At 47.0% G+C, this 52,445-nt stretch overlaps 4 protein-coding genes across 4 annotated transcripts; all 4 read right to left on the bottom strand.

The window, feature by feature from the left end:
* Positions 1–4,833: 4,833 nt before the first annotated feature.
* On the bottom strand, positions 4,834–5,799 carry LOC115642260 (olfactory receptor 49-like). Its single transcript, XM_030545714.1, has one exon. It carries the CDS (start codon positions 5,797–5,799, stop codon positions 4,834–4,836), a length of 966 nt encoding a protein of 321 aa, XP_030401574.1.
* A 5,315-nt stretch (positions 5,800–11,114) lies between these two features.
* On the bottom strand, positions 11,115–15,509 carry LOC115642259 (olfactory receptor 6M1-like). The gene is given in 5 exon segments (XM_030545713.1): positions 11,115–11,218; positions 11,221–11,580; positions 11,583–11,612; positions 11,615–12,029; positions 15,264–15,509. Coding segments are annotated over 5 exon segments (1,155 nt in total).
* A 2,895-nt stretch (positions 15,510–18,404) lies between these two features.
* LOC115642326 (olfactory receptor 5B21-like) lies at positions 18,405–19,388 on the bottom strand. The gene has a single exon (XM_030545775.1). The coding sequence runs from the start codon at positions 19,386–19,388 to the stop codon at positions 18,405–18,407; it is 984 nt and encodes a 327-aa protein (XP_030401635.1).
* Positions 19,389–33,211: 13,823 nt separating this feature from the next.
* Positions 33,212–34,198, bottom strand: LOC115642349 (olfactory receptor 6X1-like). The gene has a single exon (XM_030545788.1). It carries the CDS (start codon positions 34,184–34,186, stop codon positions 33,212–33,214), a length of 975 nt encoding a protein of 324 aa, XP_030401648.1. The 5' UTR covers positions 34,187–34,198.
* Between the last annotated feature and the right edge of the window lie 18,247 nt (positions 34,199–52,445).

The raw sequence follows: 52,445 nt of genomic DNA, 5'->3' as shown, positions 1-52,445 counted from the left end.
CTGCCTTTAGCACACACACACACACACACACACACACACACACACACACACACACACCTGAAGTGCCCCTGCCTGAGTGAAAGCAGCATGGCTCTCCCTGGCCTCCGCTGCTGGCAGCTACAGCCCAGCACAAGAGCAACGCCACTGGCATCAGGCTGAGGCAGCTGCTGCTGCTATTGCACCTCGTGAGGGGGAAGGGGCACGCACAGCCCTCCCCACCCCCCGCACCAGACGCCGAGGGGCTTCCGGCTGGAGACATCTGGAGTGGACCTCTGTGACTCACCTGAGCAGCTGCTGGGGCTTCAGTGGTGTTTGACCCTGTGATCCACCACCACCCCCCATACACACCCACAGTCCCCACTCCTGCAAACACTGGGCAAGGCGTAGCCCCCTCCCCCATCCCCACCCCCACCGAGGCTACGGTGAGGGCCAGCAGGGGAGGAAGGAAGCCACATGTGATGGCAATCCCGCCCCCCAGCACCCACCACCCCCTCCGAGAGCTCACATCCCCTTTCTGGCCCCCAAACTCCCTCCCAGAACCTGCACCCCCAGCCTAGAGCCTGCACCTAAACTCTGTACCAGAGCCTGCACCTCTCACCCTCTCTTACACCCCTAGCCCCTGCCCAGAGCCTGACCCAGCCCTCCACACTCCCTCCCAGAGCCTGCACCCCTCCACCCATCCTGCATCCCACCCCATGCCCCAGCCTGGAGCCTGCACCTAGCACCCAAACTCCATCCCAGAGCCTGCACCACCAACCCCTTCCCACACACCTCCTCCTACACCTAAACTCTGTCCCAGAGCCTGCACCTCTCCACCCATCATGCACTTCCACCCCATGCCCCTGCCCAGAGTTTGCACCCCCAACCCCTTCCCACACCCCTTCCTACACCTAAACTCTGTCCCAGAGCCTGCACATCTCTTACCCCAGCCCAGAGCCTACACCCAAACTCTGTTCCAGATCTTGCAGCCCCTCCCATCCCTAAACTCCCTCCCAGAGCCTGCACTCCCTCCCTTCGTAGCCCCTCCCAGAGCCTGCATCCCAGACTCCATCCCAGAGCCCAACCTCTCAACCGTCCTACACCCTAATCCTCTGCCCCAACACAGGGCCTGCACCCCAGACCTCCTCCCTCCACCCAAACTCCCTCACAGAGCCTTAGGCAGTTGGGGGGCAGAGTTCGGGGGGGTGAGCTCTGAGCGTTGTGGGCACCACCAAACTTTCTACAAACCTACCCCCCTGCCCACATGCATGATCAATGAGGAAACACCTGCTTTGAGAATCTCAGTGGGGCTTAGTGATGAGCTAGGGCAGAGACCCGCTTGGTGACACCAGCGCACAGTGCTTTCAGACATGCCCACCGATGGGGACTTTGGTGTCACAAAGACAGGCACGTGGGGAATTTAGGTGAGCCCGGGTTTAAGTGACAGTTGAGTAGAGGTTGGGAGGATCTCAGTGGGGCATAAAGTGACCATTAGGTACCTAAATCTCTTTATGCATCTAGCCCCTAAATTCCTTTGAAACTCTGCCTCTAAGGGCCTCAGTCACTCCTGGGAATATAAGTCAGGCTCTCCTGGCCTTTTATTTACTCTTTTCTCCTCTTTTAAAAAGTCATTTTCAGAATGGACCTTCTTTGAGTAACCTATAAGCCTAGCTACAGTACCTCTCAAGACCTCCTTAATGCTAACATTCCCAAGGCTATAGATGAGATGAAGGTGTTTAATAGGGATGTCACCTCTGTGGGTGAGCAGAGATGCTTCTTTATCATAAGCCAAGGATTGGCTCTGCTGTGGCCAGACAGACACAAAACCGGAACTCCCGTAGGCTGCAATGGTTACTACGGTGATGTGTAACACACACGTGGAAAAGACCTTTATGTGCCCTTCAACAGGGGCTATCCTGAGGATAGAGGCTATGATATAGGTGTAAGACACTATGGTCAATGTTAAGGATCTCAGTAATACAATGGAGGAGAGAATAAAATCTAGTATTTCAAGGTAGCTGATGCTCATACAGACAGCTTTCAAGAGGGGTGATATCACACAAGAAAAGATCTAGTTCTTGGCCACACAATGGAATCCTGGCATATACAATGGGTGGACCAAGCATGAACAGAAAGATGCTAGCCATCAGGAAAGGACAAGCACGTATCACCCCCTGCCATTCATAATGACTGCGTAGGGCAAGGGCAAGGGGTTGCAGATGGCCACGTCTAGATTGTAGGACACCATGGTCTGTTGGATGAACTTCACCATGCCCAAGAAGATAGAGAAGAAGGTTGGTATCCAATGTGTCCTAATCCAGAGCTTTTCAAAAATATAAAATAAAGAATTTGAATTCAATCCCCAAACAATAGACTTGACCAACTGACTTTTTATTGTAAAAATATACAGATGAAGAAGAGGCTAGTGCACAGAATATATCTACATGCTGCAAGACTGATTTCTTCTTTTCCATTTTTTTTTTTTGGCCTCCATCAAGAAGCATAACAGAACTTGGGGAATAATTGTGTCCTGCTCAGACTGAAAGTATCTCTCAAGGTGGGATTAAGACCCTTGTTTTGGAGGCTGTAGATAAAGGGGTTGAGGAAAGCATGAACTATGGTGTTGAGCAGAGCCATCTCTTTGCTGAGATCCAGGGATAAGTTTCCTGTGGGCCTGACATACATAAAAATACACCTTTCATGGTCAGTGTTAGAAGAGCAAGATGGGAAGCAGAGGTGGCGACGTTCATTGTTTTAAATAGTTGGCTGACAAAATGCATTTGAAAATACAACCCCCAACCCCAGCTGTCTTTGAAAAGATCGACCTCTAATCTCTAAGCAGTGTGTTAGGGAGCGCTTTGCTGCAGGGTATGGGGGTTCAGTACCGGTCCTCTCTTTGGCAGTCAGCATGAACTCTGATGTCCGAGCTCATACTTATGGGGCCATGTGCTTTAAGCAGCAGGGTTTGTGACAGAATAAGGTACAATTTCTGGTGAGTCACAGCTGACACCAATGGCCCAGTGTGATAGTAGAAGGGGATGGGCCAAAGAAGACTCTTTTCCTGACCAGAGAGAATGATTTCAGCAAGGGTCATCAACAAAAACATTCTCAGGGGGTGAGGGCTGATATCTGCTTTGCAACATTAAAATCGAAGTCAACAACTTTGTGTGTCTTTATTTCAGCACCTTCTCTCTTAGGATTAATTACTTTTGGTCTGTGTTTCAAACAGTAGAGAGGAAAATATTTTTTTCTCCAAGTCCTTATAACTGCAGATGAAATAGAAAACCACAGTAAAAAATTAGTGTCTGAAACACGTAAGCAATCTGGTACCAGGCTAGGGGAAGAAAGTGAGATGCTGGTTAGAAAACAATTCCATTTCAGGGCTTCAAAAATTGTTTTCATTCTGCATCAGAATGAAACCAAGACTCATGAAACTGTTTGTGAAACAGATGACCCGGTCCATCTAGCATTTCTGGGCAGTGGTAAGGAGCATCTCTTCTAGCCTAGAGCCCAGTGTGTAGGGTACAGTGTTAGAACATGTGAAGACACGGTTAAAATCCTTGCACTGCCTTGCTTGGAGCCAGCATTTAAATTGGGTGTCTCCCATTTTGGGCTAGTGCCTAACCAGCAGGTTGTATGGGCCAAAAATCTCTGTCCATTCCATTCTGCACCTGAGAAACTGCGACACTGTAACTAATATTCTATGTCTGCTGACAGAGCAGAAGAAAGTCTTTAATTTGACTTCAGATTTTAGGCTATTGAGCTGTTAGCACTAAAGAAAAAGACCCTCAGGACTCCACAGATATTTGTCTGAAAGTGTCAGCTCAGTGCACAGCAGTGGATTTAAAAAAAATAGTTGACAGAAGGCTAGAAACCAATAGGAAAGGGATCGATAATGAAACAAAAAAAATCATAACGCCACTCTATAAATCCATCATATGCCCACACCATAAATACTGTGATCAGTTCTGGTTTCCCCATTTTGAAAAGGTTATAGCGGAACTCCAAAGGTTTCAGAGGAGGACAACAAAGATGTCCAGGGAAAGGAACTACTTCCATAATACGAGAGTGTGAAAAGATTAGGGCTTTTTGGTTTAGAAAAGAGATTATTCAAATAGGATATGAAAGAGTTGTATAAAAACATGAATGGCGTGGAAAAAGCCAAGAGAGAAGTGTTCTATCCTCGTTCCCATGATACAAATAGCAGAGAACACCTAAAGACATTAATAGGCAGCAGGTTAATACAACAAGAGGAAGTACTTTTTCCACACAATTCACATGCGGAATTTCTTGCCAATGGGATGTTGGGCTAGACAAAAGTGCAAATGGGTTGAAAAAATGATCTAGATGGAGGATAGGATCATGGAGGATAGGGCCAACAGTGGATATTAGCAGAGATGCTCAGGGATGCAACCCCATGCTTGGGGTGACTCTAAATCTCTGATGACAGAAGCTAGGTGTGGATCACTGCAAAATTTCCATGTTCTGTACATTCTCCCAGAAGCTTTGTTACAGGCTACAGTTAGAAACAGGAGACTAGACTAGCTGGACCATGGATTGGACCCACTGTGGCAGCTCTTATGTTCTGATTTAACTCCACAAGGCTAAGGTGGGAGGGAGCTGCAGGGAATATGAAAGACACAGGTTCAAATCCTGTCTCCAAATCAAACCAAACAAGGAACCTGAGTGTCTCACCTCCCACAACATCGCTCTAACCATTGTGCTATTCAGATTAATTCCCTGAGCAATAGATTTGAGTGAACTTTGGTTCAGATGGAGAAGAGGCTATTTTGCAGAGTCTGTTGCAAGACTGATGTCTCCTCTTCCACTGTGTTTTTGTTGTTCTTACCTCCATCAAGAAGCACATCGTAACTTTGGGAACAACTTTGCCTTGCTGTGACTGAAGACATCTCTCAGTGCAAGCTTAACACTCTTGTTTCTTAGGCTGTAGATGAAGGGATTAAGGAACGGGGTCACGACAGTGTTCAGCACTGACATGGCTTTGTTGTGATCCAAGGAGTAGCCATGGGTGGGCCTGGTGTACATAAAAATACAGCTCCCGTAGATCAATGTTACAACAGTAAGATGGGAAGCGCAGGTGGCAAAGGCTTTCTGCCTTCCTCTGGCAGATGGGATTCTCACTATAGAGTATAAGATGCAAGCGTATGACATCATGGTTAAACATAATGAAATCAACACTATGGCTGACAGCAAAATGGAATCCACCCTCTTAATTACTTGGGTATCAGTGCAGGAGAGTTGGAAAAGCGGAATGCTGTCACAAAAGAAATGGTTGATCACATTCGGTCCACAAAATCTCAGCTTGCACACCAGGACCATCCGTAAACTTATAACCAGGAAACCTCCCACCCAAGAAACAAAAACTAGTTGAATGCAGAGTCTCTGTTTCATGATGGCAGCATATCGCAATGGGTGGCAGATGGCAACATAGCGGTCAAAAGACATGACCACAAGAAGGGTGAACTCTGTAGACCCCAGGGCAAAATAGAAGTAGGACTGGGCCATGCAAGCAAGGAATGAGATGGTTTTGTTGTCTGAGAGATAGTTGAGCAGCATCTTTGGGCTTGTGACCGAGGTGAACCAGATCTCCAAGAAGGACAGATTGCTGATGAAAAAGTACATGGGGGTGTGGAGTCGGTGATCCACCCACACTATCAGAATGATTAATGAGTTCCCGGTTAGTGTGACCAAGTAGGTCAGTGAAAGAACAACGAAGAGAAACATCTGAAGTTGGTCACCAACCCCAGAAAACCCCAGCAGAACAAACTCAGCCACCGTGGTTTCGTTTGCTTCCTCCATTTCCAATTCCCCTGTAAAAAGAGCAACAATACAAAATAAGAGCATGAACCTTTATTTATCAGGTTTATGGATTCAACCGCAATGTTCTGGAGGCCTATGAGACAGAAAAGATGTACACTCAGAAAGAGTATGGTAAGCTCACAAGCTAATGAAGGAGATAGAGAATTTCTGAGATTGGTAGAGAACATGGTTTCCCAGGATAACTAGTTTGATGTGTCTATTGCTGCTTATATAACAAACTAAACTTGGGGAAAGAGCTGGTCCCCAAATAATTGTCTTTGCTCGATATTCACAAACAACCAACACCTGGGTATATATGTACAACTCCTCCCATCGCTTTCTTAGAACACAGTGAGCACAACTAGAGAGGTCCCAAACTAGTTACAGAAACATTACCCTTTTTCCTAGACACTATACAGTCAATATTCAGACTGAGGGCCAAATCCAGACCATAGGACGCTTATGAACGCACCCGAAAATCTTTTTTATTTACTTCTTATTATTGTTATTTTGTTATTATTTTCTCTGGCATATGAACCTTGACTATACCTTGACCAAGAAACTTTGACTTTGACCAAAAAAAAAAAAAAGGGACCACCCCTGCTATAGAGGAATTACATGGGCCTCATCACTCTTATATCACAGATCCTCATTAATATCACTGCATTCTCACAGCACCCATGGGAGGTATTATCTGAATTTTACAGATGGGATCAGCTTAGACGAAGTGACTGTCCCAAGATCACACAGGAAGTTTCTGTCTGAGGGAGGCGCTGAATTCCACATCTCTCAAATCATAAGATACACTCTTATCTATTGAGCAACCTTTCCTATCCCTGGACTAAGACTCCCCCTGTCTCTGCCATTCCCATATTGCTAAATGGGCAGGGTTTCTCGCTACATCCCAACTATCTAGGAGTAGGATTCCAAGATGTTCCCAGGATGGAGAATCAAGATCTAGCATGTAAAAATTGAAGATCCTTTGTCACAGAAGATATAATGACAAGTTTGGATTTTGATGCTCACCTAGGGAATCTTCTTGCTTAACTACTATGAATTTTAATGGACTTCTGTATTGTCTCAGGGGCTTTGTAAATCTCAGCCAATGCTGGCAACAATGTGGTAAAAAGATGTTGACATCAGCAAGACTCCCTATAGGTAGAATGACAAACTGTGTCTTCCAAAGTCACTTAAATGTGCAAAGAGTCAGAGAACTTGTGGATGAGCTAAAAGGAGAAAGATCTTTTCTTACTTAGGATGACATTTTTCAAAGCTGCTTACATGGTTTGTTGGAATGGGGCATCCAAATGAATCAAAGATAAATTAGTCACTAGACCAGAACTTTGAGGAACTTACACTGTGCAGTTATCTTGTTTTAATCATTTCCTTCACAGGGTATTAGGCCTGTAGCAAACAAAGATCTGTTGTAATGTAGGCATAATTAACTTCTTTCATATAATAAGAAAAAGTATTTTTCCTATTACATTCGTTTTCCTATGAGAATTTTTTCCATCATAGAGAATGTAAACAAATATAAGACAAACAACATAAAATGTCATTGTTTAAGCCTAATGATTTACATCTGAAAGATTTACCTTTCTGCTGCAGTTGAACTTGAAAGTTGTGATCTTACAAGTAAACAAACATTTCTCCTTCTCAGGCTGGTTTTCACTCCCTTTATGAATAATATTGGGGGAGTGTTCTGTCACTGAGAGACTGGCAAGACTCCTGGGAGATAATAGAACCAGCTAAGAAATCTCAGAGGGGATTGTATTTGCAAACTGATGCAAACATACAAAGGTTTATTTTCTTGTAAAGAAAAAGGCAGCTTCTAACTTGTCACACTGATAATGGATTTGAGTCTCATTCACACTGTTAGACTGATCAGTGGGACATCAGCCCTCAGATTGGTGTGTGTGTGTCTGTCTGTCTGTGTTTTGGCAGTTGTAGCCAATTACTGTATTTTATCATTCACTTATGATTGTGTTATTTGGTCTTATGGTCAATTCGTCTGTTTTTTCATATCTAATCAATGTACGTTCCATTAATTTAAATTGTAGGATTATAGGAGTAAAAGACTGACAAGTATTTATAAGTGTGTATTAGGTATATACGGAATGAAAGGCCTATGGGGTGAGGCCTGTAAGATTTAAGCTTAGCCAGACTAGGCCGTAGGCTTAAAAATGCTTGACATGAGTAGGTGACCTCAGAATAACCCTATGGTAGTTAGGTCACAAGATTACTGTAAAAGATGAGCCAATAAGTGATGCCACACAAAACCAGGCTACAGTTACACTACAATATTAAGTTGATCTAACTGACGTGGGAGTATAGCCACCACAGTAATTACATTGCTTGTGCAGGTCTACACTTTGCTCTTTGTGTCAGTGTTGCACGTCCACACCAGCAGGGCTTGTATCGATTGTACGGTCAGTGTGGGGCATTGTGGAAGCCAGTAACAGTCCGTAAGCAACAGTATCTACATTCACACTGCGTCAACCTATCTCCATTGATGTTGATTCTACACTGCTCATGGAGGTGGAGGTATTAAGACAGTGTAGCAAGGCAGCTATGTCAGTGGTGGTGAAATGTAGGTTTAGGCATTTGTAAAGTTGACCTAACTTTGTAGTGTAGAACAGACCTTAGATTGCAATAAACAGTAACGTATTATCCAAAATCAGTAGACATCTGATAGTATCATCATGGAATGTCCTGACAGCAGGGTATATGTTGTGCATAGATGCTAATGAGAATAAATGGAGCTAAGAAACAACCTATGAAAAACAGGGCACCCCAATATTCATGGGGTGTTAAAGTACAAATAATGAACAGAGGATTGAAACTCTCATGTATGTGCATAAGGTATTAGGTGTGGCCAGAACAATATGAAAGATTCTCTGGTTGCGTAAATGTGGGAAGAGCCCAAGGAATGGCCCCATGGGATGACCTTCTACAGGAAACTCCAGAAGGAACCATTTCTCTACAAATGATCATCTGCTGGGAGGTCTAGTGGACCCTGGAATATCTTAGACTGTAGTAATGAATCCTCAAAGTCATTGGATGGTGTAACTGTGCCTTAGTGGGTCATGACTAAGAAATATCAAATTCAGGACAAGCTGTCAAGAAATAAGGAAGATACATCCCAAATACTGGCAGTATTTCTTCCGTAAGATATACCAAACCAGCAACAGAATTAAACTTCTGTTTCACCATATTGGCTAACAAGAAATCAGAAAAGCAGCTTCCTGAGGCATTCTAGTCTTATATCCTCACCAAAAACCCTGGATTCAGAGATGAGTGGTTCTTTACAACCAGTCTCATCAAATAAAAGGTTCTTCTGATCCCAAAGGACCAGCTGCATGCCCAGGTCAATATATAACTTACCCAAAAACACCACTGTTCCGAATCCCTTAGTATCTAAAATCTAAAGGTTTATTTATAAAAAGGAAGAATGAAAGATAGATGAGTTAAAACTGGTTATAGGAATCAAATACATGCAAACATGAGTTCAGTTCTTGAGGTTCAGATACATAGCAGAGATGATGAGCTTTGTAGTTGCAAAGAGTTCTTTCAGAACTAGTCCACAGGTTATAGTCCAATGTCCATATTCAGAGTGACTCCAGTTTAGGACTGGAGAGCTCAATCTTGTAGTTTATGCTTCCCCTGCATGAAGCCTGAAGCAGATCTGAGATAAATAGCATCAGGACCCAAAGTAAACAACAGAGCCCCGGGTAAGTCACGAGGAGTTTGCTCTTTCTCTGGAATTTGTATGGCCCCCTGTAACAGGTTGGGGACTCACCACCTGGCACCTCCTGCTGGTGACTCTGGGAATTAGCTCTGCCCAGTGGAGCACCTCCTCTTGGTGGTGTCCCATCCACCGTTCTGCCCTCGTTTGGCATCTCTGGACCTGCGTTGCTCCCTGCTCGGCGGCGTCCTCTTCGAGGCCACTGCCCTCCGGCAGTGCCCCTTAGCCCATCTGCACCCGCTTCTGGGGGTTGGTGATCAGCAGTCCTACACACCAGCCACCATGTCCAGCCACCCTCTGAGTCTAATCCCTCTTGTCAGGGATATGGCATAGTATAATGGCTGCTCCCTATGGCCAATGGCTGGGTGTACTGCAAGGGGGGAAGAGGGGGACCCAGGCCTGCTCTCTACTCGGGTCCTGGCCCAGGGACCCTCTGGAGGCAGCCTTGCTGTCCTTCTCTCCCCTCATCTGTCTGTTCCCCTACAGCCCCTTGAACCCGGTAGGCCCTTCCCTTCAGGGCCGGCAGCCTGACAGGCTCCGGGCTAGCGTTTCCTTTTGCTCCCCGGGCCTGACCAGCACTGTGCTGTCCGTGGTGCTAGTCTCCCACTCTTGGAGACTGACCTTCCCCTGTTGAGGGCCTAGGACACACTGACTGCTCCCTTCCTGGGCAGCCCTCTTATAGGGCTGAGCCTGGCCCTGATTGGCTGTCTCCAAACCGGGCCCTGATTGGCTCCCAATAAGCCCTTCTTTGATTGGCTCCCTGTCTGACCAGGCTCCCAGGCCTGCCGCAGCCCACACTCACAGGGAGTGGGGCAGTGTGCCCCACTACACCCCACATTAGCACAGTTTCTGAGCAGCTCACTATCTTTAAAGTACTTATCCGCACAAAACCCATGAGAGGTTGGAAGTGCTAGTATCCTCAGAATAAAGATGGGAAATTGAAGCTGGTTTTTTAAAAGTATGTAGTCATCTAGTGCAATTTTCAAAAACACTTAGCGGAGTTGGGTGCCTAGACGCTTTTGAAAATGTCACTAGGGGCTAGGTTAAAAGAGGAATTTAAAGGCATTGTGATGCTGTCTCTCTATGCAGTGAACAGAGAGAGACAGGGATTCCCAAAAGCCAGTATGCTGGGGGGGGAGCCACCTAAGCTAGCCGATGGGAGATGTCAAGGAGAGAGGCATAACCTGACACTAGTCAGTGGCTATTCCAATGTGGAACACTCTCAATCTCTCCCATGGAAGATATCCCATCGTAGATAAGTACTTAAAGAGCCATTAGAGGTGAGGGATTGGGTCCCAAATCCCACACACCCTGAATAGCTGACCACCAAGCTATAGCCTCATTTTCTCTCTACCCCCCTCCCAACTGATTATTTTGTTATTTAATCTATGGTGGGACAGCTTTGACAGGACAGCCTGTGGGAGACCCACATCACTCTGTCCCATAGCTCAGTTTGGGATCTCACCTGAGAGGTGGGAGAAACAAAAAAAAAATCAAGAACCCAAATGTCCCTGGAGGAAGAAATGAGCCAGACTTACTCCTGTTTCCTTCTCTTAATCAATCCGTGGAATCAAGGACCTGCAGCCTTGGAGAAAAGTGTCCTGCTGACAGTGTCCTTCAGCACCTCTTTGACCTTGCTCCTCAGGCTGTATGTGAAGGGGTTCAGCAGAGTATCACCACTGTTGTGAACACTGCAGCCACCTTGTCGAAGTCCAGGGAGCAGCTCTGGTTGGGACAAAAATACATGAAGATGGAGCTCCTGTAGGCGCTGGTGACCACAGTGATGTGTGAGATGTGGGTGGAGAAAGCTTTCTGCCTCCCTTGCCCCAACGGGATTCTCAGAATGGTGGAGATGGTGTAGCCGTATGACACCGCCGTCAGCACTAAGGAGCTGAGCACCACAAGGGACGACAGGAGGAAGTCGATGAGCTTGATGACGTGGGTCTCAACACAGGCCACTTGCAGAAAGGCAGCAATGTCGCGGAAGAAATGGTTGAGGGAATGGCTGCAGCAGGGCAGCCTGAACACCACGATGATGGGTAGAGGATGGTGAGGAAGGCACCCCAAACACCATGAGGAAGCAGGCCCGGCTGTTCATGATGACCTTGAACCACAGTGGGTTGCATATGGCCACATGCCAATCAAAAGACATGAGAGCCTGGAGAATGAAATCTACTGTTCCTGGGAAGAAATAAAAGTAAGTCTGGGTGATGCAGCCAGTGAAGGAGATGCTTTCCCTCTCCACCGGGAAGTTGGAGAGCATCTTTGAGGCAATGACAGTTCTGAAGAGGATATCCAGGAAGGACAAGTTGCTCAGGAAGAAATACATGGGGGTGTGGGGAAGGTAATTGGTCCATATGAGAGAAATAATGACCACGTTTCTCATCACAGAGAGCAGGTAAGTCATCAAGAGGACCACAAAGAGGAAAATCTGTATCTCTCAGAGGACAGGAAAAGCAAGAAGGATGAATTCTGTCACTGGTTCCTACTGGGAATATCCATGTCCCCTGGGGTCCCTCTGCAGAAACACTCACAGTAAAGAAGAGAATTGACAATATAGATGTGACATTTAATTGTTCCATCCATCAATCACAGCTCCCTAGGCAACACTGCCATCAAACTGAAATAGACCACACACACCGCAGCAGTTAGCCTGATTCTTAGCTGGGGTACATTGGTGTTGCTCATTGAGTTCAACTGAGCTATTCCAATTTATTCCAGCTGAGATTCTATGTCATCTTGTGGATCCTGGCAGCTGTGCTAAAGAAAATATAAACAATCAACTGTCCCTTATTGATGCTCCCTACTCCTTATATAACCCCACCATCCTACTTACACACACACACACACACACACACACACACACACACACTTTTAAACCTTCTGCAACACTTAAATTTGGCTTCACTTGAAATGTTTAAATTGACACTCAGGGTCTGACTGCTAAAGATGTTTAGGGACCAAAAGATGAAATCAGAGCAAGTTTGGCATGTCTTGCTTTTGAAAATCCCACTAGGTGGCTAACTACCTTTAAAATCTGCCCCTGAGCTATGCTACCTAAGAGATATGCTGTATTTCAATGAATTGGTCTGACAGATATCAGAGGGAAAAAAAAGTGTTCCCACCACAGCAGTAGCCAGAGCATGAAATTCTCTGAGCTGTGATATGCAAGGCATCAAAGAAAAAAAACAAACTAGAATACATTTTGGGGTGAGGTGGAGAGTAATCCCTTCCTGACCCCCACAAGTGACCAGCTGAAATCCTGAAGCATGACCATGAACACAATACATAAAGGGGAAGTGACCCACATGGCTACTGAGCCCTGACCCCTTGCCCCAACCATCACAACCAACCCCATCATACAAATCCAGTCATAAATATGTCCAGGTCTCTCTCAATTAGACTTAGAGTCTTAATTAGTTTTAAGAGAGAGTTGGCTTAATTGATGACTGGGATTGTACGACAGGGCTGTTTGTGACATTAAATGGGATCCTAATCAGAATTTCCTTTATTAGTATATCAGATATTGTAGGTAATTGTTATTTACTTCTTTTGAAATAGTTTGGGGTGAATTTGCACATGATTTTGAATCATCATTCGATAGATCTGAACATTAATTGCTACAGGCCATTTCCTTGGCAGATGTCAATCAGCTAGATCCACTGACAACCATAAATTCTCTCTTTTAAATTAAACTGAGTAAAGATATAAACTGAGCTAACAAAATACAACAATTAAACACACTCACACTGCCAGCGTCCTGTAGGGTTAATGTTATAACTTGGCATTAGTAATTCTTCCCTCTTTGACAGAGGAACACATGAGTTATCCACTGTCAGTCCAGGTATGGAATTCTGAGACAGTCCGTACAGTCGAAATATCAGTTCATCTGATATCTCCCTGGCAGGTCTCTCTTTAACATTACATCTCATTTCAATTCTTCTCCTGGCTCCTGACCTCTAACTTCCTTCTTTCAAGACAGTTTTACAATCCCTTCTCCATTGGATTCGTGATTTTTGGATTTGCTTGGAAATGCAAATGAATGTGAATTTCACTATATAAATGAAAAAAAATATTTCCATCACTAATAATCCATATTTACAGATAAGCACAACAAGAAAAATGCTCTTGAACAGAGTTTGATTTCAGGATATTTGTTTTATACCTTTTGAGATGCTATGTGGACAATTTGTGCTTTAACACTTAACAAGCTTCAAGTTTTTGAATCTCAAAGTCAACAATCCTTAAAAATTTATTCTCTGACCCCCCCACCACTATTATCATTTCCCCCAACTGTGACATTTTTTAAAAAGTCAAAGTTTTAAAAAATGACAATAAGAACATGGATATTACTCATTGAAATTATAAAAAGATTTTAAAAAATCCAATTCTGCCAAGCCCAAAAATGCAGGAGTTCAGACTAGGTGACGTGGTGGTCCCTAGCTGAGGATCTATCCAAGGTAGAGATCTGACCCCCCACTAGCACAGAATCTCAGCACCCCTCAGTGTGTAATGTATTTATAGTCATGACATCACTATGAAGTAAGGATGTACTCCTCTTCTCATTGTACAGATGGGGAACTGAGGCACAAGGAGATGTAGGGCCAAATTTTCAATGGTATTTAGGGACCTAGAAATACAGGAAGGCACAAAGAGGAATTATGAAAGGCAACAACTTTGAGAATCTCACTGGGGTTTCAGCAGTGAGCAGTGTAGGCAGAATGTAGGCAGTTTTGCACCTGCCCATGGACAGAAACATAAACACCATGGGGACTTCAACGTCAGAAATTTAGGCACCCTGGGAATTCAGGTGAATCCAGATTTAGGTAGCAGCTGAGTAGAAGTGTTGAGCAGCTCTTTGGGGCCTAAATATTGGCCTTAGGTGCCTAAATCTCTTGTCGATCTAGCCCTTAAATTCCTTTGTAACTTTGTCTGCAAAGTCCTGGGTCATGCTTGACAACAGGATGTTGTAATTCAGACCTACCTGGCCTTTAGATACCATTTTGTCTCTTTTTAAAATGAATATTTTCAAGAACTAACCTTGTTTGAGTAACCCATAAGCCTCCCTACAGCATCTCTCAAGACCTCTTTAACTCTATTATTCCCCAGGCTACAGATGAAGGGGTTGAACAGGGGTATCGCCACCGCAGTGAGCAGAGAAGCTGCTTTTCCATTAGCCAAGGATTGACTGTACTGCGGTCGGACATACTCAAAAGTGGAACTCCCATTGGTGACGGTTACTATGGTGAGGTGAGACCCACAAGCAGAAAAGGCCTTTGTGTCCTTGGACCGAGGACAGAGGCTATGATGTAGGTGTAAGACACAATGTCAGCATTAAGAAGCTCAGTAATACAATGGAGGAGAGAACAAAATCCAGCTTTTCATGGTAGATGGTGTTCACAATGGCAGCTTTTCACAGAGAGGTGATATCACAAAAGAAATGGTCTAGTTCTTGGCTGCAGAAAGGTATCCTGGTGTACACTATGGTTGGTCCAAGCATGGATAGAGAAGCTGCCATTCAACAGCTAAGGAGAAGCCTTGAGCACACCCTGCCATTCATGATGACTGTGTAGTGTAAGGACTTGAAGATGGCTACATATTAATCAAAGGACATCACTGCCAGTAGGATGAACGGCACCATGCACAGGAAGCTAGAGAAGAAAGTTTGGGCCAGACAAGCAGTGACAGAGATGGTCTTCCTCTCTGAAAGGAGGCTGACCAGCATTGTAGGGGAAATGAACGAGGTGAACAAGATGTCCAGAAAGGACAAGTTGCTGAGGAAGAAATACATGGCAGTGTGCAGGCGACATTCAAGCCATATGATGGAAATGATGAGCATGTTCCCCATGAGGGTGAGCAGGTAAATCAGCAGTGGGACCATAGAGAGGAAGATCCACAGTTGTAGGATGACTGGAGAAGCCAACGGAATGAACTCTGTCATCACAGTTTGGTTGAGAATATCCATGTTCAGTGTATTTCCTGTGGAAGGATGGATATGAAAAATGAGGGAATAAGAGAGAAGATTTTATGGGGTTGAAAAAACACTTCAAAAGAAATCTTAATTTTATAAAAATTAATTTAAAATGAATAGGAACTGTGTGTCTAAATCTGCAAATGGCTTTTTAAAATCTCATTTCTATATCTCAAAAATGATTGAAGACCCAGCATAGAGTTTTCAAAAGCACACAAAATCATTTAGAAGAATATGCCCTATTTTAAAAAGATGCTTGGGAGCCTAAACCCCATTAACTTTCTACAACACTTAGACTTTTAGATCATTTTTGAAAATAGGATTTAGCCTCTTAAGTACATTCCTTTGAAAATGTTATACATAGAAGCTAAAGACACACAGATACTTTTAGTTACTGAAGTGCACACAAACAAACGAATGATTTACTGACTCAACCAATAAATAACCACCTATCATAATATGTACCCACATCCTCATGCGAGTGGGAGCAAAACAAAGCTGTCCCTGTGACTTTACACAGCCGTTGACCCACTAAAGTCAAAGCCATTAAACAGGAAGGTGTTGTATCATGGCCAGTAAATGCAAAGTCCAGTCTGAGTCTTAATGTATTAATCTTCACATGGTCACCGGGGGCGAGGCTGTTATGAGCCCCGTTTTGAAGAAAGGGAAGGTTATTAAGCTCTCTCATTTCTAGGAACACATGAGAGAGGGAATGACAGCCTCATACAGAAACAAGGAGAGAGATTCTGTGCTAAATACTATACAAACACAAATCATGAGGACAAATAAGCCCATGTTCATTGGTGTTGCCATCCCAGCAGAAAGAAGCAAGAAGTGAAGGGGTGAAGTATGAAGAACTCTGCCATGAAGTGGAATGATTGTGGAAAACTAGAATAAAACAATTATTGGAGCACTTGGATACAAAGGAGCTGCTCATGAACACAGTAGGAGTGCAAGACATCATGACCAATGACCTCCACAAGACAGCACTCTTGGGCACTGTAATGGGTTGGGACTCACCACCTGGTGCCTCCCACTGGTGACTCCAGGAATTAGCTCTGTCCAGCCGAGAGCCTCCTCCTGGTGGTGTCCCATCCATCTTTCCATCTTCCTTTGGCATCTCTGGACCTACGCTGCTCCCTGCTCATCGGTGTCCTCTTTGAAGCCACTGCCCTCCGGCAGTGCCCCTTAGCCCATCTGCACCCCCTTCCAGGGGTCAGTGATCAGCAGTCCTACACCCCAGTCACCATGTCCAACCACACCCTTTGAGTACAATCCCTCTTGTCAGGAATCTGGCGTAGTATAATGGCCACTCCCTACAGCCAATGGCTGGGTGTACTGCAAGGGGGGAAAGGGAGGACCCAGGCCCGCCCTCTACTCTGGGTCCAGGCCCAAGGACCCTCTGGTGTCAACCTCGCTGTCCTCCTTTTCTCCCCTCCTCTGTCTGCTTTCCTGGGCCGCTTCCCCTACAGCCTCTTGCACCCGTTAGGCCCTTCCTTTCAGGGTCTGAAGCCTGGCAGGCTCCGGGCTAGAGCTGCCTAGCCTCCCCAAGCCTGGCCAGCACTGCACTGTCCACAGTGCTAATCTCCACCCTTAGAGACCAACCTCCCCCTCTGCAAGGCCTGGGACAGACTGACTGCTTTCTCCCTGGGCAGCCTTCTTATAGGGCTGAGCCTGGCCCTGATTGGCTCACAATAAGCCCTTCCTTGATTGGCTCCCTGTCTGCGCAGGCATCCTGGCCTGCCACAGCCCACACTCTCCAGGAGTGGGGCAGCTGCCCCACTACAGGCACTGTGAGAAGTTTTAGGAGAGTCAAAGGAGAATGAGCGCAGAGGATCAGTTAAAATACAGGAATTCTGCAGAGGGTTTAATGAAATTCCAAACTACCCACACCTATGGAGCTCATCTGTGGTCAGCATTTATTGGTGACTCGTGGGGATACATTTTAGACAGTGACTTTCTCTTTTTTAAGCGTAAAGAACTTGTATATTGTGAAGGCTATTTGTTTAAGGAAAATCCCCGTGAAGGAACACTGAGGGATAATAAGAATAAGAAAAATAAAGTTTCAACTGAAACATTATTGTTATTATTATAATTATTATTACATTTTTAACATAACATCTTCTGATTATGACATCATTTAAACCGTCATTAGTAGTGTAAAAAACCCACTACATTTGCCTTGAGAATTAATCAGACAGAGAGAGAGAGAGAGAGAGAGAGAGAGAGAGCAGTCCCAACTTTTATTGACAAATGCTTCTGTTGTAACCTCAGTGGATGCCAAGGCTGGAGAGATAAGAGCAATTAGGATAGCCTAAAAAATCCACCACATCTTGTTTTTACATTAACCAGACAGACAGGTGAATATCAGTCTTCAACATGTATTGAAAGATGCCACTAATACAACCCCTGTGAAAGACAACTTCTGAGAGAAGATGAAATCCACCTCTCTGTGAAAGGTCTACACACAGGCTACAAGCCACTTCTTTTACACTTCACTGCTGAAAACACGGCCTCAGTGGGGAAATGAGTGATACAGATGCCTTAGATAAACCCTCCGCCCTGTGAGGAAATTCACCATTTCCAACCCCCTACTTCTTCCATTGATGTCAATGGGTTATAAATGCAGTTGAGTTCAGTAGGAACTGGATGGGTTCTGCCCCATTTGCTCCATTTCCCCAGGCAGATCTAGGGTCCATCCATCCCTGAGTCAGGGATTGCTTGGCATGGCTCACCTTACTCATACAGGTAGCTCTTCCTGACAGCAGGTGTCCCGGTATTTAACAGAACTGATCTAGTGGGTAAGGGCTGCCTGGACGAGCTGTGGTTCATAGCATCACACCAGGAGATGAGTTCCCATTAGCTTGACTTTATTGCAATGTACAATAACTACACACAAAATAGTTTATTTGTTCTGAAATTCACAGCCTCACTAGCAGCTTTCCTCAGAGCCTCCTTGACCTCTCTGTTTCTCAGGCTGTAGATGAGCGGGTTGGCCAGGGGAGTCAGGATGGTGTAGAAGAGAGAGAGTGCCTTGTGCAGGTCTCTCAGTGTGCCGGTGTCTGGCAGCAGATAGACAAAGATCAGGGTCCCATAGTAGAGTGTAACTACAATGAGGTGGGAGGAGCAGGTGGAAAAGGCCTTTTGCCTCCCGGCAGTGGAAGAGATTCTGTGGATGGTGGCGATGATGCACACATAGGATGTCAAGGTTAATAGAAAGGGAGGCAGTGTTAATATGGAGGAGAACAGGAAGGTCACAAGAACCATCGGGTGGGTGTCACTGCAGGACAGTTTTACTAACGGGGCATAATCACAAAAGAAATGGTCAATTTCATCGGGGCCACAAAAAGTCATTTGTGATATCCAACATGCCGTGACAGTGCAGGCCACAAACCCACTTACCCAAGACCCAGCTGCCAGGCGGAAGCAGATGCTGCCATTCATAAGGGCTGCATAATGCAGTGGTTTGCATATCGCTAAATACCGATCATAAGACATCGCTGATAAGAGACAACATTCTACAGCTACCAGGGAGCCAAAGAAATCAAGTTGTGCTACACAGCCAGGGACAGAAATGGTCCTGTCCCCAGTCAGAAGACTGGCCAGCATCCTGGGCAGGATGGTGGAGCTGTAGCAGGTCTCCAAGCAGGACAAGTTCCCCAGGAAGAAGTACATGGGGGTGTGAAGATGTTGATCAGCCACAACTAGCACAACGATGAGGATGTTCCCTGCCACGGTCACAACATAGATCACCAGGAACATCAGGAACAGTGGGGTCTGCAGTTCAGGGAAATCCCCGAATCCCAGCAGGATGAATTCTGTGATGGACGTTTGATTTCTCCAGTCTCCAGTCCACTTCTCCATGTCTGCCATGGGCTCTATCAAGACATATAATTAAATAAATATAATCTATGGAATATGACATGAAAAAGGCAATTTGGGGTTTTGTGGTGTCATTGTAATTTTGTTGAAGTTTAAATGCAGCCATGGAGGAGTTTTTCCAGGATCTCTGCTTTTCCAGGCATCTGACCTTTATCCTGCCAAAACCATCAACATAGATACTGTAACCCGGAACCTGTAGCCGGGCTGGTACCTCGATTATCTGCTGTTATGCTTTCTACTCCTGTGTAGTCTAGTGCTGTGGGCGAAATCTGGGAGTCGGAAAAGCGGGGTTCGATTCCTGACTCAATGTGACCTTGAGAAAGCCATGTAGCTCTGTACCTCAGTTTCCACAGCTGTAAAGTGAAAACAATGGTGCCCTGTAAAGTGGCTTGTCATCTTCTAATAAACATAAGTATTTAACGTCTTCCCAGTGCTCTGAGACCATTGACAGCTTTCTGTACACACTCACGAGTAAAGGCAAACACATCTCCTTGTCACACGGAAAGCTGATTTTTATACCAGTGTCTATGCTAGCAAAGAGTAGTATACAAGTGTCTAGTTAAGCATGACTGTATTAGTTCTAGTGCTTGCTTATTCCTTCTTCATATTTGTGAGAAAAAAAAATTGTTGTACTCGGCTCAAACGATAAACTCGTATAATAGGTTTTCTTTTATCGTCTGGAACTAAGAAAGCGTTCTGAGAAACGAATGAATGAATATGCATAGATAGATAGATACACAGATAAGCCAGAGAAAGTGTGTGTGTGTGTGTGGGGGGAGTATGAAGTGACTTGCCTCCAAACTTTAGTTAACAATAAACTAGAGCAGTTGTTTTCAAACTTGGGCTGCCACTTGTTCAGGGAAAGCCCCTGGCTGTCTGGGCAGATTTGTTTACCTGCTGCTTCCACAGGTTCAGCCGATTACGGCTCCCACTGGCTGCAGTTCATCACTCCAGGCCAGTGGGGGCTGCGGGAAGCGGCGCGGGCCGAGGGATGTGCTGGCCACCCTTCCTCCAGCCCCCATTGGCCTGGAGCAGCAAACCGCTGCCAGTGGGAGCCACGATCGGCCAAACTTGTGGATGCAGCAGGTAAACAAACCTGCCCAGCCAGCCAGGGGCTTTCCCTGAACAAGCAGCGGCCCAAGTTTGAGAACCATTGATCTAGAGGACTATTTATGCAGTGAGCAAATGCAGAGACACAAATTCACATAAATCTTCACAGATACCAGCCACGTCCATTCTGGCTAGTCCTGAACAAATCCAGGATGTTCTACAATCTAAAACTGCCCTGTCAGGGCATGTCTCTTAGAAAGACAGTGGTTCTGCTATATGTTATTCACTATAGTGGCTGCTCAAAAAACTACCAAACAAACATTTTCACTAAAATTCCTAAAACCAAATGTTTTTTGGCTGACAAAGTTATAAATCTCCAAATTTAAAGCCCAAACTGAAAATTACTCAACCATAATATGATTTTTTAAAATTGTTTGGGGTTGTTTTTTAATTTTTTTCCAATGAAATACTGAATTATTTTAGCGAAATTGGACACATCTTGTGAAAATTATTATTTCCTTGAGAACCCAATTTTCCATCAACTAAATGCTGACAGAATTTTCTCTAGCAGCCCTAGTAGGTACTATAATGTAAGGAGAAAATATTTATTAGACAGAGGTGAATTGGAACGAGAACACTCATAATCTTACATTGTCTTTTACCTTCTGGAAATTTGATAAGTTTGTCTTTCCTCCAAAACTGGTATAAGAAAAACTTGGGATCTCTGCGGTGACCTTTCAAGTAACCTTTCAGAGACCCAGGATACAGATTCTCCAGTCTGTCTCTGATCCCCAAATTCTTCACGGATCTCAGGAAAGAGATTTATATTCCTACAAGTCACTCTCCAACAAAAATTCTGATCACTGGCCTGGCAGAGTTGGCTTGGATCTGTTATCAAAAGGCAAATGTCTGCCCTGTTTCATTATATGAGGGAGAAAAGTATCCCTAGAGAATAATGCTGATGGGAATTTTCAACTGCTGTGAAGGTAGAGTTAATAATATAGTTATTTTTAGTCCTTACATTCAACAGGTATAACAGAGAGGGGAACTCAATGGGATGGTGTTGGAGACAGAAAATTTTCTATCTTCAAAGGTATCAGAGGGGTAGCCGTGTTAGTCTGGATCTGTAAAAGCAGCAAAGAATCCTGTGGCACCTTATAGACTAACAGACGTTTTGGAGCATGAGCTTTCGTGGGTGAATACCCACTTCTTCAGATGCATGTGGTGGAAATTTCCAGGGGCAGGTATATATATGCTAGCAAGCAAGCTAGAGATAACGAGGTCAGTTCAATCAGGGAGGATGAGGCCCTGTTCTAGCAGTTGAGGTGTGAAAACCAAGAGAGGAGAAACTGGTTCTGTAGTTGGCAAGCCATTCACAGTCTTTGTTCAATCCTGAGCTGATGGTGTCAAATTTGCAGATGAACTGAAGCTCAGCAGTTTCTCTTTGAAGTCTGGTCCTGAAGTTTTTTTGCTGCAGGATGGCCACCTTAAGGTCTGCAATAGTGTGGCCAGGGAGGTTGAAGTGCTCTCCTACAGGTTTTTGTATATTGCCATTCCTAATGTCTGATTTGTGTCCATTTATCCTTTTCCGTAGAGATTGTTCAGTTTGGCCGATGTACATAGCAAAGGGGCATTGCTGGCATATGATGGAGTATATTACATTGGTGGATGTGCAGGTGAATGAACCAGTGATGGTGTGGCTGATCTGGTTAGGTCCTGTGATGGTGTCGCTGGTGTAGATATGTGGGCAGAGTTGGCATCGAGGTTTGTTGCATGGATTGGTTCCTGAGCTAGAGTTATTATGGTGCGGTGTGCAGTTACTGGTGAGAATATGTTTCAAGTTGGCAGGTTGTCTGTGGGCAAGGACTGGCCTGCCACCCAAGGCCTGTGAAAGTGTGGGATCATTGTCCAGGATGGGTTGTAGATCCTTGATGATGCGTTGGAGGGGTTTTAGCTGGGGGCTGTATGTGATGGCCAGTGGAGTCCTGTTGGTTTCTTTCTTGGGTTTGTCTTGCAGTAGGAGGCTTCTGGGTATACGTCTGGCTCTGTTGATCTGTTTCCTTATTTCCTCGTGCGGGTATTGTAGTTTTGAGAATGCTTGGTGGAGATTTTGTAGGTGTTGGTCTCTGTCTGAGGGGTTAGAGCAGATGCGGTTGTACCTCAGTGCTTGGCTGTAGACAATGGATCGTGTGATGTGTCCGGGATGGAAGCTGGAGGCATGAAGGTAGGCATAGCGGTCGGTCGGTTTTCGATATAGGGTGGTGTTAATGTGACCATCACTTATTTGCACCGTGGTGTCTAGGAAGTGGACCTCCCGTGTAGATTGGTCCAGGCTGAGGTTGATGGTGGGGTGGAAGCTGTTGAAATCGTGGTGGAATTTTTCCAGAGTCTCCTTCTCTTTTCCAATTCCATGGAACACTTGGTGTGATCAGTCATCTGCCTTCACCACTATCCTGTCTCTGACAGTGACCAGTATCTGCTGCATTCGATGAAGGTACTAGAAAACTTGCAGAAGACAGTTATGCAACAAAATGCCTGCACGGAATGTCCCCTGGTGACCTCTTTTTTTAGGCTTCTCTAGGTGTAAGATGGGGATAATCACATTTATTAGTGACACTATTGGGAGTGGTGAATTGCTGCTAGAATTGATCAGTGGCTATTTGTCCAGGACGAGTAACTGAATCCAGTGAAATTTGAACTCTGTGGAGAAAAAAAATCATGTCAGGATATACCCAGCATAACACATGGAATCAGCTGGCCAGGTCCCCAGATAGTGATTTCAGTGAAGCAACACAGAGTTGTCAGCTGTGGATCTAGCCCAATGGGGTAGCACTAGTGTAATGCAAGAATTGAACCTCTGAAGTCTAACAGGAATGACATTTGAATAGGTTTCTGTTTGGCTACATTCTCCTCTCCCTCACTCCACGTGTACAGTTATGGTGGGTCTAGGACTCTTCTCACCAGGACCGGCTCCAGCAGTTTTGCTGTCCCAAGCAGATGGAAAAATAAAAGCCGTGATCATGATCTATGGCAATTCAGCGGGAGGTCCCTCGCTCTGAGCAGGAGTGAGGGACCCGCCGCCAAATTGCTGCCGAATACACTGATCTACAATTTTTGAGAAGTCATCTGCTTCAGAGATAAAATGTGCTATTTATTATGTATTTTGATGTGCTGAATTCAAATATGACAATTAAAACAACTGATTGGCTACTGTTTCTAAGATATTTACGTTTTTAAATTTTATGTCTATGTATATTGTGTAGATAGTAGAGTTTTAATCACAAATTGTACACCTAGGTCTTTTCATGTGTTTATAGTTGCTTTACATGATAAGATTTCATCTGTCCTGTTTATGTAACACTTTAAAAATCAGCAAAAGGGTTATATAACTAAAATTTATTATGAAACAAAAGGCAAAAAATTATTATGTACATAGTTTAGTCCTATTCAGTGTCTACTCGGCACTTCTTGGCTTGTCTCTTGTATTCATTAAATGGAGCATCTCTTGTCACTGTCCAGCAATAGTCTGCAAGCATTGATGGGCTCCATTTGTCCTGATAGCCTGCCAGGAGATTCCACTGCTGTAGTCTGGAGCCCAACAGTTCTGCCTTACTCTTGGGTAGTTACAAATCACTGAGAAGGTCATTCAGTTCACCTTGTGTTATGAGGCGTGGTTCAGAGGAGGAGGATGTGGATCCTGTGACATTGATGGTTCAGGACCAGAAGTTTCATCCTCTTCCTCTTCCTCGTCTGACTCAAGTGAGAATGATTCTGGTGCATCAGGAACCGGCAGTCCTTCTCCGTGGGGTACTGGGCGTATAGCTGATGGAATGTTTGGATAATGCACAGTCCACTTTTTCTTCTTTGACACACCTTTCCCAACTGGAGGCACCATGCAGCAGTAACAATTGCTGGTATGATCTGTTGGCTCTCTCCACATCGTTGGCACTGCAAAAGGCATAGATTTCCTTTTCCTGTTCAACCACTGGCGAAGATTTGTTGCACAAGTGTTGCAGCATATGTATGGGGCCCACCTCTTGTCCTGGTCTCCAATTTTGCAGCCAAAATAAAGGTGATAGGCTTTCTTAACCATAGTGGTTATACTGCGCTTTTGTGATGCAAAAGTCACTTCACCACAAACATAGCAGAAGTTATCTGCACTGTTCACACAAGTACGAGGCATCTCTGCTCACTTTGGCTAAACAGAAATGTGTCCCTTTGCAAAATCAAACACTGACAAATAAGAGAGCACCACACTGTATGATTTCTAGAGCTGATATAGGGCAATTTGTTCAGCACAGTGATGTAAGCTTTGTTATGATTGCATCATCCATGACTTCTAGGAATAACATGATGCAATTTATATCATGTATGACACAATACCAGCTTCAGATTGCATCATTCATTGTTTTTCTAAAAAGCAAGTACTGTCCAAACCCAGTCATAGATTTATTCATAGATCCAGTCAAAGATGTATTTTAGTCATTTCTGGTTTAAATTGAGATCCCTTCCCTTTATAACTCACTTATCCTCCACCATTCCCAAGTCAAGGGTCGTATATACAGACCCAATAGCATATCTTGAAAACTAGAGCCAATCAACAATTTTAAGCATCATTTTCGTTCTCAGTGACCCAGAATTAGTAAAGTTGGACTACATTTATTTCAGAAGCATTTGGGCTGTAGAGCAGTGATACCTGAACGTGCCACCCCTCTCCAGAGTAGCCGCCCCAAGCACCTGCTTGATAAGCTGGTGCCTGGAGCCAGCCCTGCTTCTCACTTGCCCCAGTGCAAATCAGAAGTAATCCCATTGCAGTTAAGGAGGCTGATCCTTTGGGGGCTCACCTTGGTGTTAATTCGGAGTGACTCCACTGAAGTCAGTGAACCATATTCTCCTCTCACTCATCCTGATGTAAATCACGAGTAACACCATTGAAAGTCATGAGGCTTGGTGTTCCGCTCACACAAGACACTGTGAAATAGGAGTACCTAATGAAATCAGCAGACCCAAATTTATTCTCAGTTATGCTGGTGCAAAATCAAGAGGAACTCACGTGAAGGCACTATAGTTAAATTGATATATGAAAAGTTTTCACAGAACAAGACTTTAACTCTCACCTTCTATGCCCCCCTCCCCCCAAAAAAACAACAACCCACAACTGATATGTGAACTTCAAAGAATTTCTAAATTCTGGAATCAAAATGTTACATTTCCATTTGTTGACCCAAAACTGAATGTTTTGTGACATCGACCTCTGTGTCTGTCAGAGCCACCGCAGTATCCCATGGGAACTGCGGTTCCAAGTCCCACATGTTTCATTCTCCTCCGTGGGCCTTCCTCTCTAGCCAGACTACATCTCCCATGGTGCAATGTGGTCTGTCCCTGTGGCTGAGCTGCTGCAGTGGATCATGGGACATTGTGGAGAGGGAAGTCCATAACTTTACCCTTGTTCAATGCTTGACAGACATGTGGCCTGGTTCCTTTTAGGAAATGCTGAGCACCAGAGCAGGTTGAAAAAAAGTTCCATCAAAACATTTTTCACTGAACAAGAGGAAACATTCCTCCCCCGCCCCCCACCACTAAGCAATTTTGTCCAAATGTGTCCTTGTTTTTCCAGGCAGCTCTAGTTAGCACTTGGCATGACTGGATCATCTAGTCAGTGTTGCTCTTTAATTAGATCAAACTTCGCATTTTGTTTGAATGAAATGAGGACACTAGCTACTATTATGGCTTGTGGGAGTGAGTTCTATGCCATGCTCTATCTCTCTGTCTGTCTGTTTGCAGGGGTGTTGTAGCCATGTTCGTCCCAGGATATGAGAGAGACAAGATGGGTGAGGCAATATCTTTTTTTGGACCAATGTCTGTCGGTGGAAGGGACAAGCTTTCGAGCTTCACAGAGCTCTTCTTCAGGTCTGGGGAAGGAAAGCAGAGTGCCTGAGCTAAATACAAGCTAGGACAGATTTTTAAGCATAAGGGGTTTGCACACGCTGTAGGAGACCACTTAAAACTGAGTGCACAATTAAGGATTAACAAGCAGCGGGGTGCATTACAGTGTCTCTGTGGAGTCCATGGTATTTAGTGTCTAGCAGCGCTATGAATTAAGTTCCCAGGCTTGCCTTTTGGGGGGTGAGTACTGACAGGTTGGAACTGGACTGACTGCATTGTGAGAAGTGTTCACTTATGGATTTTGTCCCTTTTTCTGTGTGAGTTCACCCGCGAGCATCGTGATTGTCTGGTTTCACCGTCAGAGCTGTTGTCTGGATATTTTCTGCACTGGATGAGGTACACCACATGTTGTGTGCAGCACCCATGAATCTTGACAGGTTCGTCGTGGGGAACATTGATCATTGTTGCGGTGGAGATATGGCTGCAGGTTTTGCATCTGTTGTTCTGACAGAATCTGGTGCTTCTTTGAGTTGGTGTGTCCTGATCTGTGGTGAACGTGCTTCTGATGATGATTTTGGGAAGGTTGGGGGGGTTGTTTGAAGGCTATAACAATCTAACCCTCACTTGCCCACTTAATTTTCAGCGGTCTCCCAAAACATGTGTTTACTCCTTATGCTTAACAATCTGTCCTAACTCATGTCAGGCACCAGAACGGACAGCAGGAAGCCCATCTCTCCTGTGCTCTCATGGACATCCTCCGCAACTCCCAGACAGCACTGGAGGAGGATGCCATCTGAGTCAAACGCATAGGGGTGAAGATAAAAACCATGGATGAGAGAGTGCAGTAGACAAGGACATGGAGTCTGGGACTGGGGTGGATGGGAATAGAAACTGGGCCTGGAAAGTTGGGGGTAGGGAAGAGAGACTGGGACCATTTTGGAAAGAAGACGGGGTCTGAGAACTGAGGGGAGAGATTGGGGTTGGGAGCTGAACAAAGAAACTGGTATTGGGACCTGACAAAGGGCAGGAAACAGGGAGATCAGATACCATGAATGAGGATGTAGGAGTCTCAGACTGGCTGGACAAAGACCCTGGAGCCAGTGGGGAACAGGCAGAGCATTCGGTGAGGAGGGAAAACACTTCTGATGAGAATCTGGGGTTCAGGGAGAAAACTGGGACCTGCTGGGCTAAGAGACTGGGACAAGAAGCCAGGAAGTGGGGAGCCTGGAACATGGAGCCTGGCGGTGGTGGGTAACATCAGAGGAGGAGCCCAGAAGGGAGAAGATCTAGTAGTACTAGTAAGAGGAGTCATATACAAATTAAAGAAATATTCACATATATTATGTACGAACACGTTTACTGTGTCCACAAGGATCGTTCACGCAGGAATTTATAACAAGAGGCACACACTGCTCTACCTAGAGAGACGCACACTCATGGAGGTTTCACTGATGCAATGAAATGCAGAGGCATGTGATAAATTAGATTAATATGCAGCGTTGGCTCCCCAGCTGCAGTCTGGTTTCACCTTAACACGTTAGCTTGAATATGTGAATTCTGAGAAACCCATGAATTTACTGACAGCTTTCCTCAGGGCCTCCTTGATCTCTCTGTTTCTCAGGCTGTAGATGAGCAGGTTGGCCAGGGGAGTCAGGACAGTATAAAAGACAGAGAACACTTTGTTCGGGGCTCTTGGTGAATTGGTATCTGGTAGCATATCGAGGTAAATTGTAACCAGGGTGAGGTGAGAGGAGCAGATGGAAAAGGCCTTTTGTTTCCCAGTGCTGGACAGGATTCTCAGAATGGTGCTGATGATGCAAACATAGATGTCAGGATTAATACAAAGGGAACCATGGAGAAGGCTGAGGAGCATATGAAAGCCACCACCTTCAGCCCCCAGAGATCACTGCAGCTGAGTTTTGTTACTGGGGTGAAATCACAAAAGCAACTGTTGATTTCATTTTAGCTGCAGAAAATCAGTGATGACATCAATATTATCACCATGGCGATAGCCAGAAACCCACTCATCCAAAATCCGGCTGCTAAATCTAGGCATAACCTACCATTCATGATGGCTGCTTAAAGTAGCAGTTTACATATGGCTAAATACCAGCCATAAGCCATCAAGGATAAGAGATAGCATCCTGCACACACCAGAGAAGCAATGAAACAGAACTGCCTGACACAGCTGCTAACAGAAATGGTTCTGTCCCCAGTCAGAAGACTGGGCAGCACCCTGGTCAGGATGGTGGAGCTGTAGCAGGTCTCCAAGCAGGACAAGTTCCACAGGAAGAAGCACATGGGGGAGTGAAGGTGCTGATTGGCCACAGCTAGGACCATGATGAAGACGTTCCTAGCCACACTCACAATGTAGATCACTAGAAACAGCAGGAAGAGAAAAATCTGCAGCTCCAGGCAACCCCCAAATCACAGGGGACGAATTCCATCACTGTTTGATTTCCCCACTCTGCAAAGTCTATGAACTGTACGTAGAAAAAATTAAACAAAACCTATAAAATTGATGAAATTAGAATTTTAATACAGGCTCAATAATTAAACCCATAAATATTCAGAACCCCCCTTTCCCTAACACATGTGGGAGCTGAGAACCCAGTGAATGTGCATCTCCTGATGCAACCACAAATGCACCGCTGCATTTCATTAGCCACCCACCCAGTTGCAGTCTCCATTTCTTCCAACCTTAATTCTAAGGCCCTGTGGGATTAGAACTGGGCCCATAGGGCATAGTGGGCTACTGACAGTTCCACATTGCCACTGGAAGCTTAGGCTAAAGGAGTCTCTGAAGCTAGGCAATGCAGGAAGTACCACCCAGTAGGGCCTGAGTGGCAGCCCCTCACAGCTCAGTGATCGGCTGATGCTGGCTGAGTAACAATGCAGGCTGCCTGTCTTCTCCTGCACCAGCCCCAGTCTGATGTAGATCCTAGACTCTGGCCTGTGTCCCTGGTTTGTTGGTGATTTTGCTGTCTATAAACTGGTGCCTGGCCCTGACTTCCTGCCATTCTGACTTGGCTCACTCCCAGTGTCAATGCTCACCACCTGATTATGATTTTGCAGCTGATGTGTGGGCACAGTCTGCCCACAGCCCGGCCCTGACACTAACTCTGGTCTTAATAGTATCTTGCAGACACCTTTATTCAACTTTTTTCCCATTTGTTCAGATAGAATCCGAACTTGTGTTGAAATAAAGCAAATCTAAACTCAACCTTCTTTCTTCCGCTATGTGGGACAGGGTGCAGATTTTCAAAGGTATCTGAAGCCTGTTAGGGACCTAATTCAGTCCATGGGATCATGTACTTAGCATGTGTAAACACTTCTGAAAATCCCACACTGGGTGCCTATCTGCATCTTTAGGTGCCATTAAACTCCTTTGAAAACTGCATTCAGGCCTCCAGTTAGTGTCTCTTGTCAGAGTCCAAGAACTATGCCAATGTACACCCACTGGAGGCCTGCCCATGAACATCAATGGGGCGCCTCGGATTCACAGCACCTGGCCAACTGATTTCCAAAGTTACGCTGCTTTGCACCAGGTGCTCCAGTGACGGGGGTGGCATTGACCCTGTGTATTTATAAATGAGACAATCCATGTTTAACCAGCTCCGCCGGGTGGAAGAACTCTACCTCATTTTCTTCTGTTAAGATGTCCTTGATCTTCCCACTTGCTCTGCTCACATTACAAATACAAACCATTTCTGTCACCCTTCTTAAAGAGCAAGATACTGATGTTTGAATCATAACCTTTAATTACGTACCTGTGACACTGATGTTCCCCACCAGGGTGCACAGGTAGGTGGCTAATAAGACACCAACTGCAGCTGCTGGAGGTTGGAGAACCCCATGATGATGAACTCATTCTGGGCAGTTTCGTTTGCCATTTTCTTCAGAGCTGAGGGGGATGACGCGAAAGGGAATAAATGTAAGGAATGAAGCTGAAGTTTCAAACCAACCTAGAAAATCTGGATGCCCATTCCTTATTACAGTTTATGGGAACTGGGCATCTAAATCCCTTAGGTAGCTTTTGAAAAACTCAGATTTAGGTTGTTTGTGAACTAGGGCAGAACATTTTAGGGGATAATTTCAGCTTAAATTGTGCAATATAAAAGCCAGACAAGTGTGTCTCTTCATGTGTGTATTTCTATTTGATTGCTTGATTGTGTTTGTTACTGTATCTGGTTGTGTGTGTTCGTGTCTGTGAGAGTTTTATTGTGTATATATATGATTGAGTGCATATTTTCAGAACATACATAATGTGCAGAGGCAGTCATCTGAAACCATCCACTCAATGTGCCGCGGCAGTCAAAAAAACAAACAGAATGTTAAAAATCATTAAGAAGGGAACAGATAATAAGACAAAAATATTATATTGCCTCTCTATAAATCGATGGTACACTCACATCTTGAATTCTGCACGCAGATGTGGTCGCCCCATCTCAAAAAAGATATATTGGAATTGGAAAAGGTTCAGAAAAGGGCAACAAAAATGATTAGGGGTATAGAACGGCTTCCGTATCAGGAGAAATAAATAAGACTGGGACTTTTCAAGTTGGAAAAGAGACGGCTAACGGGGGATATGACAGAGGTCTATAAAATCATGACAGGTGTGGAGAAAGTAAATATGGAAGTGTAATTTACTCCTTTTCATAACACAAGACCTGGGGGTCATCAAATTAAATTAATAGGCAGCAGGTTTCAAACAAACAAAAGGAAGTATTTCCCCACACACACACAATGCATAGTTAACCTGTAGAACTCTTTACCAGAGGATGTTGTGAAGACCAAGACTACAAGAAGGATCAAAAAAGAACTAGATACATTCATGGAGGACAGATCCAAAAATGGCTATTAGCCAGAATGGGAGAGATAGTGTCCCTAGCTCAGGGGCTTGGTCTCAACTTCTGTCTTCTTTATTGGTAGATCTAGAATTTGTGGAATAGTTAGATTTACATTTTGATTAATATTTCTATTCATTCTAATCTAGTTCCCGTCCCCCACTTCAACACAGAAGTTCCTGCTCACCGCTTCCAGACATCTCCCTCAACTTCATTTCTCTCTCATGTTTCTTGTTGCAGTGTAAATATAACCATTTCTTCACCACTTATTTCAGTGCTTTCCCTTGGGACTTAGCTGGCAAAGAGCCTATGAATGTCCCCCAGGATGAACTTGCAGAAGCTTTTTAGTATGCAAAGTTTGGGCTGAATCTTCTCACTGAAAACCAGAGAAAACTCTTTGAAACCATGTACATTTTGTCCCAGCTGAGTTTGCATCCCATCTTTCTTCCATTTAACGTGTCAGAAACATTTCCTTCTGCCATGGAGTCACAGTCCAGCGCTCTCCCACAGCTCCGTAACAGACCCAGGGAAGATCCCTTTAGAGTGTTAGCCCTCCGCAGGGTCACGCTATCTCACTGGGATAAGCCCTTTGATGCCATTGCCTCCTGAGACTGCACCTGTGGGCCTCCAGCAAGCCTGCCTCTCTCCATGAGCTCCCTGCTGTGAGTCCACTCAAAGGGGGCCCCTGGGGAAGGCTTGCACACCCCCAGCGAGCAACAGAACCCAACCCTTTTCAGGCTGCAGTGACCCTCCCAGAGCGCTGTAAAAGAGAAGTATTCATTGGAAGTCTGGAACACAGCGTAGAAAGTTCTTGGATACCCTCGAGAATAGAAAGTTAGAGCACAGTCCAACTGGGGCTGTCCCAAGTCCAGGTGGGCTCAGATCCCTCTGTCTCCAGTATAGAAACATTCCTTCTTCCAGATGACCACCCTATATCACCTCCCCAAAGCACCCCCTCCCTCCTTTGCCTTCTTTCCCAGGCTCTCTCTCCTCAGCTCTTTGTTCTCCCTCCGGCTACAACTAGCTGGCTTCCAAGGTGGGGTGAGCCTTAGGGTCAGCAGCTGCTCAGTTACCAAGTGTCCAGACTGCTAGGCAGGGTCACACATAGGCCTCTGCAACAACAAACCCCCTTTCCCACCACCTGGTTCAACACACAGGGGAAACTGAGGGCTGGCTGGAAAACAAGATTTCTGTTTCTCAAAAAATGTCAAGGTTTTGATATTTACTTTGATTCTGCATCAGAATGATAACTGGAGTATTCAAAAAATTTCCTTAAAAAGCAAGAGGTGCAACTCAGTCTAGCCAACAGTTCAGTGTTTCTTACACGGGAGTCCCAAGTTCAAATCCCTGTTCCTATCAGGCCTGGCACCAGCTGGAACTGGGGTTGGGAGGGGTGGTCTCACATCCTAGCCTGGCCTGAGCTATAACTACCTGGTTCCTGGTTTTGACCAGAAACACCTCCTGGAGCTGAGAAACATTGCCAGCAACAGTTTCCCTGAAAGGGATCGTTTCTGTGTACAATTCAGGAAAGATGTTGATACATTGGAGAGAGCTCAGAACCGTCACAAGAATGTTTAAGGGAGCAGAAAACACATCGTGTGAGACACATTCAAAAAGCACAATTTATTTAGCTTAACCAAAAGGAAGTTAAAGGGTGACTTGATTATAGTATATAAATATCTACATGGAGAAAAAATATTTAATAATGGGCTCTTCAATCTAGCAGAGAACATGATCCAATGGCTGGAAGTTGAAACAAGACAAAGAAATAAGGCATTTGTGTTTAACCATGAGCATAATCAGCCATTAGAACAATTTACCAAGGGTCTTGGTGGATTCACCATCTCTGAATTTTTAAATCAAGATTGGATATCTGTTTAAATGATCTGCTATGGGAATTATTTTGCAGAAATTCTCTGGCTGAGTTATACAAGGGGTCAGACTTGATGATCACAAAAGTCCCTTCTGGCCTGGGAAATCTATGATTTAGATCAGTTGGGGTCCGGCTCCATTGAGTCCAATGAAGCTAAACTAATTTATACCAGCTGAGCATCTTTCCATCTCATTCTTGGTCAAGCACGTTTTTGTACACTCTGCTTTTTTCAAGGCCTCTTTGACTTCCTTGTTCCTCAGCGTGTAGATAAAGGGGTTCAGGAGGGGAGTGATGACCGTGTTCAGCACAGAAGCCACCTTGTTCAGCTCCAGTGAGGAACCCGCCTTTGGCCTCACGTACATGAAGATGACGGTCCCATACAGTATGGAGACCACCGTGAGATGGGATGCACAGGTGGAAAATGCCCTCTGCTTCCCGCTCTTGGAAGGGATCCGCAATACAGCCGATATGATGAAAACATACGATATCATGGTGAGGGAGAAGAAGCTTAAGAGAACGAAGGCAGCCACTGCAAACACTATCTGCTCTAGGAAGCGGGTGTCGGCACAAGCCAACTTCAGCAATGGGGCCACATCACAGTAAAAGTGGTTAATGAGGTTTGGGCCACAGAAAGGGAGCTGGCAAACCAGGATGGTCTGCAGGAAGACAGTCAAGAAGCCACCCAACCACGACCCCAGGGCTAACTGGAGGCATAGCCCATGGCTCATGATAGCCCCATAATGCAAGGGGTCACAGACAGCCAAGTATCGGTCAAAGGACATGGCAGCCAGCAGGAAAAACTCGGTGGCACCCAGGAAGAAGTGGAAAAAGGCTTGAGTCAAGCAGCATGGGAGAGAGATGGACCTATTCTGGGTCAAAAAATTAGCCAGCATCTTTGGTACCAGCGTAGTGATGTACCAGATCTCAAGGAAGGAGAGGTTCCCCAGGAAGAAATACATGGGGGTGTGGAGCCAAGGCTCACGGATAACAATAATAACGATGAGAACATTGCCGATAATGGTGAGTATATACATGAGCAAAACCACCACGAAGAGAGAGATCTGCAGCTCTAGGGACACAGGGAACCCACGGAGGATAAACTCCGTCACTAAGGTTTGGTTTCTGACATGCATTGTTTGTTGGGAAATTCTCACTCTGATCCTCTTTGCCTGTAACAAATAATAATAAAATTTTACAGCATGATCTGCACTTGACCCCTCTCAGTCTCTGGGTTATCTCTTCATTGTTTTTTTTTTTAAATCTAGTGTGTTCTTAACTCAGTTAAGTAACTTGGGTTCAAATAACAGCAAAGACACAGCTTAGCAGCTCAAGGCCAAGGTACAAGCTGATTAAACCTACAGGCTTTAACTCAAGCCGAGTTGCTGTCCAGGGCCGATGCAAGGAAGTTTCGTGCCCTAGGCAAAACTTCCACCTTGCTCAACCCCCCCACCAGCTAACCCCGCCTGCCACCACCCTGCAGCAGCTAACCACATCCACCCCCCCACCAGAGAACCCCCCACAGCAGCTAACCCCACCTGCTGCAGCAGCTAACCCAGCCCCTCACGGCCCCCAACCCAGCGAGCCCCCCCAGCAGCAGCTACCTCCCCTGCAGCTAACCCCGCCCAGGGAGACCCCCTATGTGGAAGCTGACCCCACCCCCTCCATGGCAGCTAACACCAGTTGGGGAGCTCGCCCCTCCTCTCCTTCACCTCCTCGCTCAAATTCTCCTCCAATCGGCGCCGCAAGCCTGGGAGGGGAGGAGAATTAGAGCGGGGGCTGTGTGCTCAGCAGAGGAGGCAGAGTGGAGGTGATCTAGGGCAGGGAACTGTTCCCCTGTGCACCCCCCCCCCCCGTTACTGCAGGCAGTCCTCCCCGCGCCCCCCTGCCCCAGCTCACCTCCACTCCACCTCCTCGCATGAGCAGGCTTTTAGGTGCCCTCAACCACTAGGCGCCCCAGGCGGCCGCCTAGTTCGTCTAGTGGTTGCACCGGCCCTGGTTGTGTCTCCATTGCTACGTTAGCGTTAAGAATACATCTCTTCTCATTTGTAACAGCAAAGACGACATGCCCTCGGGGTGCAAACCCTCCAGGTTATGGGCCCTGTGCCTTCATCTCTTAGGCTAGAGCTAGATTCATAGATTCATAGACTCTAGGACTGGAAGGGACCTCGAGAGGTCATCGAGTCCAGTCCCCTGCCCTCATGGCAGGAGCAAATACTGTCTAGACCATCCCTAATAGACATTTATCTAATCTACTCTTAAATATCTCCAGAGATGGAGATTCCACAACTTCCCTAGGCAATTTGTTCCAGTGTTTAACTACCCTGATAGTTAGGAACTTTTTCCTAATGTCCAACCTAAATCTCCCTTGCTGCAGTTTAAGCCCATTGCTTCTTGTTCTATCATTGGAGGCTAAGGTGAACAAGTTTTCTCCCTCCTCCTGATGACACCCTTTTAGATACCTGAAAACTGCTATCATGTCCCCTCTCAGTCTTCTCTTTTCCAAACTAAACAAACCCAATTCCTTCAGCCTTCCTTCATAGGTCATGTTCTCAAGACCTTTAATCATTCTTGTTGCTCTTCTTTGGACCCTCTCCAATTTCTCCACATCTTTCTTGAAATGCGGTGCCCAGAACTGGACACTATACTCCAGTTGAGGCCTAACCAGCGCCGAGTAAAGCGGAAGAATGACTTCTCGTGTCTTGTTTACAACACACCTGTTAATGCATCCCAAAATCACGTTTGCTTTTTTTGCAACAGTATCACACTGTTGACTCATATTAAGCTTGTGGTCCAGTATGACCCCTAGATCTCTTTCTGCCATACTCCTTCCTAGACAGTCTCTTCCCATTCTGTATGTGTGAAACTGATTGTTCCTTCCTAAGTGGAGCACTTTGCAATTATCTTTATTGAACTTCATCCTGTTTATCTCAGACCATTTCTCCAATTTGTCCAGATCATTTTGAATTTTGACCCTGTCCTCCAAAGCAGTTGCAATCCCTCCCAATTTGGTATCGTCCGCAAACTTAATAAGCGTACTTTCTATACCAACATCTAAATTGTTGATGAAGAGATTGAACAGAGCCGGTCCCAAAACAGACCCTTGCGGTACCCCACTTGTTATACCTTTCCAGCAGGATTGGGAGTCATTAATAACTACTGTCTGAGTACAGTCATCCAGCCAGTTATGCACCCACCTTATAGTAGCCCCATCTAAATTGTACTTTCCTAGTTTATCTATAAGAATATCATGCGAGACTGTATCAAATGCCTTACTAAAGTCTAAGTATATCACATCCACCGCTTCTCCCTTATCCACAAGGCTCGTTATCCTATCAAAGAATGTTATCAGATTAGTTTGACACGATTTGTTCTTTACAAATCCATGCTGGCTATTCCCTATCACCTTACCACCTTCCAAGTGTTTGCAGATGATTTCTTTAATTACCTGCTCCATTATCTTCCCTGGCACAGAAGTTAAACTAACTGGTCTGTAGTTTCCTGGGTTGTTTTTATTTCCCTTTTTATAAATGGGCACTATATTTGCCCCCTTCCAGTCTTCTGGAATCTCCCCCGTCTCCCATGATTTCCCAAAGATAATAGCTAGAGGCTCAGATACCTCCTCTATTAACTCCTTGAGTATTCTAGGATGCATTTCATCAGGCCCTGGTGACTTGCAGGCATCTAACTTTTCTAAGTGATTTTTTACTTGCTCTTTTTTTATTTTATTTTCTAAACCTACCCTCTTCCCATAAGCATTCACTATACTAGACATTCCTTCAGACTTCTCAGTGAAGACCGAAACAAAGAAGTCATTAAGCATCTCTGCCATTTCCAAGTCTCCCGTTACTGTTTCCCCCTCCTCACTTGAGCAGTGGGCCTACCCTGTCCTTGGTCTTCCTCTTGCTTCTAATGTATTGATAAAAAGTCTTCTTGTTTCCCTTTATTCCCATAGCTAGTTTGAGCTCATTTTATGCCTTTGCCTTTCTAATCTTGCCTCTGCATTCCTGTGTTATTTGCCTATATTCGTCCTTTGTGATCTGACCTAGTTTCCATTTTTTTTATGACGCCTTTTTATTTTGTAGGTCACGCAAGATCTCAGTGGTTAAGCCAAGGTGGTCTTTTGCCACATTTTCTATCTTTCCTAACCATCAGGAATAGCTTGCTTTTGGGCCCTTAATAGCGTCCCTTTGAAAAACTGCCAACTCTCCTCAGTTGTTTTTCCCCTCAGTCTTGATTCCCACGGGACCTTACCTATCAGCATCTCTGAGCTTACCAAAATCCTGCCTTCCTGAAATCCATTGTCTCTATTTTGCTGTACTCCCTTTCTACCCTTCCTTAGAATTGCAAACTCTATGATTTCATGATGACTTTCACCCAAGCTTCCTTCTACTTTCAAATTCTCAACGAGTTCCTCCCTATTTGTTAAAATCAAGTCCAGGAGCAGCTTCCCCCCTACTAGCTTTTTCAAGCTTTCAGCTCTGTGGTTCTTCCACTCTTCAACCAAGGGCTTGTATACATTTAACATTGCAGCTGCAGCGCTTCAGCATAGACACAAACTACGCCGACGGGAGGGGTTCTCCCTGTCCGCATGGGTAACCCACCTCCCCGAGAGGTGCAAGCTAGGCCGACGGGAGGGGTTCTCCCATCCGCGTGGGTAATCCACCTCACCGAGAGGCGCGAGCTAGGTCGAGGGGAGGAGTTATCCCATCCGTGTGGGTAATACACCTCCTCGAGAGGCACGAGCTAGGCCGTCTGGGAGGGGTTCTCCCGTCTGCGTGGGTAATCCACCTCCCCGAGAGGCACGAGCTAGGCCGAAGGGAGGGGTTCTCCCGTCCGCATGGGTAATCCACCTCCCCAAGAGGCGCGAGCTAGGTCGAAGGGAGGGGTTCTCCCATCCACGTGGGTAATCCACCTCCCCTAGAGGCACGAGCTAGGCCATCGGGAGGAGTTCTCCCATCCGCGTGGGTAATTCACCTCCCCGAGAGGCGGAGCTAGGCCGAAGGGAGGGGTTCTCCCATCCGCATGGGTAATCCACCTCCCCTAGAGGTGCGAGCTAGGCCGAAGGGAGGGGTTCTGCCTTCCGCATGGGTAATCCACCTCCCCGAGAGGCGGGAGCTAGGCCAACGAGAGGGGTTCTCCCTTCCGTGTGGGTAATCCACCTCCCCGAGAGGCGGGAGCTAGGCCAACGGGAGGGGTTCTCCCGTCCGTGTGGGTAATCACCTCCCCGAGAGGCAGGAGCTAGGCCGTCGGGAGGGGTTCTCCCGTCCGCGTGGGTAATTCACCTCCACGAGAGGCAGGAGCTAGGCCGTCGGGAGGGGTTCTCCCATCCGCGTGGGTAAGCCACCTCCCCGAGAGGCGCGAGCTAGGCCAACGAGAGGGGTTCTCCCTTCCGTGTGGGTAATCCACCTCCCCGAGAGGCGGGAGCTAGGCCAACGGGAGGGGTTCTCCCTTCCGTGTGGGTAATACACCTCCCCTAGAGGTGCGAGCTAGGCCGAAGGGAGGGGTTCTGCCTTCCGCATGGGTAATCCACCTCCCCGAGAGGCGCGAGCTAAGCCATCGGGAGGGGTTCTCCCGTCCGCGTGGGTAATCCACCTCCCCGAGAGGCGCGAGCTAAGCCATCGGGAGGGGTTCTCCCGTCCGCGTGGGTAATCCACCTCCCCGAGAGGCGCGAGCTAGGCCGTCGGGAGGGGTTCTCCCGTCCGCGTGGTTAATCCACCTCCCCGAGAGGTGCGAGCTAGGCCGACGGGAGGGGTTCTCCCGTCCGTGTGGGTAATCCACCTCCCCGAGAGGTGCGAGCTAGGCCGAAGGGAGGGGTTCTCCCGTCCGTGTGGGTAATCCACCTCGCCGAGAGGCACAAGCTAGGCCGACGGGAGGGGTTCTCCCATCCGCGTGGGTAATCCACCTCGCCGAGAGGCGCGAGCTAGGCCGACGGGAGGGGTTCTCCCATCCGTGTGGGTAATCCACCTCCCCGAGAGGCGCGAGCTACCAACGGGAGGGGTTCTCCCGTCCGCGTGGGTAATCCACCTCCCCGAGAGGCGCGAGCTAGGCTGTTGGGAGGGGTTCTCCCATCCATGTGGGTAATCCACCTCCCCGAGAGGCGCGAGCTAGGCCATTGAGAGGGGTTCTCCTGTCCATGTGAGTAATCCACCTCCCCAAGAGGCAGGAGCTAGTCCGACGGAAGAATTTTTCCATTGACCTAGAACTGTCAACATGGGGACATAGGTCAGCTTAACACCACGATTCGGGAGGGGGGGGATTTTTCACACCCCTGACCAAGTCAGTTAAACTGACCTTATGTTCTAGCACCCGCCAGGCCTGAGTTCCACAGAACAGCGCCCCATCCCATGCACTGTCTGAGATTGCTCAGCACAATTGATTGGATGCAACCCCCCTCCAAGCCTTCCATTCAGGAGCTGTGACCAGCCTGTGTGTACAGTGACTCAAACGGCCTCATCCAAGTGGATTACAGCGGCGCAGAAAATTGTTTTGCCATCACATGAATATTTTCAAGAGTTAACAAACAATTCGGCTCCATATAAAGATTAAGCCACAAGGTTTCAAGTTTGTTTGTTGTTTTTAAACTAAACAGAAACAGGCAGACAGTGAGAGAGAAACCTGTCTCTCCTGTTGGAAATGCTCCACTTTGTATAAAAGAGAGGCTGTATACACCCACGGTTAATGCACTTGCCTTAGATGTAAGAGTGCCTGGTTCAACCCCCTTCTCCAAATGAGCCAGAGCAAAAACTTGAACTTGAGTGTCCCACATGCTAGCCAAGTGCCCTAAACACCCACCAGTTCTCAGCCTCATGTCTCCTGTTCTGCGGTTTCAGCCAGAAGTTTCCTCCTGGACCTGAGAAACCTTCCCAGCAAAATTTCTGTGGAAACCAACCCTTTCCCACAAAAAGATTTGGTTCCAACAACTTGGAATGTTACAATGAAAAGCTGTTTCACTGAGAAATCTCTGACCTGCTCTACTCAACAGTAGGAATGAAGCATAAAAAGAGAAAAGGGGTTTCAACACGAACAGTATCTACACGTCTTTCCCCCCCTAAAGCTTAGGTAGCCCTAACTCATCTCATGTATCCCCCTGTGACGGTGTGCGGCCGGGGCTCGACCCTCCCTGGGGAGGAGGAGAGCCACACTGCCTCGCTACACGTCATCTGAGGGCCTCTGCCCTCGGGGTTGAGCAGCCAGCAGTTCAGGCGGCTCAGGCCCTGTAGGCAGGACTGAGCAGTGGCACAGTCAGAGGGGGCCCAGCCCTTGGTTTGAGCGGGCACCAAACCCCAGTTACAGTAGCTCAGGCCCTTATGGCTCAGGGCCGAGCAGTTAGCAGCTCAGGTGGCTCAGGCCTTGTAGACAGGACCGAGCAGTGGCACAGTCAGAGGGGGCCCAGCCCTTGGTTTGGGTGGGCACCAAACCCCAGTTACAGTAGCTCAGGCCCTTGTGGCCCAGGGTTGAGCAGTTAGCAGTTCAGGCAGCTCGGGCCCTGTAGGCAGGACTGAGCAGTGGCACAGTCAGAGGGGGCCCAGCCCTTGGTTCGAGCGGGCACCAAACCCCAGTTACAGTAGCTCAGGCCCTTGTGGCTCAGGGCTGAGCAGTTAGCAGTTCAGGTGGCTCAGGCCCTGTAGGCAGGACCGAGCAGTGGCACAGTCAGAGGGGGCCCAGCCCTTGGTTCGAGCGGGCACCAAACCCCAGTTACAGTAGCTCAGGCCCTTGTGGCTCAGGGCTGAGCAGTTAGCAGTTCAGGTGGCTCAGGCCCTGTAGACAGGACCGAGCAGTGGCACAGTCAGAGGGGGCCCAGCCCTTGGTTCGGGCGGGCACCAAACCCCAGTTACAGTAGCTCAGGCCCTTGTGGCCCAGGGTTGAGCAGCCAGCAGCTTCAGGCTGGCTCAGGACCCTGTAGGCAGGACCGAGCAGTGGCACAGTCAGAGGGGCCCAGCCCTTGGTTCGGGCGGGCACCAAAGCCCCAGTTACAGTAGCTCAGGCCTTGTGGCTCAGGGCTGAGCAGTTAGCAGCTCAGGTGGCTCGGACCCTGTAGGCAGGACCGAGCAGTGGCACAGTCAGAGGGGGCCCAGCCCTTGGTTCGGGCGGGCACCAAGCCCCAGTTACAGTAGCTCAGGCCCTTGTGGCTCAGGGCTGAGCAGTTAGCAGCTCAGGTGGCTCGGACCCTGTAGGCAGGACCGAGCAGTGGCACAGTCAGAGGGGGCCCAGCCCTTGGTTCGGGCGGGCACCAAGCCCCAGTTACAGTAGCTCAGGCCCTTGTGGCTCAGGGCTGAGCAGTTAGCAGTTCAGGCAGCTCGGGCCCTGTAGGCAGGACTGAGCAGTGGCACAGTCAGAGGGGGCACAGCCCTTGGTTCGGGCGGGCACCAAACCCCAGTTACAGTAGCTCAGGCCGTTATGGCTCAGGGCTGAGCAGTTAGCACAGGGGATGGCCTCCTCAGGCCAGGGGAGGGGGAGTCTGCCCCCTGCATGGGATGGCAGGGGGAACGCAGGCCCTCCCTCTCCCCTGCGTTCCAGCCGGGGCCCTAGCAGTGGCTGACGCCGTTCACGGTCAGTGGGGACTCCTGACCGCAACACACTGACATGGGTCCAGGTACACTTGCAGTCTGACTGGGGTCAGCTGCTCCCGGGCTACTTCCCATCTCCCCCTCTGGTCCTACCTGATCGGGGCCATCAGTCCCTGGGAAGCGTCGTAGCATGGGCCCCTCCCGGCCAGGGCTGGGCGGTAGGTCCGGTAGTACCTCAGGAAAGTCCGGCCAGGCCTGGTCCGGGGGTTCCTCGGGGTAGTAGCAGGGACGGGGCAGCTCCGGCAGCTCCTCGGCGTAGCGGGCGCGGGGCAGCGCCGGCAGCTCCTCGGCGTAGCGGGCGCGGGGCAGCGCCGGCAGCTCCGGCAGCTCCTCGGCGTAGCGGGCGCGGGCAGCTCCGGCAGCTCCTCGGCGTAGCGGGCGCAGGGCAGTTCCGGCAGCTCCTTGGCGTAGCGGGCGTGGGGCAGCTCCGGCAGCTCCGGCAGCTCCTCGGCGTAGCGGGCGCGGGGCAGCACCGGCAGCTCCTCGGCGTAGCAGGCGCGGAGCAGCTCCGGCAGCTCCTCGGCGTAGCGGGCGCGGGGCAGCTCCGGCAGCTCCGGCAGCTCCTCGGTGTAGCGGGCGCGGGGCAGCTCCGGCAGCTCCAGCAGCTCCTCGGCGTAGCGGGCGCGGGGCAGCTCCGGCAGCTCCTCGGCGTAGCGGGCGCGGGGCAGCTCCGGCAGCTCCTCGGCGTAGCGGGCGCGGGGCAGCTCCGGCAGCTCCTCGGCGTAGCGGGCGCGGGGCAGCACCGGCAGCTCCTCGGCGTAGCGGGCGCGGGCAGCACCGGCAGCTCCTCGGCGTAGCGGGCGCGGGGCAGCACCGGCAGCTCCTCGGCGTAGCGGGCGCGGGGCAGCACCGGCAGCTCCGGCAGCTCCTCGGCGTAGCGGGCGCGGGGCAGCTCCGGCAGCTCCTCGGCGTAGCGGGCGCGGGGCAGCACCGGCAGCTCCTCGGCGTAGCGGGCGCGGGGCAGCACCGGCAGCTCCTCGGCGTAGCGGGCGCGGGGCAGCACCGGCAGCTCCTCGGCGTAGCGGGCGCGGGGCAGCACCGGCAGCTCCGGCAGCTCCTCGGCGTAGCGGGCGTGGGGCAGCTCCGGCAGCTCCTCGGCGTAGCGGGCGTGGGGCAGCTCCGGCAGCGCCGGCAGCTCCTCGGCGTAGCGGGCGCGAGGCAGCTCCGGCAGCTCCTCAGCGTAGCGGGCGCGAGGCAGTTCCGGCAGCTCCTCAGCGTAACGGGGAAGTTCTGGCCAGTCAAGGCAATGGCCCTGGGCCTCCGCAGCTTCCCAGTCAGGAGCACCCTCTAGCAGGTCCGCTCCCGACGGCGGCAGGGCTCCAACTGAGGGCTGCGGACATGCTTTTATACTTCCGGGGCGCCTCCTGACCCTCTAAGGGGTGGGACTACCGCTCAGCGGCCCCGTCCCTTTTGGCGTCTGACGGGGCTCGACCCTCCCTGGGGAGGAGAGGAGCCATACCACCTCGCTACACCCCCACTTTCCGGACTGGGGGAATGGCTGAGACCTCTGCCTCTCTCTCTTGAGTTTCAGGGCCTCTGGTTTTATTCCACCCCAAAGTTTTGGTTTCGATTCCCACCAGGATTTCCCTTGCCATCAGGGCATTCCAGGAGTTGAGCTCAGCATGGTCACAGGTGGGAAAGCAGGTGAGTTTCAAAGGGGACAGTACTTATCAGTAAATGGATGGCTATTGGCGGTGGAGAAGGATAGGTTAGACCTTCTCTGACTGCAGTGGAATTATGTGGATTTATACCAGCTGCAGTCTGATCCACACTATTTAAATATGATAATCCAGAACTCAGATCTGTCGTCTATCCCCACACACACACAATCCATCCACCTATTTTTCCAGTACACACTCCTCTTTCTTCACATAGACTAAGAGAGGAATGAGTGTCTCTATCTATCCATCCTCCCTCATCGGAGGTGATCAGGAATTTCTTGACAGAAAATTTTCTTCGTCAGAGAATGCTGTTTAACCAAACTGAATTTTTTTTATTAGAAGCATCTCAGTTTTCAATTAAACATTAATGGGGAAGATTTCTCAGGTCCTGGATGGAATTTCTGGTCAAAACCATAAGAGAAGGCAAAAACAAGGCCTAATATGAGCCAATATCCTAGTGGTTAGGACACTTTTGGGGGCATATAGGACACCTAAGTGCAAATTCTTGTTTGGCCTTATTCCCAGCTGGGACCTAAAGCTGTCTCTCAGCTGCGTGTTCCAGCCACCTGACTGTTCTGAGTTGGGTCTCCATTTTTAATGGAAATGTTTGCAAGATCTCAGTGTTATCTCAGTGTGAAATAAAATCTGTTTTCTCTTTTTGGAAAAATAGAATTTGGTTTCCATCCAGCCCAAATTCCCCTTAAACACTCAGCTACCTCTGTCCACCATCCCATATACACTTACCTGTCTGGATGAATGAACACGTAGAGTCAAAGTGTTTTCTGTTCCTTGTAATATGGCAAAATAATTCAACACAATATACTCACATTATATTCTTCTTTATTCTTTTCCATTTCTCTTTATTGAAGAGAATTTCCTGAGACGTTATCTCTTTGCCACCTTTAATTCAGACCTAGTCACACAAAGTGCGAGATGGTTCTTTGAAGAAAATACGTTGAAAATGTCCTTCAGATTGAAAGGAGCTATTTCAGTGAACTGGTGATAAATTCAAACTGGTTATTTTAAACATATCCTTGAATTTCATGATTTATGGAAATATCCTTCTCTCAGTGCATCAGGATTAGAATACAAAGCCTCATGTAAAGCAAACAGTGAGTACAAACAGATGAGTTTCCCCATGAATCTGTTGAGAATATTTCATTTTTAGTCAGGCTGAAATACATTTAAATAACTCACCTGAGAACCAGCAATGGAAACCTTTCAGCTGCAGATTTCTTGAAGTTGTCCTTGGACACTCAATATATTAGATCCTTAATGTGGTGTGAATACTAACTATGGCAGCAAAACTCAACAGAAGTACCACAAAAACCTGCTCATCTAGCTGCTCAGCAGTGTAAGGATATGGTAGAGTGACCAGATAGCAACTGTGAAAAAACGGGATGGGGTGCGGGGTAACAGGGTCCTATATAAAAAAGAGTCCCAAAAAGCAGGACTGTCCCTGTAAAAACGGGACATCTAGATACCCTAGGACACTGGACTATAGCATGGACCTGTGTAAAAGTGATAGACTCTGGCTGTTAATGTTTGCAGAACACTGAAGATTTAGGGTGCGTTTTATCTGGCAATCATTGTTACCTTTATATGGCACCTCATTACCATTGATTCTCAGCTTGAAGACTTCATCTGGGAATTGAAAATTAGATCCTCATTTTCTGCCTGTGTATTAGGAGAAACAAACAATGTAAAAATTTAGTCTCCACGGGAAAGAGGGAGGATCAGTGACTGAAAATCTTGCATTGGAGCAAACGTGCATTTGAGGGTTGACATAAGTAAACTATGAACCATCAGTTGATAAGAACTCCCCCCTCCCCGCCCCTTGGACAATTTGCAGATAGAAAATGAGCAGAACCATAATGAGCTTGCAGTACTAGTTTTGCCCTTTGGGGGTTTCACTGAGCACTGAAGCAGACTTTCCTGGATTCTGCATGATAAGTCTTATTATTGTTTGATACAGTTTCATTGCCTTGCTATAGTGCAAACCTTTACATGTAACTACAGTACCAAATGTCACACACCAGCTTTTCTGGTCATTTCCCTCCCTCCCACCCCCCAAGTTCATTAGTGCTAAGGATGGAAAGATCACAGGTTAGGACTGGTCCCACTCATACATTGTTTATAGAGGACGAACAAGATGCTACATAGAACATTCTCCATCAGTTTAATATATTAAGGCCTGAAGGGACCAGTTAAACAATCTCATCTAACCGCCTGCATACCCAGTTATTTAACCCAACAGTTTGTTTTCAGCTGAGGCACATCCTCCAGAAAAGCATCCAGGTGGATCTGAAGACCTCAAGGATGGAACATATGTCCAACCCGAACAAGCCTGATTTAAACTGAAATCAGAGCGGTGGCAGAGGGTTTAACAACCTGTAGGGGAGTGGACTCACCCCTGCGGTGCCTCCTGCTGGTCAGTCCAGTGGGAATTAGCTCTTCCAGCGTCCTGGAGCGCCCCGTGCAGGCTGGTGATCTGTCTTACCACTGGACCCCCATGTCCCTCGCAGAACCCCAGTGCCCCTTTCTCTGGGTTGCTGTCCCCCTGACAGTCCCGCCCCCCGCACTGTGGGCCCTCCCCAGGGAACCCTCACCCACTAACCCCACCTCAACTCAGTGTAAGGCTACTGCCAGTCACCATCTAGCCCCTGTGCCCTGGGGCAGACTGCAGTATATGCCACTCATCACAGGCAAGGGTGCATTGGACCTGCTGCCTCTCTCTATAGCTGGGCTGACCCTCTGCAGCCCTGGCACTGGTCTAAGGCCCTCAGCTATGCCCACAGCCTGAGGCTTTCCTAGGCCGGAGCTCCCCAGCAACTCCAGCCTTCCCCCAGCCCTGTGCCACTCCCAATACCCTGCTCAGCTCCCTAGCAACCAGGCCCTTTGCTCTACAAGCAGAGAGAGAGGGTCCTGAGCTTCTGCCTACCCTGGCCTTCTTATGAGGCCCCCTTAGTCTGTTTGGGGCATGGCCCCAGCTGCAGCCACTTCCCCCAATCAGCCAGGGCTTTGCTCCCTTCCCCAGCCCCAGCCCTCTGCAGGGCTTTTCCAGCCTCGTCAGGGCTGGAGCGGATGCTCACCCCACTACATAACCCTTCTGCAATGGTTTAACTCACTCAGTTTAAAATCCCACTTTATGTTAAACTGCATAACTCTATGCAAACCCACTCTGGCTGGATAACCATACTCAGAGAGTAGTTATTAATGGCTCCCAATCCTGCTGGAAAGGTATAACAAGTGGGGTTCGGCAGGGGTCTGTTTTGGGACCGGCTCTGTTCAATATCTTCATCAACGATTTAGATGTTGGCATAGAAAGTACGCTTATTAAGTTTGCGGACGATACCAAATTGGGAGGGATTGCAACTGCTTTGGAGGACAGGGTCAAAATTCAAAAGGATCTGGACAAATTGGAGAAATGGTCTGAGGTAAACAGGATGAAGTTCAATAAAGATAAATGCAAAGTGCTCCACCTAGGAAGGAACAATCAGTTTCACACATACACAATGGGAAGAGACTGTCTAGGAAGGAGTATGGCAGAAAGAGATCTAGGGGTCATAGTGGACCACAAGCTTAATATGAGTGAACAGTGTGATACTGTTGCAAAAAAAGCAAACATGATTCTGGGATGCATTAACAGGTGTGTTGTAAACAAGACACGAGAAGTCATTGTTCCACTTTACTCTGCGCTTGTCAGGCCTCAGCTGGAGTATTGTGTCCAGTTCTGGGCACCGCATTTCAAGAAAGATGTGGAGAAATTGGAGAGGGTCCAGAGAAGAGCAACAAGAATGATTAAAGGTCTTGAGAACATGACCTATGAAGGAAGGCTGAAGGAATTGGGTTTGTTTAGTTTGGAAAAGAGAAGACTGAGAGGGGACATGATAGCAGTTTTCAGGTATCTAAAAGGGTGTCATCAGGAGGAGGGAGAAAACTTGTTCACCTTAGCCTCCAATGATAGAACAAGAAGCAATGGGCTTAAACTGCAGCAAGGGAGATTTAGGTTGGACATTAGGAAAAAGTTCCTAACAGTCAGGGTAGTTAAACACTGGAATTGATTGCGTAGGGAAGTGGTGGAATCTCCATCTCTGGAGATATTTAAGAGTAGGTTAGATAAATGTCTATCAGGGATGGTCTAGACAGTATTTGGTCCTGCCATGAGGGCAGGGGACTGGACTCGATGACCTCTCGAGGTCCCTTCCAGTCCTAGAGTCTATGAGTCTATGAGTCTAGAGAGTTACTGTTCTGAGAGTCTTTTGCAGGCTGGGCTATTTATCTGTCCTGCTTCACTGTAGTGTCTGAGTGCCTGCACAGCCATGAGTGCATTTAGTCTCTCAACAGTCCTGGGAAGTAAGGCAATCCTACTATCCCTGTTTAATAAATGGGGAAACTGAGGCACATAGCCCCAGGGTCACAGAGTTGGGGGTTGAACAGGGAACACATTCCCCATCTCCCAAGCCCTTGGGTAGATCTCAAACCAAGACAGGATTCATCTGACTTCAAATCTCAATCACAGTATCCCCTTACCCAGCTTGTTACTGGGTTATTTCCCCCCTCCCTGCAGCAGAAAGATAGAAAAGGTGCACGTGTGAACCTTTCCATACCCACTGACATTACTGTTGGCTTTAAATGGACACCAGAGGGAGGCAAAGGACTAGAGAAGAGGATGGGGCTGCTCTGTTTCACAATGATACAATTCACACCAGTTTTTGTTCTGCAGCAGAATTCATACCGAGGAAACCCCCTCTCATTGACCACATCCTCTCCTAGCCCCACAGGCTTCCCACAACCGACAGAGCGCTCCTGAAGTCATCGGGGTTTTGCCTACTCCACAAGCCCAGAGTTTGATAATGAATCCCATTCACTCCCTACTTTCCATGTTCTCTGTAATCATTTTACTCCTACACAGACAGTCCTTATTGGCTTGTATTTCTAGTTTGGAGGTTGCTTGAAACCTAATTGAAGTGGTCTATGCAAATTCAGTGATAAGCCAGCCTATTAAAAGGCAAGCAAACAGGAATATTCGCTGGGAGAACTGGTACCCAAGTCAGTCTCCACAAAGGTGTATCTGAGCTGTTAGAGGCGTATATCCCAAATCTGCAATGTGATTCCAATCATTCTCTGGTTTTCCCTTTCAGAAATCTTTTCAGGTCAGCATTTTTCTTCCTTTTTTAAAGTTTAGTTTATGCAAAACCAGAAATTCCGGCAAAGACTTTCAGATGTTGGCGCTGAGGATTAAGATTTTGACTTAATTTGGAAGCACAATTGCCATTAAAATGAATGAGAGGTGCTTGACAAATTATCACCATATGCAGCTTTGAAAAATCATGCCCTAGGGCTGGTATTTTTCCAAAGGATCCTAGGGAACTTATTCACCCAAACCCCACTGAAAGTCAGTGAGAGTTAGGTGCCTAAATGCCTTACACCACTTCAAATAGCCCAATGCTAAATTTTTATTTAGACCTATAACTGACTGCACCATCTTCCACGGATTTATACTAGAGCCGCTTTGGGCTCAAGCAGTTCTGAAGACATTTGCTTATTTAGATGCCCAATGTGAATTTAGGGCCAGATTTTTAAACCTATTTAGACACCTAAATGTGCAGATAGACACCTTTGAAAAATCACACTAGGCCCCTAACACCTGGCCCTCACTTCTTTCAATGGGAGTTAGACACCTTGGTGGAAACCCCACTAGGTCTCTAACTGCATCTTTAGCCCCATAAAGACCTTTAAATATCAGACCCTTAAGGAGGCTAGAGTAAAAAGGTTGAAAGTGATTATACGAGTTAGGTGCACAAGTTCCAATGAAAGTCGATGGGATTTCGGCTTTTGAGTCTTTTAAGTGCTGTTAGAAATTAACTTTAGGCCCAATGCTGGGATTTCCAGAGACCTCAAGGGAGTTAGATGCCAAAATCCTACTCTTCGGAAGTTTGACACGCCCATCCCCAAGAAATGAAAATCTTGGATACATTTTGTTAGAATATTAACTACCATAATCTGTCTTTACAGGGGTCAAGGCAGTTGTACAACTAGCAGAGTTCAGGAGGGGATGTGAGAAAACCAGGAGACTCTCTGACTCTCCTGCAAAGCCTCTGGGTTCACCTTCAGTAGCTACTGGATGAATTGGGTCCATCAGGCTCCTGTGAAGGGACTTGGAGTGGGTGTCCACAGTTACCAGTGACAGCAGCCAAGCTACTACTCCTCCGATGTTCTTGGGAGGTTCACCATCTCCAGGGACAATTCCAGCAGCCTGGTGTTCCTTACAGACAGGCAACCTGAAACCTGAAGCCACTGCCGTGTGTTACTGTTCCCACACACAGTGAGGAAAACCAGATTATTGTCCTTGCAAGAGCACATCAAGCATGTGTTAGCAAAGGGAGGGGAGACGGAGCAGAAATATTGAAGAAGCTGAAAGGTTTTTGGTAGGATTGTGGCAGAAAAAAGAAGTCACTGAGTAGAGAACAAATGCTGTTTACACCAGCAAGGTAAAAATAAGTGTAACTCACTTTTAAACATCACAGAGATAGATGACTTTTTCTAAAAAAATCTCTGACCAGGTGAAGTGCCCACATGATAGCAGCAGAGGGCTGAGAATGAAAAATGTGATGGCTTTTCTGCATGTGGCAGCAGGGGGGCGGGAATTACCAAGGAAGAATAGATAGAAATATTTGTGGAAAACCTTTGGGGAGCCCATGGGGGACTGAGAGATATAGGAAGGCTGTGAAAGATGCCAGGAGGACCTAGAATCCTATGTCAAGATTTCACAGTGGTGCCTTGCCTCTTCTCTTTCTGGAAGGGAAGAGAAGTCAGCAGCCCTTGATTTAGTCCAGAAATAAAGCCCTGGAAACTTGAGCTTCAATTTCCAGAGGAGCTTAAGGGTGGGAGATGCCTAACTTTGCATATGGAATGTCTAAATCTCTTCTAGCCCTTTGAAAATTCCACCCTCTGAAGCCAACCTGAACAGTTGAAAACTGAATCCTGATATTTATAGATTTCAAAGCCAGAAGGGACCATTAAAATAATCTAGTCTGACATTCTGCATAGCATAATAACATAAGAATGGCCATACTGGGTCAGACCAAAGGTCTATCTAGCCCAGTATCCTGTCTGCCAACAGTGGCCAGTGCCAGTGCCCCAGAGGGAATGAATAGAATAGGGAATCATCAAGTGATCCATCCCCTGTGGCCCATTCCCGGCTTCTGGCAAACAAAGGCTAGGGACACCATGGTCCCTGTTCATCCTGTCTAATAGCCATTGATGGACCCATCCTCCATGAACTTATCTAGTTCTTTTTTGAACTCTGTTATGGTCTTGGCCTTCACAACATCCTCTGGCAAGGAGTTCTACAGGTTGACTGTGCATTGTGTGAAAAAATACTTCCTTTTGTTTGTTTTAAACCTGCTGCTTATTAATTTAATTGGGTAACCGCTAGTTCTTGTTTTATGAGAAAGAATAAATAATACTTCCTTATTTACTTTCTCCACACCAGTCATGATTTTAGAGACCTTTATCAAATCCCCCCTTAGTCATCTCTTTTCCAAGCTGAAAAGTCAGCACAGGCCAGAGAACCTCACCCAGTGATTCCCATGTCAAACCCATAACTTGTGGTTGAGTTAGAGATATGATGAGCCTGAGAGACAGCAGAATTTCATAAGGGTGGGGCTGATGGGTATTTTGTAGTCATCCTAATGCAAATATGAGTTCCTTTTTCTATATTAAAGACTGGCTGGAACAGTTTTTTTCTGAAGAAGGCTACCCATTGCTATTGCCTTCTCCCGCTGCCAAATATTTTGCTGTTGTTCATATACACCACCATGTGTACCTTTGTTTGTCTCTCTATACTGCTGAGCTGCTTTGTGGGTAGGTAGAGTTGTCTGGCACGTGGAGAAAAGTCTCTTTCCTAGCAAATGCTTTGAATGATATAAAGGATTTATGAACTACAACATCCGAGTGGTGACAGCACCTTGAGCTCCACTAGGATCTTCAAGGGTATGTCTACACAGCCTTTTGGAGTAACCTTCCAGCCTGGATCCACAAACAGCCTTAGGAGGGGCTTCAAAGACTCAGCTTTGGCCCAAGGTGCACCTGCAAAGTGCAGTTTATACAGCTATTTTTACAGACCTAGTGCAGGACCCCACTAGTCCTAGTCTGTAGAACCGGGCTGGGAAGCTCACTCCAAAATGCTGTGTAGATTGACCCTTAATGAGTTTTCTTTAAGGAAACTTTTTCTGGCTGTTTTTCTAGCCATGTGCAATCCATTCATCCATCCACCCATCATTCTGCAGTCTCCCTCTGAAATCTTCTAAAATATCTATCATTACTTCGGCACTATCTGTCTACCTCCAAAACGTGTCTTTATATCTTCAGTTATCCCAGAGCCAAGTGTCCCTGGTTCAAACAATTGCAGAAGTTAAAAGGCCAGGAGAGTCCCTGAAGCTGCCTTGCAAGTTCTCTGGCTCCAATTTCACCAAATATTGGATGTAATGGGTCCGGCAAGCTGGTGAGATTGGACTGACCTGGATCGGAGAAGTCAGCACAAATGGGATAGCAACGAACATGCTGCAGTCTCTTCAGCCACGGTTCAGCATCACAAGGGATAACACCAACAACATGGTTCACCTAGAAATGAGGAACTTGCAGGCTGATGACAGTGCAACGTATTACTGTGCTGCCCACTGTATTGCAGGCTAGTACAAGAACCCAGAGGCCAATGTCACTCAATCCACAGCAGAATCCTCAGCATTAGGAGCTTCTATTATTGAGCTGTAAGCCTGGCCCAAGGAATGTTGAGTCAATGGGACTCTTTCTATTGACTTCATTGGTCCTTGACTCAGATCCATTATGTTCATAGATTTTTAAGGCCAGAAGGAGCTATTAGTATATCTAGTCTGATCTTCTCCCTAATCCAGGCCAGAGAATTTCACCTAGTTACCTCTGGATTAAGCCCAGTAATTTGTGTTTGACTAAAGTATCTTCCAGAAAGGCATCCTCTCTTGATTGGAAGACCTTGAGAGATGGAAAATCTGCCATTTCCTTGTTGCAAAAGTTAATCATCCTCCCTGTCAAACATTTGGATTTCTACTTGGAATGTCTGGCTTTAAATTCCAGTCATTGGTTCTTATGTCTTTATCCAGAATGTTAAAAGATCCCTTTAG

The sequence above is a fragment of the Gopherus evgoodei genome, unplaced genomic scaffold (assembly GCF_007399415.2).
Source record: "Gopherus evgoodei ecotype Sinaloan lineage unplaced genomic scaffold, rGopEvg1_v1.p scaffold_39_arrow_ctg1, whole genome shotgun sequence".
Taxonomy (NCBI): Eukaryota; Metazoa; Chordata; order Testudines; family Testudinidae; genus Gopherus; species Gopherus evgoodei.
Note: the sequence above shows the minus strand (reverse complement) of the source record. Positions and strands in the feature narration are given on the sequence as shown.

What these genes read in the sequence shown, in the direction of transcription:
- LOC115642260 (XM_030545714.1), bottom strand. Translation starts at nt 5,799, where the DNA reads ATGGAGGAAGCAAACGAAACCACGGTGGCTGAGTTTGTTCTGCTGGGG.
- LOC115642349 (XM_030545788.1), bottom strand. Translation starts at nt 34,186, where the DNA reads ATGCATGTCAGAAACCAAACCTTAGTGACGGAGTTTATCCTCCGTGGG.
- LOC115642326 (XM_030545775.1), bottom strand. Translation starts at nt 19,388, where the DNA reads ATGGCAGACATGGAGAAGTGGACTGGAGACTGGAGAAATCAAACGTCC.